This window comes from Cydia pomonella, chromosome 15, assembly GCF_033807575.1.
Source record: "Cydia pomonella isolate Wapato2018A chromosome 15, ilCydPomo1, whole genome shotgun sequence".
Classification (NCBI taxonomy): Eukaryota; Metazoa; Arthropoda; class Insecta; order Lepidoptera; family Tortricidae; genus Cydia; species Cydia pomonella.
In genome coordinates this window covers 9,254,643-9,326,731 of record NC_084717.1, presented here as the reverse complement: position 1 = coordinate 9,326,731, position 72,089 = coordinate 9,254,643, and the positions used below count along the sequence as shown (strand labels likewise).

Sequence of the window (72,089 nt, the reverse complement as noted above, 5' to 3'; positions counted from 1 at the left end):
ACTCCTAAACGTTAAAGGCGTTAAGCCCCTGGGCCGAAAGACCTGATACAAAGTACGGTTAATCAAGCTACACTAATTGCCGCAGCGAACGTGTTAAGAAATTTACAAATAATAAAGAAAAACAAAAAGGTGTGCAAAGATTGAAGTAGCATAAAATAGTTGAGTATATAGGAAGTAAAAGTCACATGTTACTCATAATAGGTACGGGAAATGTTAATTAAATAAAACCGGACAAGTGTGAGTGAGACTCGCACATGAAGGGTTCAGTATCATTATCTATAAAAACGGCAAAAAAAATCATGTCTGTTATACAACAGAGAGCCCCCTTAAATATTTATATTATTCTGTTTTTAGATCAATACATCATGTGAAAATTTCAACCTTCTATCACGGTCCATGAGATAGACATTTCCGGTGAAAGGCGGATGGACGGACAGTGGAGTCTTAGTAATAGGGTCCCGTTTACCCTTTGGGTACGGAACACTAAAACCACACGTTGGGTTGGGGACATATGGTTAAAATGAATGTTTCCTTGTCTGAGGATCATTGCCGAGAGCCAGAATATCCCGGCGGCACATCACTAGTGGCGGCTCTACACAGAGGAAGCAAAAACAGATTTGTTGGAATTGTACAACAAAAATTCCAACAAATACAATGTCTTTATAGTGCAATTTATACTTCTGTGAATTGGGTTACGATTGTTTACATAGGGAGCTCATAATCATAAAATTATTTTAGTGAACCCAAAACGCAGGTAAAAGTACCCGGATTACGTCATCACGTTACTTACTTTTTCTTCACTGCTCTATTAACTTGTAATAAAATGGAGGCATGAAAAGCCCTTCGGCCGCGTACGCAACCAGAGCTTCGTAACCAGATGCGATCGAAAACTATTTCTGCCTTGTACGAAACCGGTTGCGATCAAAAACTAATTTCGTCTTACCCGTAACCAGTTACGATCGAACACTTCTCGTTCTTATACGAAACCAATGTCTGGGCCATCTAGCTATAGGTTTTTTTCAAATATTTTGTCATGATACTCATGATAATTTCTTATCCTGAATGTCAGTGCTCCATGTCTCTTAAGCCAGTGTCTTTTAAGGAACGAGGTTACATTGTATTTGCCAACAAAATATTTGAATATTATCAACTGGTACAATTTTTGTGTTCTGATTTTTGACTAGATATATAACGTGTACAGTACTTATACTGAATAACAAGGTGTATAAATATAATCTTAGCTGACTTTATCAACGGTCGAAAGGTTTCGTACAACAAAGAAAAGTGTTCGATCGTAACTGATAACTAGTAAGACGGAATTAGTTTTTGATCGCAACCGGTTTCGTACAAGGCAGAAATAGTTTTCGATCGCATCTGGTTACGAAGCTCTGGTTGCGTACGCGGCCGAAGGGATGAAAAGATATTCTTGCGCAAAAACGTGTATGTATGCTGTTAAATCTTGATAATAATATTATTATTACGAGGAAATGCCGCCAGCATCCTTGGTACAATGCCTCAAGGGCCTATTTTCGATATAAGCTAGTTATAGTAATCATCTGTATATATCCATTATGTATATTGTTATTGTAAATAAATCTGAACAACATTCTAAATAAAATATTTTTTTTATTAAAACGACATTTTAGTACATAGGTAATATTGATATTTAAGTGACCATACTGGTTTCTACTTAAAAACTTTAATTGGTACTTCAAAGTTTGCTCGTTCTCAAACTTTACTGATAACTAAACCTAACCGATAAAAAATGAACATTTACAATAAAAAAAAAAAAAAAACAAAAAGATTTAGCAGAGCGTGGTTTCGATCCACGGACCTCTGGGTTATGGGCCCAGCACGCTTCCACTGCGCCACTCTGCTCATATCAAACGGGGCGAAAATACCTGTTGGTTTAAGTGCATCCTATTTTCAGTTAATAAAAAAGACTCATCATTCGTTATCCATATCGGCATGCATAGGCATGTGCACGACTGTCACGCAACCTAGCGTCCGCAAGTCTAGGGGAAAACGTCAATGCACTACTGCATCTCATAAAACTACTCCAAAACTAAAAACTACTAAACAGATTTTCATACGACTTTCATCTTTCAATAGAGTGTTTCTTGAGGAAGGTTTAGGTATATAACTTGTTAAGGTTTTGTGTAAATTGGTTTAAATATAACGATGTTGTCGGAAAAAATCACGCTGGCTAGGAGCTTTAATCGAAAACACTGCCTAATCCGTTTGAGCTATATCAACACAATGTACGGTGGGGTTGTCTTTCTTTCATGGGTCTACAAAAAAGTCCGCGATGTTGAATGTCTATCTTTTAAGGATAACTTACTATACCCATTTTTAACTTCTAGAAAAAATCACATGGTATGTGGCATTTGCAAAACTATTTACACGGATACAGTATTAATAATTATCAAATTAAATACGTTAATAATATTAAGAATTTCATACAGATTAAAGTGGGCCCTTACACCATAGAATTTAAATGAATATTTCAGGAGTAATTGTAAAAGTTAAAGTTTCATTTCGATCCATATAACTTGTATGAAATGTTAAAGACGCTCTCCGCAGTTAGTTCTAATTTTTACCACCTTATGCGCTGGGATCGCTTTACTTACCCCCACCATGCACTTCGCACGGTCCCAATATTTACATTTTAAGTTATATTTATGTATATGTATTGGTATTTATATAGCAATATGTCTACATATATGTAGTAAGATTGTAAATAATGTTGTCAATATCCAAAATTGCTTACAGTTGTTTGTAAGCATGTGAATTATTGTTTGTTTGTTTTCTGAATTATTTTTCTCACTGCACCCACATTCGAGAATTTCTGTTTTGCCCTATGGTTGACTGGTAGAGAATGCCTTAAAGGTATTATTATTGTGCAATAAAGTTTAAATAAATAAATATAGTTTTTAGGGTTCCGTAAGTCCACAAGGAATACTTATAATTTCGCCATGTCCGTCCGTCTGTTTGTCCGCGGCTGTGCTCTACATTAGACGAGCAAGCTCAGATGCTTGCTCGTGTAATGTAATAAATAACATACGTATATATTAAGCGTAATTTGTAGGTAGGTAGGTATAATATTTGAATAAAAGTATTGCCGAACCCGAAACACAAGAAGAAATATCGGCTACTGAATTTTACTCCGTAGATTATTTTTTTCACGTTTATAAAAATTAAATATAAGCAACTCAATAAGGTAAATTATTTGTTTCTCAAAAGAAGTTGGTAAGCCTCAAAGTAAAACAGGAAAATCAGCGAATTTCAGAAAGGGGAAATAATTAAGAGTCTTCAATCTCTTCACGGGTTTACGTAAATAATATTATGCGGACTACATTCAGCTTCGTTTTGATTGAATTTTAATTCGTTAGGAAATTGATTTAACGCCAGGTTAGTACTACCAAACTCAATTACTTACTTTTATATTTATATAAGGGCATACTGGTGTAATGGAGACTGTTTGTTTAAACACAAAAAAACCAGTAAAATGCTTCAAATTGTTTTTCAATGTCAGCTTCTGCTCTCACAATATAACTCGGGCAAGTTTTTAACCTATGTATGTGTTTTAATGTTATACATTCTTCATTTATATTATTGTATATTTTTATAAGCTTATTTTATTTAGGGTCAGGGCGAGAACAGTGGCTCAGTCGCCCAAATTGCTCTATAATCTAGCACCCTCGCGTTTTTGGATAAACCATTGCTTGTCCATTTTAATTTGTTTGATTACTGAAGGTTTCTGCTATATTAGCAGAGAAGCAAATAGCCTTTCTCGAGTTGAAATTAGGTTGAGTGAGCCACTGTTCAGGTATTCTCAGTGCGTAATTTTATTGATACTTTGCCCTGTTAAAAATGTCTATAAAATTTTTCATTAAAATACCCAATGTTCAAATTTATAAGTACTCTTTCCATGAACTATGTTTATATTCATTACCCAACTAAAATAAACTTTATTCATATTTTAATTATAAATACTTAACATTACTTAAATAATATAAATTCAAAGCACTCGTACAAAATTTTCAACAACTACAGATTAAAAGAGGGACCTGTAAATCCACAAATTGATTAAAATAAAACATTACGGTTTAACATTTTTTATCTTGCTTTAAATATCAAAAGTTGATCTCCATTTTACGACGTATGTTTCGTCGGTATCAATTTTATGGGTTGATTAGTGCAAGACAAGCGTTTTCGTGTGAACAGACCTTTCTGTAAGTATTGCAACTCTGTGTAATCACTTAGTAACTTTCTGTTATTATTTTACATCTGTCGATTTCACGGCACAACGCTTCAGGTCAAAGGAAAGACAGACCTTTTATTCTTAAAGCTTTTTTACGACACTTCAGACAAAACCAGTATATATCTGATCTGTCATCAAGCGCAACTGTTAAGAATCTTGAGTTCGAGTTATATAAGTAACAGCTCACAACCGAAAAATTTTTCGTGAATGATTCTGTCTTTGTTTAACGCTAGTTGAGCGTAAGAAAATAATTATACGGACAAATTGTCGATGGAAACAATTGCGATGAAGTATAAAATAATTATCGAAGTAACGATTGCGTTGTCTCTCGACTGTGACTTCGGAGGAGATACGCTTTGATTAGTTTAATTAATTTCGGGTCGTTGTGTTAAAAAAAATTGTCGTTAAGAAGGCAAAAAAAAAACATTTTTGGAACAAGCTTTTATCGCTGACTGTACTTTTCTTTCTACAGAAAGTATCTATCTCATACTTATCGAGACGATTCTAGAAAATCCAAATACAATTAGTTTGTGTTGTTTTATCTCCACAAATCGGAAATCGGGTTAAATTTATTTTCCAAGATTTGACTCACACTACCTAACAGGGCAAGATAAATAAATGTTTGTAATTAAGAAAAATATTTGCTTCTTAGATACGGTTTCTATACAGGATTGTAGTTAATGTCTTAATTCGTCCAATTAATTGATTATATTGTGATGTGAGTCAAATAACCGTCTTCATATTTTTATACCAAAAAGATAGTCATACGATGGATTTGGCAAATAAACTATCAACCTGCTAAAAGTTTGATAATTGCCATATACATACATTATTATATAGTACTTGTCTTGTCTTGTCTTGTCTTGTATACATACATTATTATATAGTACCAAGATTTTAACTCAGACTAGTATTCAGCTAGAAAGTTAAAATACTTAGCTTTCATCTACCAGGACAGGTATATTTCTTTATCCTTTAAAATTATAGAAAACGTTAATAAATCGACAAAAATAAAGTTAAAGTACGGTACTCATTCAATGGAAATTTCACATTTAAAGTTACGATTAAATATGTACTTATTGGATGCCTAAGGATAAATAAAAAGTTTGAATATCTTTAAACTAGAATCTTAAATAGTTAAAATATATTTATCACAAAATTATTTAAAAAGTTATTTGCAGGTCGACCCGTGGGCCTATACTAATATAGAGGTAACTTATTATCAGTAGATGTAACATTGCATAACATATTTTTTAGGGTTCCGTAGCCAAATGGTAAAAAACGGAACCCTTAAGATTCGTCATGTCCGTCTGTCTGTCCGATTATGTCACAGCCACTTTTTTCTTTGACTTAGTACTAAAGTACAGTCAGCGTCAAATACTTTGTAGCAACCAAAGTAGCCAAATAGTTCGGTACACCATATATTTAGTATGGTGTACCGAACTATTTGGCCACTTTGACTGCTACAAAGTATTTGACGCTGACTGTACATACATGATTCTTCTACTGTTTTCTTTAGTTTATTTTTGCGCGCACAGCGTGTATTTTTGATATGACCGCATAACCAAGGGTTTAGTTTAGGCTTTAAGAGCAAATCCTAGCTGAGCAACTTTTCAAATCTCGAATTATTGAAGCTATGTTTCTGTCGCACAGTCGCGCTGCGGTGGGCAGTAGTGCCTGCGTGCGATAAGGACAAGTGCAGCTCAACGAAAATTCCCAGACAAAAAACTCAAACATCGAGGTTTCGCTCTCGACTGTTTCCTCCTCTAAAACGCAACCAATCATTATGAAATTTTGGAAATTGCAAGAGGACAAAATAATCTATGCCGTTATGCGTTGGTTTTTTGGATATTAGTTGTCATATTTCTATAGTCGGTTTTTTTTTCCAGCCAATTCAATTGAGCCGTTTTTGCGATTTGTGAGGCGCTGTAAGTTTCTTCAAAATAAAATAATCCAATAAAGCAAAACATCCCAGCACAGATATTGATGATATTGATCTTATTTGAAAAATCATTGCTCTAGGTTAAAAATCCAGGGAGGAAACAGTCGAGAGCGTTTGTATTGAAAAATCGCAACTAGGAATTCCTCTTAATTAACATACTTTCATAGGTTTAAAAAAAACAATCTTTATTTTTCCATATAATACCTATAATTCAGCAAACAATGTATTGCATTTAATGACGCGACGTCACAACTGTCACAAGTGACTATGTTGTACAAAATACATATATACATTGCCGCTCGAAAAAAAAAATCCTCTGGTAGTTAAGACTAAATAAAACTTTTTTCGAATCGTTTCATATCACTAAAACCTACGTCTAGTTTAGGTTTGCGGTTATATAAAAAATCGGCCGGCAACACGCATGTAACACCTCTGGAGTTGCAGGCGTCCATAAGCTACGGTGACTGCTTACCATCAGGCGGGCCGTATGCTTGTTTGCCACCGATGTGGTGTAAAAAAAACACACTGTATATTTTTAATCACTATTGGATTGGATATTCTCTAGGTTATAACAACTTTAAAAATACCCATTAAATTAATCCATCAAATCCTGAATAAAAAAGTAATAAACCCAGAATCACTTAGCTTTTAATCATCCAATCCGCTACTCCAAATTTTGCAGAACATCTTAACTTTACGTCCATAAATTTTAAATCTCAGTTATTCTGCCGGCGCGTAAACCAAAATTGCGTTAAATAAAAAATGCAATTTTTTGTTTGTTTAGTACCGTGTGTTATAAACTGACTGGCTGTTGTCGTAAACTCGTATCTCATGTTCGCGTCATCTTAGTAGTCTATCTTACGTTGTCTGTACAAGATTTATTTTACAATAACTCTTTTGTGGAAGATTGGACAGTGCTAAAGTAGAAGGCTGTAAATGTTTTACAGGTGTAATTTACTCGTTTCGTCCGACATGACCTCTTATTAAGATATCAAAGCTCTCCGGTCGCTGGAAGATGTATGTGTACAAGTAGGTCTGAGATATATTGGTTAAAACTTGTTGTTAAAAATAATCATCGGTATAATCTATTTGATAAAAATATTCAAATTAAATATGGTGGGGACCATATTCGATAAATAGCTTTTTCGTATTGTAATAAAATTTAAATGAGAGTGGATGGGAAAAATTTGCTTTGAAGAGTTTGAAGTAAGTGACTGCTGAAGAAGTGTACTTTCCAGTTCCAGAAGATTGTTTTTGTCATTTTCTTGTCGGCAGCTATGCAAAAGGCATAGTGTCTGCATAGTGTCAGGAGCAGTAATGTAACACTCTTTTTTTGACATGGCAAAATAAATAATTACATCTCAAAATTTTCGTCACAACACTTCAACCAGCATTTAGGTAATATAGTATGTATAAGGTTATACAATTTGCCAGAGTTGCCACGAAAAGCTTTGTTCAGAAAATAGGTATTGAAGTTAATTTTTAACGTTTTCGACGCAAAATCCTCATGTTTTTTGATAATATTTTTTCTACATTTTCATCATCATTAAATCCATAATTCAGACACATTATTCAACTTATCAAAAGCCCTTCCACACTTTTCCATTGTGCAGAAAATAATAACGCAAACAGAACAAGTTGGCTACTCAAATGAAAACCGCCATTCCCGCTTCAGTACAATATTACCCCTTTTCTACATAACTTACGTATGAATATAAAGGACGCTTCATACTGTGGCGACATTTTTATGATACTTGTTCTGTGAAAATCCCTCAATCTGTACGCTATTCACTTTATGTTTCATACATTTCTGTGCCGCAGAGTAATGCATGTATTTTAGCTCTTTTACCCTCAAACGAGTAAAATTAGGTTTCCTGTGTAAAATTTTAATAACCTTGGCGTGTATGAAAACATAATATGCATTATGTAGGTACTAAGAAAGATTTTTTAAACATTATTTTTACTGTTGCGAGATATCTATATCTACATACATAACAAATACTGGTAGGTACTACAACAGTAAAGTGTTTTTTCCTGCTGACTATAATACTTACTAGTTAGTACGACAGTCTACAGATAAGTTAGAATTAGAAATAACAAAAACAGGGAAGAACTAATGTTTACAAAAATATTATGCAAATTAACTCTTTTTGTACATACCAAAAGTTTTTTTACAGACCAATCAGCGTTGGATATCAGGAAAGCCATATAAAAATCCAATATGTGCATTTAAATAAATATTTGATATTTGTATGCCATTTCAATCAGTAATACTGAAACTGTTTGGAAAAATACAAGAGCAAACATAATGAGGGAATTCAAACTTATAAACTTTTTTTCATACATTCATTCCTTAACGTTATCATCACTGATTTCTTAATTTCCTTCAAGGCAAAAACACATTCAACAATATATTTGAATGTGTTTTTTGCATGAGCGTATCGTATGCTCATAATTACTATGGGCCTATGTATAGGATGTTTTAATAACAAGAACAAGCCTGCAGCTAAAGTTAATCCCACCGGATGAGCGCAATACTTGCTAATCATAATAACTATCGAGCATACCGTTTCCTTATGTTTGCGATAAAGTTAATCATTGTGAGAAAATTGAGAAAACTGTTTCTTGGTTACAGTTAGTATTCTGAGCAGTGATCATTTTAGAAGTAAAATTAACTGCAATCGTTTTATTGTTTCCAATTACAGTTGCTATTTACATTTAGGTATGCCCCAGTTGATTACCATTTCTTTTTCCGGTAACACTGATAAATGCTGCAACATCTACCGCTAATGAGGCAAAAGGTTTTAAATTATTATTTTAACATTTGGATCTTGTCAATTTAAATTAAACAAGTGTCACTTCTATTTTATTCTATTTTGTAACAAGAGAGTAGATACCTACGGGGATTTATTTTTCGTAAGGTACAATTCTAATGTTCACGAAGTCTATAAAGTGACCGATTTCCGAACGCAAAAAATGCATGTGTCAAAACAAATTTGGCGTTGAAACTCTAGGTACATGAGGTCCCAGCGCGCACAAGTTCTTTGGAGAAATCGCGAAATGTCTGATTGAAGTAACTGGTGACCGAAGAGCTGGCTGCTTCCTCGCACAACGTATCAGTATTGCCATACAACGAGAAAATGCCGCCAGCATCTTTGATACAATGCCTCAAGGGCCTATTTTAGATTTAAGCTAGTTATAGTAATCCTCTGTATATATCCTTTGAGATTAGTTGTCAAATTCAATTTGATAGAGAATGGTCGATTTGTGGTCTTCTTTCGCATAAATTGCTGTTAAAGTAGCTAGTATGTCACAATTTATCACAGTTATTAAATTCTTATGGCATTTTGCTCTAAAATTTGTGTATCGTATAATATGCTTTCTGCCTGTTTGGGATCAAGAAAAGTAATCTGTATGTGGCCACTGATCTACAGGGTATTAACATGATATTTAAGAGTTAGGCTATTAATATGAATAAACCAGTTTTTCATAGGGAAAACTGATAAGATTAACTATTATTTTCGGACATAATTTCACTGGTTTTTACTATAACAACGAATAAATGGCTTTATTTTGTAACTTTTACTGTGGTTTTATTATGTCAAGGACTACGGGTATTATTTATTACATGTATTGTACATTAATATGTAGTAAGTATCTTATTCACTCTTGAAACTTCTATGTATAGCTAGCAGGGTAGTGGCCACATATGTAACGGGCAGTGGGCATATATCGACCACATGTTTTTTAGGGTTCCGTACCAAAACGGGACCCTGTTACTAAGACTCCGCTGTCCGTCCATCCGTCTGTCACCAGGCTGTATCTCATGAACCGTGATACAGAACCGTGAGACAGTTGACATTTTCACAGATGATGTATTTCTGTTGCCACTATAACAACAAATACTAAAAAGTACGGAACCCTCGGTGTGCGAGTCCGATTCGCACTTGTCCGGTTTTTTTAAACAAATATGTATTAATAACATAAACCAAACAAGTAATTTGTTTTATATTAACGCTGTTATCTACCGTGATCAATATTCAATAGTAAAAAAAAGTGTCAGACCTGTTTAAGGGTTAAAAACACTTGTACAGTTTTAAATACAAGCGTGTGGACTTGTTACTTGTAAATTTCGAGAAATAGGGCTAAGCACATCGTTAGTTCTGAAGTATATGACATTTCATTAGTGAACCATAGACTTATAAAAATAAATGCATACCTATTAAAAAAAAAACTAAAACATGTTAAGGTAAACTTTTTGTCTTGTATTTACATAGACAATAATGAATACTTCTTGGGTGGCAATCGGAATATGTATTATTCAATATTGTGGTTATCACACTTGTACAAATATCCAATAAACGTTGTTTGCTTAAGTCACTTTGCTTTAAAGATTTCGAGCAAAAGGCGCAACTTCGTTCGATACATTTATACGACCTACCTGCACCGGGACCTTTGGACTAAAGGGCCTTACCTGATGTGCCATATTGGCTGGTAAATACTTTTTTTTTAATAAATGCACTATACGTAGTTACGGGTTTTGGTCCGTATTGGTAAAATGCCAATATTTTTATTGCATGTAATAAAATTCTTTAAAAAGGAACTTTGCAACTGTAACCCATTCTTCTTTGAAATTGGCAATTTGTATTGTTTAGAAAGTATTTGCACATTTTGCACATTTTTTCTATTTGTGCAATTTGTCGATTTCTATACCCCAGCGATTTACAGTTACTGGTAATCGTTTTATTACTTGTAAAATTGGCAAACAAGGCCGCTTGAATAATAAACTTAACCGTGCAAATTCAATAGCCACTGCAAACTTTTGTACTTTTTTGTCCACATAATACATTTCCAGAAACACATTTAGTTTAATACGGTTATCTGAAACAATAATACATTTTAAGCAAAGTTAACTAGAAAATCTAGTACACCAACAGAAAGTATAAAAATTGTGGCTTGTTTACACCCCTAAATTTACCTAACGGAATATTTCCCAAGTTGGCAAGGCGAACACGTTGGTTTTTCTCAGCGAGCGGATTAAAGCGTGGTAGCTGAGGCCATAAATCTATGGATTAAACTAACCTATCGGGAGATTGCAATCTTGCCGTCCGCGAGTGCTTCTATCGATAATTGTACCGATATCGATACCTACAAAAAGGGGGAGCGCTAAAAAGTTGAAGCCTTTTTGCGATTAAAGTTTACTTGGAATGATTTAATGGTAGTTTATAAACAGAAGACGTATCGTCGATGTGGGATGTAAAAACTTGCTGGTTGTTTGAGAAGAACTCGAGTGCATTATTTAGTGTGTGATGTATGGAATAGCTAGTAAAAGAACTTTTATGTTCAATAAAGAGTAAAATCATTGTGTTTACCGGACCGGACCGGTTATTAAATGCGAATAGTAAAAAAATCCAGCATACATTCCAACAAAATATCGAATATAATCATAAAATCTGTTAATTTAAAATACGTACTGAAGCGTATTCTATGATGAATGCCTAACTATCTTTTGTTTTATATTCATTATAAACGTCACATATAAAAAATATTTTATTAAGCATCGAAGTTCTTTTTAAGCAAGTCAGATGCAGGTTGTAAATTATATCCAGCTATAAACATATTTCAATTCCTGAATGGGTTAGCAATAGCATTTCGAAGATCACAAAATCACGATGTGAGCTCAGTTCTTATTCGATTGCCATATTGAAATAACTTTGTGTAATCTTATACCCAAACAGCCAGAAAACAACTGAATGAGCAATATCAGGTTACTCAGTGAAATAATGGACTCTGTCTTGGTTCTTTTTTGTATGAACTTTGTCATACGATTTACGGACGACGGATGTTATAAGGAATGCTTGGGCATTGTATTTATTTGAAAATTATTGGAGAAATAAAGGCCAGCGCCCACCGTTAGAAAATATATTTTGAAGAGAATTATATGAAAACCTACGTAGAATTATTTTAAGTGAAATGATAGCAAGCCAAAAAAAACTTTTATGTGTAAGTGCCTAAAGGAGTAAAACCATGGTTTTTTTTGCATATAGACTTATGTTCGGCATGTATTCGTATTTATACCGAACATATACGAATGTGGCTGCTATTAGAAGCAGTATTAAAACGTTACAAAAGAAACTTAACAGACTCCAAAACTAAGTAAAATTATGTAATTTGCATCTTCATCCTGCAATATTATTTAAAAAAAGCACTTTTCACACACACTGCAGTTAAATATAAGATCAAAAACTACGAAACAATTACAATATTTTTGTGTAAAAGGCCATAAGAAGATTCCATTAGTCTCACTAATCAAGATATTTTACAACCATAGTGTAGTTTTATGACTATTAGGAGGCCTTGTATTAGGACTGAACCCAGCATCAGAGCGCAATAAAACTGTTACGATAAATCACAAATTTAGTAATAACCTAATCGCTACTTTCCAATGCAATCAATCTGTACTTACTTTTTGCTTTAGACTTTAATAAAAATGGAATAAACAATTTTACATATTTATGGCATTAAGTAATCTTACATATTATTTATGTTCAAAATTGCAGATGCAATGTTTGCCGCTCAAAGCAAATATAAACTGTAGGACGTAGGTTCTTTTTCTGGTTAATTGGGAAAAGGATTCGATTCACAAAAATTTGACATTATTAAAATGAAAAAATGTAGAAGATGGATCCTTTTCGCTAAAATAAATGTTCAATTATAGAATGGCAAGAGTATGTGTCAAGCAATAAACTATCCATACTAACCTTAATGCTAGCGACATACTCGTACCGTGGGCATGGGTGTACCGTATAACCACCAAGCGGGATGTCGATTTGACAATCATTGTCCCGATAGTCGTTTCAGCGAACGGTCTCATAGCGAAGAGTCTGGACCAACATCTTGAGAGGCTCTCGTTAGGTGGTTGGATCAAGGTCCAGATGCCGAAGGCGCTGATCATGGACACAGCGTGGTTAGTCCGGCGGTTCCTCTCTCTGCAGACCTGACCACCAGACCAAGTAAGTAGTCAAGATGACATTTTCAATTGACAAATACCAATCGGATAGTTAAAATATACGGGGATGTCGATGCCAAAATGCAAACGAAAATTCTTGTGATTATTTCCCTACATTTCTTAAAATTGGATTTTGTTTCTATAGTACCTACGGAGTAGTATGAAAATGAATGATAAAATAAATTTAAGGAATAAGTTACATCGCAAGTCTCTGAAGTTTACAGTATCTACCTATAAACATGAAAATTAATTATATTTGTTTGACTAAACTAAACATAACAAACACTATAAACCCCAGTAGTTTATATTCGTATTTATAGAAAAATACGGGCAAACTTTGAATAAACCGTAGGCGTCCCACAATGAGCACGTCACAAGCCAGCCTTTGAGCTGTCAGGCTCTTGAAGGAACCGGGGCAATTACATTGAAAACCTCCGCTGGTATCTTTAAGAATAAAGTCTGTTAAGTACATCTTGGATATTAAATTCTGGTTCCGCTTTTTAAATGCATATTTATTTATACTGGGATGCGATACACGGAAACAGTGGACATAGAACATTTTAGAGAAATAGGATCAAAGAGGTTTTTGAGTAACAGGCATAGCCCCCGATATTACTCTATTTATCGAAGTCCTTGGGCCGTAACTACGGAAACTAACGTTTATCGGCATTCGACAAAGATGCGATAGACGTAAACAGTGGACATAGAACAATTAAGACAAAAGCGGAAAACCCGCGCGAAATCAGTTTTCATACAAACGTATTTAGTCCATCCTCTCTGGATATTAACGTTATTGAAAATATTTTGACACAATTTGTTGTATATCAATCACAGTTATGTAAAACGTAGGGGACGTTTGATTTTTTCGATTTTATAATTATTATAGGAGTTAGAAACGCTCTACACCATGGGGTTATGCATAGTGCTTGGGGTATGGGGGTATGAGTATGGACTCATTTTGACGTCTCCCTGTTATATATACGCGAAAAGCAATTTTTTTTATAGAAACTATATAAGAAAACGAAAGATCTTTTCGATGAACTTAAACGGTATCCTAAATATCGTTACTATGTTAGTTTTGAATACTTAGCCTGACATAACCAGCTTATTAGCACGCATCTGGCGTCCTGCACTTGTTTTAATAGGTGCCCTACATAAGTATACTGTTTATCTTAACAATATTCGTTACTAATAAGTATGTACGATTATTGATTTTTTAAAGTATTTTCGTTCTAATATATGTTTAAAAGAAATAAGTACATGACAGTTTATGTACAATAACAATATACATAATGGATATATACAGAGGATTACTATAACTAGCTTTAATCTAAAATAGGCCCTTGAGGCATTGTACCAAGGTTGCTGTTTTGAATTAAATTTCTAATGTATAAAATATTGCTTTATCTATAATTATGAGGTACATCCTTTATATTATACATACGTACATCATGCATAAAGACGAAAGTAATTAAACTTAAACCCCCTCTACTGTCTTTCTGTCTGCAACTTTTTCGCAGGGTAAACTATAAAACCAATTTTGATATAATTTGGCACGTACTAAAGCCATTAAGGCCGGGAGCAGACAAACGCTACTTTCGTTTCAAAAATCTTCTACGAGCAGGAAAGTGAACGGAGATGACAGACCAACAATCCCTCTAGGGCCTAATCGCGGGCACAGCTAGTATTGGCATTTGTATTGGAGTGTCTAAGGCCTGGAACTTATTAAAATGTTATAATTTACTTAACCAGTCTAACCATTTTTCCCATCATGCCGTATAAAATTAATAACGCGTTTCAGAATTTGTTTGGCTGAAGGTTGCCAAAACAATGAAGCGTGGAGTGTGAAACATGTCTTGTAATGCTTGAAAATTAAACCTATTTACATGTACTCGTAGTATGTAATCAAGGATAATAATGACTCTGTAGTTATGATTAGCATGTAGGATTGTAAATTAGATGATATTTACTGTAAATTGGGGTGGCTTATTTTAAGACATTTTTTTTTTTGAAATTTCATGATTTTATTCATTCAAAATACCAGACAATTTAATATCTGATATTTTTTTATTAAAAGAAAAATTGAGAAATTAGCTTTCGGCAAGAATAGAAGTTAGACCGAGAGAAGACCTTTTTATAAAAGCCGGTGCGATCGCTAGCCGCGGCAAACTCCAGATGTTTATTATAGGTAATAACGCAGAAAAGATGATGAAGCTAATTCCACATCAAGTTTTATTACTATGGATGCGTTAATAGACACATCATTGGATTTATTAGAGAAACTCATCAAGTGTTGTGATAAATCAGAGAAGCCTTCGAAGTCCGAAAACTGGTCGCGCCTGATTGGTCAGTTTGGAGTAGGTGGTAAACCCAAAGCCGGCGTAAACCCATCAAGCTCTCAAATTACCCAATACGCCCAAACTATGGATCGTGTGACTAATTGGTATTAAAGGTGCTGTTATGTCTTAATTAAATTATACTCGTAATTCCGTGGTAATTTTGTTGCGGTCGAAGAATTTTACTACGTTACAAATTTTGTACAATGGAGCAATTTCTGAGCCGAATGAGAGAACGACTGTGTTAATTAAGGGAGTTAGTTACACGTGGAATCGCGTTTCGTGCGAGTATATTTATATTATATAACAGTTGAGGAATTTTGATACATAAATTAGGTACAAAAAGTGATTGATGGTAACATCGCGTAATTATTACGTCGGTTTCCTCTTATCCTTTTAGGTAAGCTTATAGGCCATACGGCGGTGAAATGTTCGTTTTTAAAGGTAAAAGAAGCCGACCAAAAATTATATCTAAATTACTTACACAGACACCTACATTACTTGTTACAGTTAGGAGGAATCAAAGTGGCACTTTTCTTCCGTATTAAAGGGGATCAAAATAAGAATTTTGGGTCCTCAGAAGTTTTTTATAAAATTTACTAGGTACCTTACGGGATTTAAGTTTTTTTATTCATAAATATTTATGCAATATATTAGTACTCTGAATGAATTTCACAATCATTTTGTCGGTCTTTTTTATATCGTTCGTACAAACTGCGATGTAAACTTTTGACGACTTTTTAATTTAACGCTGAACGACAATACATGCTTCCTTATCATCAAGTTATTTTGAAATTAAATGTGTAAACAGTCGTGCGTGAACTACGCTTTAATATAAAAATACATAATTGAAGCCTATTTATATTTAACCATGTAACCATACTGTTGGTTGAGCCCACAATGAAAATCGTTTACAATTATGACATGTAAAAAATTTCGGTTCAAAATTAGAACAACGCTCGACATTATACAACTTTCAAATTGCCAGCAATCCTGAAATGTAAATTAATCGTATGACATAAATACGTACCTCAAAAAAAATATTTTTAAAATTATATGCTACTTTTTGTTATATCTTATACCTTTAAACGAGCAAGTCTTGTATATATATATATCTCTGTGATCTCGGAAACGGCTCTAACGATTTCGCTGAAAATTGGTATATGGGGGTTTTTGGGGGTATACAATCTATCTAGATTATTCTTATGTTTGGGAAAACGCGTGTTTTCGAGTTTTCATGCGTTTTTCTTTCGACGCAGAATATGGTCGCTAATTTCGTATTGCCGGCCACTGTCCGTCTGGTCTAACGGGTGAAGACGCAGACTGCTAAACGAGTGTTACGGGTTCGAATCTCGCCAGGTGACTAACTTTTGTTTTTTTTTTATATGTTCAAGTTTATATATTTTTTTTAAATTTTTATTGTTTTAGACAAGTTTAATTTAGTAAAAAAATGACCTATGTAATAAGAGAAATTGACAATAGATGGCGTTACTCTGTGACAAGTGCTGTAAGGTTAACATCGATTGTAGGAGTTAGCAAAACGCCTTATAGAGGCTTCGGGTGATCAGAGGGCTGGCCTGTACTTCGCCCAGCGGATAAGCATCGCTATCCAGAGGGCAATGCAGCCAGCCTTCTGGGCACCCTGCCAAGCGGTCTCGATCTGGGACAAATTTTTTATTTATAAGTTTTTAATTTAAGTTTTTAATTGTTTTTCCACCTATTTGTGTTTATTTTTAATATAATAAATTTGTGTAATAAATGAAAATATTTGTAAATAATAATAATTGTCAGTTCACATTTTACTTTTTAAGTTTATGTAGATTATCTCCTATACACCATCATATTACAATAAATAGTTATAACCGAGCAAAGCTCGGTCGCCCAGGTACTATGATCTCTAAGTGGCTTTATCTAAGAACTTTCAGTGTTACCTATGTATTCGTTACTTTTCCTAAATCCAAAAGTATTTTTTGCGCTTTTAGCAGAAAAGTAAAAAAGATATCCAATTATTTCAAACCTCATAGTTATATGATATGAATATATTAATTTCAATCAATATTCAAGGTGATCGTCGATGAAACAGAATAAAATTGGGATGCTCCATTAAAACGAGAAATTTTAATCTACTTAGGTATTCTCACTGAAAATAGTTTCACTAAGTTAACCGCGAAAATAGGCTTGGAAAATAGGAATTTCTCCGTCCATTAAATTTACGACTTGTCTCAGAAAAGCCGTGTCTTGCCTCCCGGATCTCTTTTTATAATTTATTTGCTTTGTTACAACCGCACGTTTCTTGTAGCTAACAAGAAAACGTACATACTCTTTTGAGACATAAACCTGTAAAACATATAGCGCATGACGTGTTATATTGTTTGTAGTGAATTTTAATTGGATTTAATTTCATAAGGATTAAAAAAATAATTATTTTTAACACAAATTTTAAGTTAAAGTTACTCCTATGCCCATCTTATTCCTAGTTAAGTCTATAAATTTAAAAATTAAGCTCGTATAGAGACAATAATTTATTTTCTCTGAACCGGAAAGCGAAATGTATAAAAATTAAGGATGGGTTATTGTGGCCGATATACCTTCGTTATTAATTGTTCCTTTTCCAACAACGGTAACGAAAACTATAACCAATTTGTATAATTCCGTGCAAACAATATTAGCTCTCGTTATCAAACCCCTATCAAGTGGACAACGGGTTAATACGATGTGGTCACGTCCAATCTTTTCGGCTCGGCTCTGCCCACGGTGTGTAAAATTTATGGAAATTGCATTTCCGCATTATGTCTGATATGAGGGTGAAATGTAAGTCGGGAAAGTTTCTTTAAAGCAAACGCTGAAGTTGCAATCCTTCGCTTTGTCGTCTGACGCGAGGGAGTGCTATTTCAATAGTCGTAATTTAGATAGAAACTAGCAGTGTTGTGTGCATAGATTTAGTGTCTAATACAACAGAGTTTTGAATTCATCTGCAGAAGCAATATCTCAAAATATTTAAAGGCAAGAGTAGGTATTAGGCTTGTCTACTCTTCATGAAAATACAATTATCATCAATTGAATCTAATATTAGGGAGCAAAAGGGTTTTACAGATTTTTATGAACAAATCGCTACTAAACCTCTGTAAATATTGTAAAATAATAAAGGGTCTCCTTTAAATAAACCTCTGCTGAACCATGTAAAGTATGTCTGAAAAGAAAATTTAATCTTGTAACATTAATTATTTTAACAAATATAGATGGAGTTAAAAAAATGTTATTACATACTTTTATTGCAAATACAATTTGTTAACATTGAACATAGTTAATTTAAATAACACAAAAAAAAAATTAAAAAAATTGACACAAGAAATGCGATATAAGCTCCTAGTAGCTTCTCACGACCTTCACAAGAACGTTGGTTCACCTTGCAGGGGTCAAACCATATACTTTCTTTACGATTAACAGATGTGCAAGATGGCATATAAAACAAAATATGTATCCTACAGTTTATAACTCCTGATTCCTTCTTGCAAGTTTTTTACTTTTCATAGAATTAGATAATATCAATATTTTAACAAAACTTAAAATAAAAGCTAAGTTCAAAGTTCATCTAGGGCAGAATACACAAAGTAATTATCTCTATGTAAATTAAAGGTACCCGCATCTATCCGGTCAAACTTTAACACAATAAGCAGAAGTTCTAATCAAAGTAACGACGTGAGCTCATCGCCTCCTTTGAGACCAGAAACTCTTTTATATCTTCAAAGGAGTAACTTGCGAACTTTTGAAATACGAGTTTTTCTAGAGTTCGTTTCCAGCAGGTATTTGACCGGTGAATATAATGTAACGAAGGTTAGACGTGACTGTGTAGACGTGAAATAGGTTTTATTTGAGTGATTCGAAGTTTCTTTCTACGAATTTCATAGAGTCACTTAGAGTGAAATGTAAGATTTTAATGAATAAATATAAGATAATGGTTAAGAAAGAATGGCGACGGATTGTGAAGTTTAGCACGTGCCCTGATATGACAACCACGACCACTCTGACAGACAGAGTGTGACGACAAAGAAGAAAGATCTTTGGTCGGTATCTAATTCGTAATGTAAAATCTGTGACGTAATTAAAAACAACAACACAATTGCGCTTACTTGCTGGTTTCTAGGCCTCGTCATCCTTGTTCGTTTGTTTACTAATAACTCATGTTTTTTTTAAACAACTGCATCATAACTACCTGCTTATTCAAATAGAAATGACATAATCAATAGATACATACGTATTTAACTTGAAATTCAATATAATCAAATAAATAATAAATCGTCACGGAACACATGTAGATGACATTAAAAAATACAGTTCATTTTTGTTAATAGCCAATTCATTAACACGTGCCTATTCAATACTGGCTCCAGCAGGATTTTATTTCAATTAGTATATTATTTTTTATTAACGTGTACTTATAGTATTTCTCATCACTGTATTTCATTAAACTTCTAAACAATCTTTTAAGTACGGTTTAGTTGCCACACAAATTCGAAATGATACCCATGCAAAATTTATTAGAGATGTGCCGACTAGTCGCCGACTAGTCGGGAAAGCCGACTATCCGGCCACATTTATAGTCGGCGACTAGTCGGCGACTAGTCGGCAAAATGAGCCGAATAGTCGGCTGCCTAGATCTTCCAAAAAAATAAGGAAATAAAATAAAAAACCACCATACTCGAAGTGTTTGCCGATTTACCCAGTCCACCTCGCGAAATAAGTAGGCATTGATTACACTTCACTTTACTTGAATCATCTTCAACATCGTCAAAAAATGTCCACACGCGTGATTTTCTTTTAGTCATAATGTTTATAAAGATCACTACTTGTTTATTTAAACTTTTAAACAACAATTACGATTCGTTATGTATGTTTTTCTAATAATAACACACCGGAGCAACAAGTGAATCGGAAAGGTAAACAAAACTAGTCAAAACATGAAAACGCAACCTCGTGCGGCAGCGAATCAGGCGACCCGAACGTTCCCGATTACGCCCGAACTTAGGCGAAGACCATAGTCGGCTACGCCGACTAGTCGGCCGACTAGTCGGCCACCTGACTGCCGACTAGTCGGCTAGTCGGCTAGTCGGCCAAAACCGTAGTCGGCACATCTCTAAAATTTATTTTTAAGTATTTAATGTAAAATTTTAACTCAAATGATACAATAGTATTGTAGCATTCTTTAAGAGAACTAAGTAACATTATTACGAAGGAAACATGCCGCAAGCCAACGAGAGTCCTTGCAATCACAAAAAATCTGCAAAACTCATTTCGTTGTAAAAATAATGCCATAAAAATTGTTAAATAAGGAAAGATGGCTCTATTCTTGCTTTGGTGTAACAGTTCCATCTTTCCAACTGTACATTTCTCGTTGCAGAGTAATGAAAGTACGCAGTCATTGCCAATTTGTTATTTACAATATTAAAGAACGTGAAGAATGTTCTGTCTGTGCAAGTTTTATTGTTCTAGTCGTTTAGAAATTACTTTCGTTTCATTTAAATTCTTGTACAGAAAAATTATGATAGTTTTTGTGATAAGTTTAAATTGACTTCCAAGAAAACCTTACCGTTAACTTTGACTTATGTATTGCTATAGTTGAGAACCATTGATATTATATAACTATAGATATTATTTATTTCATTCTTCCATATTTATTTCATTACCTATGATGAAATTTGTTATTTTTGATTAATTTTATTCATTCATCTTTTTTCATACTCATAGTTAAACATAAGCTTGTCTATTTCTCTTTCAGTGTGCACCAGCTCGTTAGCACGTGCACATTTCTCGCTTGCCTAGGCGCGACTAAAGGTAACTTATACAATTTGCACTAGGTAAGCACTTCAATTTTGGAATGCCTATAACCTATATTAAATTATAACATCATTATTTGAGACAAAGATACTGACGTCTCAAGTAAAAGACATGAAAGAATTCGTTTGGTAGAAGCATTTTTTTTAAATAAAATCTTGTTATCTAAATTACCTAAAATACATAAAATGGTATTCAAAGACTAAAATACACAAAACTGAATATGTATGCTGCGGCCTCTGCTAAGCCACAAGTCTGTAGTGCATAGCGAGCCGAATGAGTGAAATAAAAAAAAACGGAGACTAGGAAAATAAACGAAAGTATGCATTATTATGATGACGACTCTGAACTGGAATCCATGGAGATTTCAATTATGTGATACAAATTTAATCTGATAAACGGGTTATCAATTTTTAAAACATCAAGCATATTTTGAACTTTTAAAATAATCGAGGAGAACTACCTACTCAAATAATTGTAACAATTACCTATAGGTACCTATTTAATATTTTGGAATAACTTCAGTAATTTTGACAGAGGTGACTGTATTTTTCCTAAGTCTCCCGTAAATTTATTATACGCGATAATTATTACATACAGTTAAATAGTTTTATTTCATAAGTACTTATTGCTGTGATCGAAGACAATAAAATAGTGTTTTCACATCACCTATTCGGAAAATGGCTATTTCTTCCCTGCTAGTGGCACTTTTCTGGTCGAGAACATTTTATTGCCAGTATAAAATATTAACACATTGTAATATGAAAATAGTATGCACAGTATAATCAATCAATTACAATATCTTTATACGTGCATACTATTTTTTAGCTTATACATATAATATTTTGAAACATTATAATTTCCACATAGGTTATGGGAAAAGCAGTATGTATAGAAAAGCAGCAAAGCAGCAACAAAATTATTTTCACCTTGAGCGAGCGTCAACACTTGAATCCCTCACTACGCTCAATACACCCACACCGTAAATAAGTAATTTTGCTCACGTGTAACACAATATACTATTACTCATTTAATCACGGTTGCTGTCTTTGCGAATTTCTTGTGGATATACATTGTCATTGGATTAAGAAGATAGTGGACCATTTCTACATACAAACGTAGTCCCCATTTTCATCTCTGGATATTGGCATTTACTTACTTACAGCAACCCAAAATGAGTATTTGCCTCCGACACGAGTGCACACCAGTCGTCTCGATCCTGGGCAATGTCCGCCATCGCCTGCAGTTGTTGGCCTGGAGATTGCGATGCTGATGGTCCCGGGTTCAAATCTTGCTAAGGGCATTTATTCGTGTGATGACCATATTTGTTCCTGAGTCATGGGTGTTTTCTATGTATTTAAGTATTTATAAATATTTATATATCGTTGTCTAAGTTCCCTCAACACAAGCCTTATTGAGCTTACTGTGGGACTTAGTCAATTCGCGTAATAATGTCCTATAATATTTATTTACATATTTATATGACTTTTCTTTTGCCTTTTTTTTATTATAAAAGGTAGGAGCGAAAACCAAATTCGTCCGTATTCAGATCATATTCAAAATTTATGATATCAATAATACAATTTAATTTACCTTCATGTCCTTCATTATAGTACTATGAATTTATTTGCCGTTAAAAATAGGTTTACAGTACATATGGGGCTACTTTATAGCACTAGTGCGAGAAGTAGCATATTATGTTACTGTGTCGAACATTTAAAGGGCCATATGTACTGTAAAACGTTGTACGATACATGTGCGAATAGGTAATTCGCAACTCGTGTCGATTTAAAACACTCCCTTCGGTCGTGTTTTAATTTATCGCCACTCGTTTCGAATTTCCTATTTTTCGCACTTGTATCGAAATGTACTAATGTATTTCGCGCAGTACCCAAAACATCAATGTGCGCATGTCCAAAAAAACCTCCCTCGGCGCGGCGGTTTTATGCACACCAGATGATTCTGCAAAACACATGTTTTTTACTTATTTCGGTTACGGTGAAAATTTTCCGCCAAATTTCTGAAAGTCGGATTGCTTTCTGCTCCAGAGATTAACGTAGGTCGTAATGGAATTTTAAACGGGAATGTTCTCAAATTTAAAATCTGTTGTTTTGCGCAGATCTACCTGTGGTAACATTTCAATGTACCTATCTCGAAACTGGTTTTCTTAGGTTATTCGTTTTAAGCATTAAACTTTTGTAATCAAGTAAACAATTGAAAGAAAAAGTAGTTAATGTAACTAATGGAAGTTATGCACTATATGTTTTTGCATAGGTATACTTATGTATCTGCATTTTGGGCATATTTATTGAGTAGGTACTAAGTTAATTTTGGTGTACAAATAATAGATTAACAAAATGGGACATCATATAGCTATATGTATGTTTTTCAGCAATAAAATCCAAAAAAAGTTATGATTAACTTAGGTAGTAAGTAAGTAAGTAAGTAAATATTCTTTATTGCACCAACAATTATACATTTTACATACATGTAAAACTACAAATGAATTTTAAAGGAAAATAGAACCAGGTAACAACAGGCGGTCTTATCGCAGGTAGGTGTGATAAACTCAACTTTGTAACTAATATTATAGGTGCTATGTTGAAAAATTTACAGCATTAAACTAAAAAGTATTACTTGGGTACTAAGCAAGGGTAAAGGATATACGAAGAAAAAGTATATAATCCCTGGCATAAAAAGTAAACTTTCGTAACGACCTTCCACATAAGAAATAAGGCAGTAAAAGAACACTAGAGCGCGGCGCGTCGTAATTCTGTTTCCAGACAAGAGCGCTAATTACAAACAGCGGGGCTACTAGATACAGGCTTAGGTGATAAGTGCTGAGAGTTATAAGGGATGCCGTGGGCTTGATGGGAAATCGAATACTTGTTAGTTACATACCTATAGTTTGCGCCTTCTGTTTTCAGCATATTGGTTAGATTTATTATTATTCATTGATTAGGTAATTTCTAATATGAATATAAAAACACTTACAAAACAATACAACAAATATATAAACACATTATAAAAAACCTAACCTAGTGTGCCGCTAGCAGCTGGGTAAGGTCCAATCTGCCGGTGGTCAGGGCTACAGAGAGGGGAACCGTGGGACTATCCGCGCCGTGTCCAAAGCTACCGCCTTCTGCTTCTGATCCTTGATCCAACCACCTAGCGAAAGTCTCTTATGGTATTTCGTTTTTTTTAAGGAAATTAAAACACAAATTGACTAACTCCCACAGTAAGCTCAATAAGGCTTGTGTTGTAAACTCCATGTTAACGTCACTCGATATAACGTCTATATATGTTGGCTATCGTTGCTTTACTTACATATTAATTTATCTCTATATAACGAAAACTCTTTATAGCGTCAAAAAACGTCTGGTTCCTTGAGTGTCGCTAATATTGACTAACTGCGATCCCGAGTAGATTTCCTTCTCAGGAATGTTGTAATATGGTACATATATTTGACTAGATAAACATGAAAAAAAAAATTAAAAGATTAATTAATTCAAATTATTCATCAATAAATAGGAGCATACTGTATTAGTCGTTCACAATGACGATAATACTAAAGTGACACTAGTGACATGGCATACTCTTTAATTACCGTGTATCTACATACAGGCTGTTGCGAAGTATTAAATCGTAAATCATTAATTTAATTTCTCCGTGAATACTATGGCGTTTGGAAGAGAGACCATTGTAAAGATCAATTTTTCAAAATAATATGACGCTCATGATGACTATTCCATACTCTGTCACTGCAGAGTTAGCTTGATTTGACTATACTCATTATAAGCTTTTATTTTCCTTGCCATGTTGTTGCAAATCTTGAAAGTTATTTCACCCACTTCACGATTTCCGATTGAACTGAAATTTTGCATACCTACATATGTAAATCGGATGACTATGCCATATTATGATGACATGGAGCATTTGGATACTCGTATAATTGTAATCAACTTCACAGGTAAGTTCGTTTGATTATTAATTATGATGACATGGAGCTGATCTGATAATGGAGACAGGAGGCCAATGGAACTCAGTGATAATATACCGCAAAGTAATTGTGTTTGGGTTTGTTAGAATTTAATCGATGAGTATTAGCGGCCTAGTGGAAAGAAGAGTACAGTCAGTGATAAAAGCGTGTATCAAAAATGACATTTTTGCCAAAAACTTATATTGGTATTTTTTAGAAAATAACCATAATAATCAAAGGAAACAATTTAAATGATAGGTTCTGTCATAGCGACCGTTTTTGTTACGTTTGGGAATTGCGACGATATCGTTGGGTAAACGTTAAGTTTTGATATTTGACAATTGACATACAAAAGCAAAATGTAACATAAGTAGTGTCATGAGTGACTAAATAAGGTGGGTTTGCGTGCATCTGCTTCTCGTTTTACCAATCTTTCTTACTTTTACAACGAAATAATCCGTTTCACTCTAGCTTTAATACTTACACCAAGATACTAAACTTCGAAGAGCATTGCCGACAATGCTCGCCTGTCACTGACCGTAAACTGCCGACGGTGGATCGCGTCCTGTCAACAATATAAACTCCAGATTGTAGCTGCGGGACCAAGGTCGTTGTTGGCTTTAGTATTTTATGGATCTGCCAGCTCTTTTACGTGAGATTAAATGGTTGCACGTTTTTCGATATTTACTTGAAGTGAGTATAGGGACTGCGTCTTGTTTGCATTTGCAATCGATTACATTTTGCGATCGGACGTAATACTTGAGTTACCTGCCTACTACACAATGTCATTGCATTCATCAGTAAATTTATTACATTTATAAGTAATGAAATTAAATTATATTTATATGGATATTTGTAGGTTACCGTTTATTTACATATTACTTCAATGTTACTTTATTGAATGCAAACGCCTTGTTTTATTACAAGTACCTAGTCTGTTTTTTTAACTATGAACAGGTACTACTCATTGGATATAGTATGGAACGCTCATTTATTTCTTGCATAGTAAAAAGCATAATAGTAGCTTTATAGTAAAAAAAAATGGACTACAATTTAATCTAAAACCCACAATAGGTAAAATAAATCAATAACAATTACCATGGATACTGAAATATACTTAATGGTGCCATTGTATGCCCAACAAAATAAACTACTTAGCTAATTAGGAAAGCAAATACTATTCACGGTAAAAAAATTATGTCATCTAAGTTTTTCAATACGTGCTTGAAATGACAAGGTTCTACGGAAAGCATGAGTAAAAACCACATTTCCTTATTCCAAGTTTAGTAATGTAATTTTCATGAAAGCTGCAATAGTATATTCGAAGGGTATCGTAATTGTGCTTTCCGTAGACCAGGTTTCGTCTCGACAAAGTCTAGGAAGACTGGAAGATTAAAGACAGCGGCATGAATAGGACCAGCCTAAAGAAAGAAAACGAAAAATGCCTTTACGTTGGAAGGCTTGTGCGCTGTCACGTACACTGTGTTCTTATTTAATCTTTTTGCAAAGGTTTTGTCAACGTCCATTTGCCTTTTTCAGAATAGCTGAATATTGCTCTGGAGGTTTGTTTTGCAGGATTTATACAGTCTGTTAAGGATAGACATCAGATATACGCTTTACACCTTTAATTATTTTACTATATTGCGAAAAGATGTTCCTGTGAATCAAATAAAAAACTACAGAAAAGTACAGTAGCGGCAAACGTATTGAACAGACTTTCGTAATTCTTGGACAATCGTTTCATTTACCTCAGATTTTCTCCGCGGTCAGACAAAAAGGCCATACATAGACCATATATAGACCATATGGTAGACTTGTTATTAAATATTATTTCAGAAATAATTAATAACAGCTCTACCAATCCGAAGCCCATGACAATATATATTATGACATGTACTCGTAATTGTGGGATGTAAAAATGTGAACTATTTACACTTTTACTCATTTCATTTTTTTATAGATAATCTAAAACGCGTCACCCTGAATAAAATAATTTTTGTTTTGTTTTCTCACCGTTTGTTATCGCGGCATAAATTAATTCGTCATTAGAGCCAGACCAACATAAGCGCAATTACCTGCCGTCATTACTGGAAAATAATGACGCCTATTCCTTACTGAATTCTATGACGACGAATCAGAAATGACGTCCAATTAAGTAGTTTGTAAATGTGGCACGGTGACCCTTAATGAGGATATAATTATGGTAAAGAAACGTTGCACCCTAAATCAAATCTTGAGATAAAAAATATAAATTAGGAATAAAGCGCTGTTTAATAACATATTCATAAAACCATATGAAAATAGTGTGGATGATGCGGCAGCCATTAATATTATTAATATGGCTTCATGACGCGAGAACCATAAAGTTGAACAAACGAGAGAGGCGGGATATTTTTTACCGCCTGAGCTCCCATAAAAACGCAGGCCCTGAATTAGCTCGACTCTTTGTCACCCCTTTTTAACAACCCTTAAATTTCTACGACCTACCACTGTCTTTGTCTAACAATAACCACTACATTCCCATCCGTTAAACTGCATCAACGAAAAACAACGTAAAACCGCCCGAGATGAAACGAGATAGAATAAAATATATGCACTAGTAGAGACGACAGAGAGAGCGCCATACGTAGTAGTAGCCACGGACGTATACTTTGTCCTCAGCGGGAGAGAGACGGCCGAGAACCCTCATGAGCGACCGAGAGAGAAACAGAAATTAACCAACAGAGGGGAGAGGAACCGAGCTTCTTCAGGCGGGGTGGTTAGTCCGCATTCGACCGCGCGCGCGGTAGCGTTGGCTCATGGAAACTGCTCTTCGGAGGACGATTCGAGTTGTGAAAACATTTTTCTTGTGCGCTTTTACGTTTAATACCGTGATTTATCAAGAATTGATATGGAACTACGTGATTTAAACTTGGACCGTGAATTGTGACGACATTGGAAATTTGTTTACCGAAAAGTTAAAAGGAACATGTTTTTGTGTCAAGAAAAACTGTTGAAATTTTTTGCAGTTGGCAACTGAAGAATTTTGTTAGACTGTATTATTATGACCAGCAATTTTTCACTTGGATTTATGTGCGCGTTATGATAAGGAAGAAGCTTTGACCATAACTCTTATTGTGAGTCAAGGATACCAAAGATAATGAGTGCCAAAATGTTTTTGTATAGTTTTACTTTGTTTTCGGCCATATGGATTGGAGTGTTAGCTGAAGAGGAGGTGTCCTCGCCGTTGCGGGTAGCGCAGTGCAGAGCGACATGCTTGCAGAAGGTAAGACATAAAATTTCTCACTTTTCCTACACCTAAATCCTGAAGCAAATTGAATTTTATGAATCAGAAGAATCCGCAGCCGCAGAAGGAGCCGCAGAGGACCTTATTAGAAGGCGGATGGTTTATGTAAAAGAACCCACATGGCCCAATTAGAATAGTCCCGGATCCCTGCTTTGTCCATTTGTCCCTCAATCAATCGCAGTGAAGGCCATCCGTTATCCGTTAGACCCACGATAATCCGGTGTTCAAGCTGATTAGCCACTTGCCTACTAGGATCGTTACAGATCATAGATCAAAGAACAACCGATCCGGTTAAATGAGGCGTCGGAAACCGTCAAAAGGTTTTTCTCTTCTACGTAGTACCTTAATTTAGGTTGTTTTTGGTACCCTTTTTTGTATTAAACTTTAAAGATTATAATTTGGTTGAATACATTCTGATTTCCGATGTAAAAAAAAATCGTTTTTATAATGATTGTAGCTTAATATAAGAACTTAAAATAGAGCTTATTTTTATCGCTTTGAAGTTAGTAGGTAAATTTAAGTCATTTCAAATCCTAGCCACTTTACCTCTGATTAATCACTTTCCGACATCTTAATTAATTACTTATCGTAATACTTACCTACTTATTTAGACAATGAAGTGTGGGTACGCACTTCTTTAAGAAAGTCAAAATAAACCCAAATTGTCATCAGGCAAAACTACATATGTAAGTAAGTAGCAGTATATCCCCATCCAAAAAAAAAAATATATATATATTAGGTACCTGTATTAAAAGTAAGTAAGAGCATGGTAGTGTGTAGGTAATTAATTAAGAAGATATCGTAATTGGATTCGTCAACGGAAAGCTTTTACATTAACGTAAAAAATCTAGCTACCTACCTACTTAAAAATATTATTTAGATACAAAAAAAGAAGTTGTTTGTAAACCGCGAACCGAAAAAACCGAAGCGCTTCCAGTTTTGAAATAAATATATTGATTAATATAATATCATATTAATCAATATATTAAGCATTATTTATCAATAGATTTAACTTACACGGGAGACTGGCAGTGCATCTAGCTGGCATTTATATACCTATGATGTAAGAGCTCTGGGACCAACACAAAATCTTTTGTATCTGCAAAAAAATATTGAAAATCAGGTTTTTAACATTTTAATATGCCTCATTTTATACTCAACAATTGAAACAATGTTGAAATAGAAACTAAAGCATAATCAAATACTAACCTAGTCATAAATCACGGCAGAGTTATTATAATTTATCTCACCTTTCGTACCAAAATATTGAAACTGTCGGTGTAGGGGAACCTAATTTATTATGCTGTTGAAAAGTCGACGGCAGTTTGTAGAAAAATTGTTGTTTTGAATATTTTTACTCATGGCATCATTTACCACGTGACAAAAATCGATCAAAAACATCACAACAGGTATTTGTCTGACTAGTCAAATGAGTTTATATTTCGAACTGTCATAACGATTAGCCACTATGGAATATGGAGGGTATGGAGGGTAGAGGTAAGGAGAACAATCTATGTGTATGAAAAGTGTCCATCAAAGAACCTTAAATAGGTGGCGCCACAATACATCGCGAACAAATTTTAGACTTTGATCAAAAAAAAATCACAGACAGCGCACAACACTGTCAATAACGTCTAAGTTCATGACATGTCTTCGTGCTACCATAGCGCCATCGCCATCGAAGAGATTTCGAACTATTTTTTACAGTTGCCAGCTTGATACTTTTGCAACAGTTCTCCCATAAGAGTTTGTTCTCTTTACGTACTATGGAACTTATATGAAATGATGTCACGGTCAAGTCTTTACACATAGTTCTACCCGATTTATTAAACAGAAATTGTTTTAAAAAATAACTGCTGGCTACGTTTTTCGAATAATTTTCTGGTGCTTTAGTTCGTGCATGGTATGAGATTATTTTAAATACAGTCAATATCCCTATTACATTAGCTTGAATGTTTATCTTCTCTCTAAAACGATAAGTACGATTTATATCGACCAATATTTACTGATACAATTTATCTAAACTGGTTGCGTTATTTATTTGAAGCATTCCGAACAGGTTGCTTGGTTATCGGTATTGGGTCCGGGCCACAATAAATGTACTTTGTATCTATCTTTCGAATTGTAATAAACTTATTTGTTTCAGCCTTAGCTCCGAGATTGCTCAATAAATTATGCTTCGAATTATTAAGTTCCGTTTTTAATTTTTAATTAATATTTGGATTGAGCTGATATAGCTTCTCTGTTTTATACAATAATTAAAGTAACTTGTATTAATTTTGAATTTGATGTTATAATTTTAATGAATCAATATATGGGCTTCGATGGCGATATTGATTTATATGTGTTTATAATTCTTGTATATCTAAATATATCCAGCATCAAATAAAAAAAGCCCAAATTCAATTGCAAATGCCAGGTAGGTAGATGATAAAAAAAATAACATGATATGGGTCCTGCCAATCTCATGTGGATCAAAATCGACATATGTTGATAAATCCGAGCATTTGAGCATGATCACGCTTCGTCCAAATTTTTTGCCTTCCTTCTTTTTTGTTATTATTCTACCTGCAAAGGACTAAGGTTGTGCACAAAGAGCAGCCATTTTAACTTTTTTTCCATTTTGTTTGCAAAGGGATGTGCGTGACGTTTCCAAGGGCGGAAGGATAGGCAAAGGATTTTATTGTTCACAAAATTAGAGTAGCCGTATAATCAGGAAGTGGGTTAGTCTTAAAAAATATAATTGCCCCTAATGGCGCAAACTTTATACCTGATAGAACCTTTTGTAGGTTAAATAGTGCCTTTATAGGTGGAAAATGTTGCAAATGTTATGGGAGGATTGTATATCTAATAAACTGATATCAAAAATTAACGGCTTTACATGAATAAAGAGCTGGCATTAATACAAATATTTATAATTTCAATTTCAATTTCAATTTCAATTATTTATTTAATTCGAATCCACAATAGATCCATAATTGTTAGTATTTACAACAAATCTTAAAATTAATTAAGGTTAGTGATATACAAAATAATAATAATAAATTTAATAATATATCTACACGTACAAAAAAATAAATATAACTAGGCAATCTAGATGCACCACTTCTCAGCATCTGTGGCTGCCACATGCAGTCCATTCCAGTGCATGAGCAGTGGTGGTCTCACCGAGTACCTGTCACAAATATCCAGCAACTCTTGGAGTGCACTCATGGATGGGCTCAACAACACCATATCATCAGCATAACTGATGTTATTTATGGATTTGCCATCCACGGAGCATCCGACATAGGCATTGTTGAGCTCATCCATAAGCTGGTTCACATATAGGTTAAACAACCTAGGAGAGGACAGACCGCCCTGCCTTACTCCACATTCCAGACGGTATTCATCCGAGTGAACGCCCGCCCACCTGACCGAGTTAATCTGGTTCCCGTACCAAAACTTCAGGATCTCAATCAAGTCCTCGGGGACACTGGTCTCATTGGTCAGCTTTTGCCAAAGTATATCATACGAAACCAGATCGAAGGCTTTCGATAAGTCCAAGAAGCAGGCGCTCACTGGTGTATCCCTACTAGTATAGTACTGGACAGTGCTTTTCAGACACATAATAGCCGACTCTGTGGAAAGTCCGGGCCTAACCCCAAACTGTGCGTCATTCAGTTTAATATGTTTAGCTAAGTGTCTGTCAAACAATCTGTCCAGCACTTTTGCCACAACGGTTGCCAATGATATTGGTCTATAATTTTTCACATCCGACACATCAACTTAAAAGTCTATTTTTAAATTAAATACCTGATAAATCTCTTAGAAACTTACTACTTATGTGTATTCGAATGAGGTGTCGGAACTATTGTATGTTTTGAGACTTATTGAAACTACGGAGTCTTTGTATATATTTGTCTATGAGTTTTCTATGCTCTTCACATTTTTTTGGGTTAGTAACTTTTTTCTAGAAAGCTTGCTCCTAGCTGCCAACGCGGGCTTTAGAAACACGATATGAATTTTAAAGAGCATGTATTAAACGTTTGTGTCCATGTCTAGAAGGTTTTGTTATGAACATACATGACTTGTATAAAATATTTAAACACCATTCAAAAACATGTCAACACATTCTTGCTTGTCCCTTTCACCTGCTTCTTTCGGAATACATAATTGTTTTATTTACATACATTAGTAATTTCGGTTGTTGAACTGAAAGTAATAGCATTTTTAAACCTTGCCCCAATAGCAGTACCTACTTACGTCAACAGAATAATAAAAAAAAACTACAAAATACCCGTTTCACCTTGAGACCCTTAATAATGCAAAAAAGAAACCATAAAGAACCAGCCGGGCGATTGCGAAATAAAATCTCGATTAGAAATTTAGGAACCCTCAGACCTTCCCTTATGGTCCCTTTTGAAGTGGCCACTCCCGGAGTGAGCATTATTATTTTATCGGTGTTCAGCCATGCACAAGAGGTAGAATAAAAATGTTGTTCGACGGAAAATCGAAAAAAAGTGAAGGTTTCGGATGCACGTCCTCGGGCCACGCTGCGGTTAGAAAAAATAAACGAGAAAGTCAACGCCGAAATGACCTGCGTTTTTGTTGAAGATTTGTTTTTGTTACGTTTGAGTTCATTTGGAAGTAGCTATGTCTGTTGCTTACTGAATTAACTTAAATTGCCTTCGCTTTTTGTATTTAAAAGCATTGGTTTATTTCTTTCGAAGCCATAATTTTTATGCTTAAGTATTTGAAAGTGCTGGAGTCAAAATCTCATTATGATTCGAATATTGGTTTAAAAATGATGTTGTGTTATTATTCCGCATTGGAGCATTCCGTGAAATTGTCCACCATTGTCCCGTCCAAACGCGAATTTTCTGAAGATTTGCAGGTACAAGAGTTTCCTTTTCTTTGACTAATGGTCAAAATTATTCATAGAAAAAGAATCGTCTGCTTTAAACGCCGAAAAAATGTCGCAACACAGGAAATAAAATGCGTCCGTACGGGACAGCCTGAGGAATGCTCGATTAAGCTGTTCTTGGCTTTGCAGTTGGTTGAAGTCGACTCGCGGATTCCCTGAAGGCGATAATTTATGAAAAAGGTCAGGCGAATCGGACTAAGTGTCGCGAGGTGGCATTACATCTACAAAACTCACGAGAAGGGTGTCTTGCCTTATCCGGCAAGGCAGTCGTAATAGAGCCGTAGACGAGAGCAGACGATTAATGATTCATGACCCCTCGTAGCGCAGTGTCATCAATATTATTCTGTTTGTATCCCGCACGTTTGGCCCACCCTCGCCCGCGCCCTGTTCATACATAAATAAGCACGACACGTCGTCTTCTCTGATTACATCGCACCGATGTAGTGAGAAATAGTGTAGTCAGATGCTGAGCCCGTCTTTTGTTCAATATATTCCCTAGACGCTGAATGAATAGTTAACACTGTATGCTCAACGTGCAAGTTTACGGTTTCGGGTTTCACTTAAAAGATTGGAGATAAGTCGATGAATTTATTTGTTTGGTGTCAATAAGCTGATGTTACAATCTTTGTTGGTGTTGGGAATTTATTTGTTAACGCCGATATGTATCGGAATTTCTGTGAAGAAATATGTACATCGGATTATAAATGTGCCAAGAAAAGTGGTTAAAGTCACTCATAAGAAACACTTGCAATATTTAATACCAAATGGTTAATAACTTTTAGAACGATTGAAAGCTAATTATATGACCAAATATAACTTGGACAATAGTGCGTAGATAAAGTGACAACTCATTTTATATAAGTATGTTAATGAACATATATTTTTATTAGTTGCTGCTGAGACATCGTATATTTAGTACAGTGTCAAATGACAGTAAAAGAAACACATCATTACTGGAAATTACATGAAGTTCCGTTACTCCCAAAAATGACGTAGAGCTCCTTGTCACGCAATACGGCGATAAAGCCGGTTTCCAAGGTAAATTAAGTAGAAAGCAGAATGGATCATTGTCAAATACAGTAAGTATAGGTTTCGTACGACTACTGAGAAAATGAATATGAGATAAAAATGTAAAATTAATATAAATACCTAATTAAGGCAAATAAAATTATATTTGTAACAATTTCATTCTTTATTAGTGGTAACTTTAATTCCGAAATCGAACAGAGAAAAAAATTATAAAGCACGCAAAGTTTTCTGAATGAAACAGATAAAATATTAATGACATGCTTTAAAATATATTTAAAATGCACAAAACAACACGCTTTTACAATCCCGCCTTATTAATGCGAGTCGTTCCGAGTGTGTGTTTTTCCTCACAGATCCCATCTAGCGACATTAAAGCTCGCGGAAGACTTGTTCTACTGATAAATGATGTGCCCGCTACTACACCGCTTCGCTTTTAATCCTCCACCACCATTGTGTCGACGTCCAATTTTTGACATCAACGGTTTCCTACCACCGCCCACACGGTTTAGTAAATAAGAAATTAATGGCCTATCTGTATCTCGGTTTGAAATCAATTGCTTACCTACCTATTTAATGATTTGTCGTGTCGATATCTTTGTTAGTAGTATCTACATATTGAGCACAATTTACTTTACAATCACCAGTCGAGAACTTGAATAAAAAGGAGCGAGATTAACTGCCATAATTGCAATCAAGATGAGAAGGTTTCCACTCGTAAACAAGTAATGTCATAAACAAGTATCAGTTAGATAAACACGATCAAGCCGGTTATACTGAACATTAAAAATTATGAAACAGTTTATCAGTTTTAATAGATTTGTGAGCGCGAGCGGCCGTTTTGATTACATATTTAATGTTTCAGTAAACTATTTAACATCGTTCCAAAGTTGATTGGGATTCGATTAAAAGCAGCTGCTCTCTGAAGGCATACACTAAGCCCTGCAGCCACCGATGAAATGGAGATAGTTTTAATGCTCGTAAATTTCGTTTAGAGACTCCGCCGTCCGATCGACTAATCGCTTTCGTCGGGATATTTGCCTAAGTTTGAAACTAAATTTTGTGCTCGATTTGGTAATATCGCAATTCATACGTACATTAATGGTGTTATAACATTGAGGGTGTCGTTATTACAAGGGGCCAAGAAGATCCTTTACTGACATGTAGTATACCCTCCTACCAAAGTTAAGGACGGATAAACGGCGATATGGGTGACTCCTTATGTGACCCATAGAGCATTCAATGGAGAGCCGTATAACTTCAAGATAAGTGTAGAGGTATCAGTTTATAATACTTTAGTAGCCATACCATAGTTGACACTTGACGTTTACGTTAGCGAGTACGTAAATTCGATCGCAGTCCATCTCGCTCGCACTGATAGATTGGTACAATATCGCCGTCACTAGTCGCCGACGTAAATGTCATATGCTAACTTGTGGTAGCCATGTAGTTTTACAGTTTTAACTGAACCTATATTACAATTCATGAGCTGCTATTAGGTGGTCAAACGTACATGTAGCATACAGTAAGTATTTGAAGGAATGGGTGATCAATAAAACAATGTATAACTGTTTATAGATTGTTTTATCGATCACCCATTCCTATATTCCGTAATAACTGGACGATATTATATTCAAATCAAGATCAAATTGTTGTTCTAAGCTCAGGCCTATGATTACTTCATGCCTCAGTGAATTTGTTATTTTAAACAAAGCATAGTAGGATGTCCACGATGGGTGGAGCCTAGTCTTAGCTATGCGTACACGCAATCCAAAGCTACACCAAAGGGGGAGTGGTGTGACAAAAAGAGGGGGGCCCACTCTAAAACTAATTAAAATGTTACTAGAATGAGCGTCTATATAGAACGCCGTAAAATTGCTCACAAATCTTAACTATCCAGGAATTCTTTTTATAGGAATAGGTGTCAAAATTTATTGTCTCCAAATTCGTTCCGTCTGCAGCCCCAAATCTCTTTATCTGCGCATTAATCTTTTAAACCATAAAAACGAATCTTTGAATCTTAACAAATATTTTGTACGAAATTGATGGAGGAACCGTCCCTTATCTAAGGCTTGAATCTAAGACGATCAAAATTCCTAGAGGTGTCGATACAACGTATGAGTATGCCATCGTTGTTAAAGCGTTATTTATAATTTGTTTTTATACGACTTATGATTTTACGGTAACGTCATTTGATCACTTGTTTATCATTTAAGTAGGTAAATATCCAAATATGCATGTAAATGTTGAGTTATTATATTATATTTTAACTTAAAAAGGCTCGGGTTTACCTACAATAGTATTCTGTTCTGTTGTTCTGAATCTTATTTACCATTTGTTCGTTGCTAAGGGGGTATAAGTGCATGTTCCTGAAAAAAAAATTAGTTTCAAAATAGCTGGACCACTTTTAAATCACTACTGTACTGCCACTTAAAGTGTGAAGCGATCATGGGACTCGCGTGGGCCGTGACACAGTTGGCATTCTTTTAACAAAAAAACAACTGGCACCCCGTTGTTTAAGAGGAAAAAAATAATGAAATATGTTTCTTAACCTTTTTTTCGACATACGAGAAAAACGTTGAGAATTTTAAAGTGTCGTATTTAAATGAACAACCCACAGCGAAGTCACATTAAGATTCGATTGTGGCCCTTTCTAACAGTTTGATAGGTGAGTTAGTCGCATTTATAATGCATATGTTTTATTACATCAGCTTATTCATCGACGATGAAACAATCTTGTTTTTTATGGTCCCCTATTGTTTAATTACTGCTAGTATAGGCACCTCAGGATCCAAACAAGCTTCTCCGTAATATCAAGTATCAAGTTTCAAATTGGTTCCTTAAAATCGTAGGGCACCAATTTTAGAAGCCAATTCATCTGAATAAACACGAACGTGTACACTGCTTGGACGAAAAATGCATTAACTACATAGATAACTGAACAACACTTACGGCGTTACTTCAGAAGATAGAAAGCAGACAAAAATACCGATTGGGGTAGATTTGTCTCGCGGAGTCGCCTGTCATGGCCAATAACACAGATCAATGTTGCGTGCAGTTGGCTACGCCACTCGAAACACACTTATTTTGGAATCTAGCAACACAGTCCTATAAATAAGTTGAGAATTGGATTGTTTAAAGTAAGATTAATTGATTATATTATACGGGCTCTTGCTTGGTTTACGCTTAAGATGCAGTAGGTTCAGAGAACGGAGGGTTTAAAAAGTCGTAGCGCTTATTTGGATCACTGCTGCCATAAATTCAACTAGCAATCTTGAGGCCTTTCTCGTGGGATTGTATCGATTCGGATTCAAAGTTTTTGACTTTCGCTCGATAGAAAAAAATCACGAACATGAGGGAACGTATCGATTAATTTTTATTTTATTTAAACGTACAAAATTTTAAATTAAAAAACATGATATCCTCGCTCCCGGGAACGCATTTTCATCTCGCTCACGCTTACACTCAGTGAGAGTAAGAGAAGAACACAAACTTATTGTGCCTTAAGGTTTTTGTTGTAGTTCTGACATTTTGTTTTAAATGTATGGGTAATGCGAATCATGCGACGATCAACAAAAATATTACCTCATTGACTTTCATTGCATAAATTGGATATTTCAACTTATTCGTAAAAAACTTATTTGTAAAATACCAGTCGTTGGTAAAAATTAAACATCATAAAATTAACTGATTATAACTAGATAGAACTAGATAACTCTATCTCAGGGTACCTATTTAATATGGGAGCTGTGTTTTTTTACACATTGTAAACCATTCATTTCATAGACATAATACACACAAACACGCAGGCAGTTTTAATATAACAAAATATTTTAACGATCTGTGCCTATGTGTAAACTCTAAAATAAAAGAGAAATATATTTTTGTGTCTTGGACACGCCATTTAAGTCACAATCGTAAATTTTATTGAAATGTCCCAGCAACGATCGCCGCACGAGATGCCTTGTCTTCGGGACGAATTTATGCGTAATTCGTAAACAAATTGACGTCTTTGAGATTTTCTTTGAACGGGACGCCGACTTGATAATTTGACATGTCTCTTGATACTTTTAAAAACCTAAAGTCCATTAACTATTACTTTACACGATTCAATAAATGGACTTTCATGCGCTGTGGAAAATTTTAGCGAATATTACTTGCACTTTTAAAAACGGCAATGCATCGTCGGCGCGCGGACGTATGGCTTCGTAAGTCGTAAAATCATATCACGTTACACAATAGCTACTATTGTCTTTTTATTTCATTTCATTGTTTCTTATGCTTCATTTCTTTGCATTACCACTTCGATGTCTGCTTTCAATTCCCGGGTTTAGAAAACCACAATAACGCATTCGCACCTATTCGTAAATGGTTTTGTTCGACAACATTTTAATTAAGCTTGACTAACCACGAACTCAAACAAAAGGTTCGAAACAATCTCAGAAATTGTAAGTGTATCGGTCTGAGCGGAAAGCGTTTCAAAGCCATCGAAATTGTAAATTTTATCAAGAGAGCGCCAAGAAATCTCAAGTCGAGTTTACGGAATGGAGCAATAAACTTTTTAATTTGTGGCTAAGTCAATCAATAAGAACAGGAGGAGTGTCGTAAACATGGCCGAAGCTCGCGGCGCCCGCGGCGCTCGCCATCCACGCGGTCTCTGACAAGGCTTCCTGCTGTTCAGACTTGCCATATCTAAACTGCAGCCTATATTAGTACTTTTACGTGACGCTCGCCAAGCGTTTATTTATTCCCAATCAACTCCTAAACATCCTCCTTTTTACTCGTGAATCGTGTTAATCCGACATATTTATTTGACGACATGAAAGCGCACTTAAATTAGGCGCCGAACCCGGTTTGCTAGCATACCTGCCGATACAGATACGTTTCTGCTGCGTGTTAATTAAAGGGCCGTGATCAAACTTTATGGTAGGTAGCAGTCACAACAATACTACGTATGAGTGTTTAACAGTCGCGTTTCCTAAGTTGCTCGAGAGCGCTTAAGGTTTATCTGATGTCGTGAGTATCGCGAGGCTATCGGGTCGCGTCAGACATCCGTTGTCCCGTTGCTACTTATCTGCTCACTAAATAAAAAGCTTCCAACGATCGTTGCGGCCTTTGCCTCGTCCCTGCTCATTCTTCCTCTGACCGAAAACTCGTTTATCGCACGTGACGTGACAATTCTTTTATTCCTGACACTTTGTTTCCACATAAATTACTTCGCTCTTCGGCTACCGAGGATCGCTTCGGCCGGCGTCACCGTACTTGTGAGGTTCCCTTTATTCAGCTTCGTTTTGCATTCCGCCAGCTGTGTTTGCTCATTGTCTCTCAGCTTAAATTAAAAAAGGATTTTATTTTTATTTGCGAATCCTCTTCACCCACGACTTATGTGACGTTAAGTTTGGAATGAAGTATTCTTATTGTTACCCCATGCGGTCTTTACGCAACGTTGCATAAATTATTTAAAAGCTTTTTTTTAATTAAAAGGATGGGTCTTTTTGCGTAGGCGGTCGGTTGGTGTTTCATTGTATGTTTATCGCACGATTTATTAAATAATTGCCAGCTTCGATTAAAAGATTGGTAGCGCCATTACATTGTTACCAAGTTAAGAATCTTTATACCTAGTCAGTCCCGCCAGTGAGTATAAAATTCCACGTATCACGATCACGCAGCAGTGAAGTACCTCACGATTTATGAACCTACTTGGACTACTAATGAGCAATACAATCGTAGTTATTAAAAATCAATAACCATGTTTATTGAAAAATAACGGTTATTACATAGTTAGGCACATACCGATTAATATATGAATAAATCGGTTTGAACGAAAGTTTCGGAGATTAGAGTTTGGAATTCATTTGAGATAAAAAGCCCGTTAACACACATAACGAGGGAACCGTCGCTAAAGTAGCAAGTAACAAGTGCCTAATCTCTGGCGGTCACATCATTGTGTGATGTCGCATGAAAATTAGGTCCTTTAGTGGCGCCTTCGTAATAAAGCCAGTGGAGGCTCTATAGCATCCCGTAATAATAAGTGAAACGGCGATAACATTGAAATAATGCTCTGTTGTTTAGCAGTACGTAGTACTGTTGTCTTCAATTGTTTTACTCAATTGCTTGGGGTATGTAAATAAAGCAATTTTGTTGAACAATTAAAACAAAAGATCTTGATTTACGAATCGTACAAATTTAATAAATATTATCGATATAAAGAGTTACATATATATTGTTAGATAAAGACATTATTTTACTTAAAAAACCCCTAGGTTAGTTGGATTACTTAAAACGTCAATCAGTACTAACACACTCAACAGAAAGAAAGCTTCTACATAAAAAAAAATACGCTTAAGTTCTGAATCTTACATCAAATGCGTGTATTGAAATTATCAACATTCGATTTGTAAACTTAATCATTTGACGCCTAACTTAGCTGTACGTGTTGTGAATAGCTCTGAATGTCTCCCGCCCTGAGATAACGGTAACTGGTGCATTGACCCTCCATCATCGCTATAAATGAACAGTAATAGCTATTTAACATGTATAATAATTATAATAAGGAATGTTTTCGTACCCAAAGCATGTCCGCATCGACTTCCTAAGTAGCAAACGTTGCAAACATAGGTGCTTATTATGCACGCATGTGAAGATTATACTTAATAGTAATAAGCTAATATATAGAATGATACCTGATAATTTATGAGATGCTACATTCTGTAAGTGGATTATTGCGGCGAATGAATAGAATCAAACCAGTTCCCAACAAGTCATTACTTTACCAGGTGTGAGTTTCTAAAGAATTCGAAGCTGAACTTATTACTGTTTAGTAGCAAAGCATCTGCAGATCTCATTATTCCGACAAAAAGTACCACATCCGCAATTTGGAGATGTAACCGGAAAATTATTACCATCACTACAAAATTCTCCTACAGAAGGAAGGAAGACTTCTATGATAATCGTACTTTATTGCGACCGCACGCTACGAATGAATGGCTGTCAATTCTTTTATACGTAACTGACATAAATTTGTCGTGAATAACCATCTTTATAATGGACCGTCTTTGTAGTTCCGTCTAGAGAAGCATTTCGCAAACATTCCGTGAACGTTCGAGGCATTCTTTTTATACCGAACGGAAATCGCCGAAATTGAAATTGGCCGAGCTCATAACAATGTCGCCCGAACCCACAAATAAAATCTACCGCCTTCCTATTCAGCGCTCGCGTTCTAGGATCATTTCAATAAAAGTTATTGTATTGAAAACTGACAATGGGCGCAGGAAGTGATGTGAGTCCGTGTATTGAAGCAAGTGGACTGTTTATAATTTGTGCATTGTTGGTGCGGGTGGCGCGCTCGGCAGCCATTGTCAGGCGCGCGCCCGATATCCTTCTAATTGGCTTTTTACACGACGAACAAAATTGAAACGCGGCTAAACGATTATGGTGACGGCTGAAATGTTTGCTCGCAGTTTATAACTAGTGACACTGATACCCCGGATTAATTAAACGTGTTCCACGGCTTTTTACTATTTGGATCGTGTCGCCAGCTTGCTTTTATGTACGTTACATCGTGTATACAATTTGTATTACTTACGTTGTTTATGTGGAAAGTTTGCGCGTATCTTATGTGCTTTTTCATTAAACCTAATGAGTTTGCTAGAGAACTGATCAGATGATTTCAAATATTACTTGTGTTTCCTTTAGTCGAAAAGAGACTTCAGATCATTTGATTGGATATAGGTATGTAGTTACAATAAGTATTGTAATTCTTTTTGATGCTGAATAAAAAGATACTTCAGTTCACATAGGTAATATTTTCAAAGAGGTCGGAGTGACCATCATATTTGTTTCTGTTACTAATTGTATTACTTATTATGTTCCTACTTTCACATTTCATTATGGCCCTTTAAGAGTCCAATTTTCCTTCCACTGCAAAGTAGCTGAACATTCCAGAGAGTTCTCGCAATAAATGTTGAATATTTTTTGTATATGTAAAGTAAAGTAAGTTTTATAGTACGTAAACACCTATCTGTATAAGCGCTCAGATATTACATTACCGTACTTGCTCACAAAACAATCTTCCAAGCCAAAGTTACTCGTATTTATTATGTAAATAAAAATAAAATTCATTTATTGCAGATCAATGATCCATAGGATGTTAGTAACAATTTAGACTTAATAACCAAGCTAGCAGGAGTAAAAAATATTCAAAAATATATACAAGAAGTCTCAACCTATTTGGCCTTTCCAATGGCCACTTCGACCCAATATTTAGTCACAGGGCAATCAAGACTCTCTGACAATACTCTGAGGAGGCCGTTGCTGCTGCCACGCACTCGCCTGAATAGTGATCCCACACGCTTGCGTCCGATTGCGAAAAAGTCTTCCGTTCACACTTCTGCAAACATGCTGTGTAATCTCTGCAAATTGTCTTAGATTATATGTGAAACAGATGGTTACAGATGGAACCTGATATAATTGTCTATTTGAGTCAACTCGATCCATAAAATGTAAAATATAGCAATAACCTTTAGCTTCAAAGTAGGTTAACAATAACTCATTACCGCTACTTAACTCAAAGCTTTCACCTCAATTTATCTTAAGCTTACTCCCTCAAAATACCTCACTAATCTTAAGTGCTAAGTCAAAACATCCTCCTGCTACTTAAAGCGCTTCTTTCATCTCCGTCTTCGGATTACAATGGATACCGCAAGAATGCGTGATAAGTAATCGTATTATGTCTGTTAGTAATTAATTCTCGGAAATATACTAACCGTGATAGACGTTATCTTTAAACCAATCTGTATCAGATAACGAAATCGATACGACACAGCGTATGTTGCTCAGAGGGATCACTCGTTGTAAGTAGCGATTAGCTGGATCTTGAGTCACGACTTTCTTGATAAGAGAATAATGTCAGTGCGCTGGTTCCGGTGATGCTATTTTCCGTTTATTTGTGACCGCGGCCGGTAAAACCGCCCACTTTTTCGCTTGCCATAAGGACGAGATTTGCTTGTATCTTTATACGAATAACCTGACAAGCCATCCTTATGGCAAGTAACAAAGTGGGACGAACTGCCAGCCGCGATCACATTAAAATTTAGTGTACACCTATCGTCTACTAAAGATCTTTAGATTTACTTCATAAAATACCTATACTTTATGATCTTAGTACATACTATCGTTTATTTGTTACTTAGTATTGGCACATTTGTATTTGGCTGTCTGTTAATTTTTATTTTTGGTTCCTTGTTTTTTAACCGTGGTAATAGTACGGGGGGGGGGGGGGGGGAACATTTTACCACTTTGAAAGTGTCTCTCGCGCAAAGTTTAGAAAAAAATGATATTAGAATAGGGATTGCAAACCGGATTGGTTTTCAATCCGGCCGGATTTTGGCCGTAGTCCGGCCGGATCCGGCCGGACCGGATCCGGTTTGGTATAGGGATATAAAAGTTAATTAAATGACATATTTTTCTAGTTTTTTGCGTAATACGTATTCCTAAATCTATAATTTGAAGTTAATAAATAACTTCTTAACAATAAAATAGAACTTGGTAGTAAAAAGTGTCACAATGTCAATATCACTTTAGAAACAAAAAAAATTAATCGGTAATTTATTATATTTAACCATTCAAAAGTGCTCAAATTTTCGTTTACAATTATAAATTTGCTTAGTTTCCAAAGCCTGATGATGGGATGTGGGGTGGGAATTGGAGCTCCTTAAAAGGACAAGTTTTCGTAACTGTTCTTTGATTTAATTCTTTGTTCGGAAAGAGAAGAGTCGTGGAATGTATTGGGCCCCATACATTCCACGACTCTTCTCTTTCCTCACAAACTCTAACGTTGACATCCATTCTAGCATAGAGAAATAAGAAGTACATAGATTGCTCACTTCATACATCAGTTTTGGTACCAAAACGCTTATTATTTTCGTAGTCGACATCTAGCATCGAGTAGCGGAACTCTCAGTACTGCTACTCGACAATAGATATCGTGGCAAACAAAAAGTCTAATGCTCAACGATTTTCCGCTAATATTATAACCAGAGTAACCAGAACTTTTTTTTCAACTCCTACGCTTACTATTATTTATTACTTTTAACGGAGATATTTTACTTTTAACCAATTATGATATTAAACGCGCTCTAGTATTATCTTGCTCTAATTTATTTGTCCGAAAAAGTAGTAGACTGTATGACTTAAAAAAAATTGTACTTATTTTAATATATGAAAAAGTATATTGGTCAAATTATAAGGAACAACACACGACACGACGATCTCATGCGAAAAATAATAGAATGTAGGATTGAAAATCATCGCGGAAAGGGAAAGTTACATAGATCAAATAAAGAATTGGCTAGACGTAGAGTAGCATGTACCAGGAGATGAAGGAAATTGCATAAGATTGGATGAAATTGTAAAGACAAAAGATTCTCTCTTAAATTTGAATAGAAAAGAATCTATATTTTATCATATATATACATATATCGGAGAAAACTAAAGATTATCAATATTATCATATATTCTTCATTCACACATATTGATGAGCCCAACTGTAGTCGGTTAATCTCCTATCACAACATTATGACACGACATGAACCTTCTCTTTAGCATAAATTACAAATGCCTTCCATGGCTTCTCCATCCTTTCATTTTTCCTTCTATTACAGTATTTATGTAATCGTCATATCGTGCCACCAACATGCAAGAAGAAGAAATCCTCTTCTGTTCCCAGTCATCGTCATAATAAATATATTTTTATCTTACTAAATTTAAACTTTTTCATTCGTTTTTTTGTTCTATTCAACTTCATACCTCGTATCCGTTGCCTTTTCCTCGTCTGAAACGCACAGCGCGTGCTGTATTTAGGCGTTTTTTTAATATACCGGATCCGGTCCGGATCCGGTGATTTTTACCGGATCCGGTAGTGCCTGAAAAGTGCCGGATCCGGCCGGATTACCGGATCCGCCGAACCGGATTGCAATCCCTATATTAGAAACATCTATATCATTTTTAAAGACCTATCCATAAATACCCCACACGTATGAGTTTGATTAAAAACGTTTTTTTGAGTTTCAGTTCTAAGTATGGGGAACCCCCAAAATTTAATGTTTTTTTTTTGTGTAAAAATCTTAATGCGGTTCATAGAACACATCTAGTTACCAAGTTTGAACAGTATAGCTCTTATAGTTTCAAAAAAAAGTGGCTGTGACATAATCGGACAGACAGACGGACATGACGAATCTATAAGGGTTCCGTTTTTTGCAATTTGGTTACGGAATCCTAAAAAATATGTAAAAAGATGCTTTTAGATTTTTTTTTATTTCACGTCTAGAAAACTACTTACAAAATAGGTTTGCCAGAAACAATATTTTTATTTAAACTTTATTACACGACATAAAGTTGTTTAAATAGCAGACTTAATGATTTAAGGCATTCTCTACCAGTAAATCATTGGGTCAAACATAAACGTGTAGTAGTTAGTGCAGGATTGTAGACATCGAGATAAAGTATGGAACACAAATCAAATTATTGTAAACAATAACTTATATTTGTAGACTTACACATATAAAAATAATAACTTAATAACAATATAACCTACATACAATCTATAAAAATATATTATATGTGCCATTTTCAACCAAAAGGGTATTATTGCCTATTGTCAATAAGGCGCTATTTACACAGGTATAGATTCAATTTGAAATCAACCTATAGGCAGGCATCCATACGCTACGGTCAGGCGGGCCGTATGCTTGTTTGTCACCGACGTGGTATAAAAAAACCGAGTGTTGCCTTTTGATTGAAAGCGTCACAAATATGTATATAGTTAATGTACCCAAGTGTAAATTAATATGCAGATCGTTATTCCTTAAGCGCGTTGAAGAGGTGCTTACGTAACTCGCTTATTTATACCACATCAAATATAATATTAATTCTGAAGCCGAATTAAGCACAGCACGGTTATATTTATTATTTTTGCTCACTAATTTAATGTTGTAATTGATTGTTGTGCTTTATCTCATGTAAGTAAATAATTGTTATTCTTTTGAGAAATAAAAATCTTTAAACGGAATCCCCTGTCGCACTCAAATTCTCATCTGACTTGATTTTTAATAGATTAATAAATATATAATTACCCTCCTTTTCATCGCGTTGTTGAGTAACTAAAAGTAACGCCTTTTATACTCGTAACGAAATATTCTAAACATTTAGTCACGTTCAAGATCCAATTTTTAAAACTCGCATAGGAAAGTAAATAGCTTAAATAACTTCTATCATAAACTACCAAGTAATGACGTCATACTGACTCGTCCATTTGTCAAGCTGGGCTGCCTTATCTATAAGAAAGCTGGCTTAGACCCCGTATCGCGTCTCACAATAACTTGCTCGATACGGCTGCCGGGGCTACAGAAGCGCTGTACGGATTTATTCGGAGTATCGGGTATTTAGGTAGGTGATGTAATATGGAGGTTGGATTTACGGTGTTATTAATTCGGAAATTAAGGGTTTGTAACTATGTATGTTAATACATTGATAACAAGTTTGCTCAGGCGAATCTATCCTAAATAAAGTTGCAAAAAGATACCTTATACTAACACCAAGCTCGTAAATTGGCTGCTAACCGACAGTAAAAAGCGGCCAAGTGCGAGTCGGACTCGCGCATGAAGGGTTCCGTACCATTTATGACGTATTAAAAAAATCTACTTACTAGATCTTGTTCAACATTTTACCACTTAGGACACACATTTTACCACTTTGGAAGTGTCTCTCGCGCAAACTATTCAGTTTAGAAAAAAATGATATTAGAAACCTCAATATAATTTTTTAAGACCTATCCATAGATACCCCCCCACTTTTTGATGTTTGATGAAACAAGATTTTTTGAGTTTCAGTTCTAAGTATGGGGAACCCCCAAAATTTATTGTTTTTTTTTCTATTTTCGTGTGAACATCTTAATGCGGTTCATAGAATGCATCCACTTACTAAGTTTGAACAGTATAGCTCTTATAGTTTCGGAAAAAAGTGGCTGTGACATAATCGGACAGACAGACGGACATGACGAATCTATAAGGGTTCCGTTTTTTGCCATTTGGCTACGGAACCCTAAAAAACCCCATCCACATTGTTTTATAAAGTTTATCCTTTGTGTTTCCTAAAATAACTACAACCTCCATTGTTTATTTTATCGTCTAACAATAACAACTGTCAAAATATGCAAAAGTATGTAATGAAGCTTTATCTAAATAAGTACAACACAAAGTACTGTATAAATCCGTTCTAAGTCGATTCTTATTAACGACAACCGTATAAGATATTTAGCGCTTGTATTTAGTAACTGTTAGCGCCAAACTTAACACTTCACGTTCACACATTTTCGACCCACTTTCCAACTGTTTCGGAAGCCACAGCGCGGATTAGAACAAGTACTTAGCGGGAGTGCTATCTTGCCTCGGTTTTGTTTTGGCCGAAATAAACTTGCCTAAAAGACGGACGAGGTTTCTCAGTTACTTTTTAGTCGCAATATTTTATAGTTTTTATCTTTTTGCATAAGATACAGTACACACACATGAGTATAATTTGTGTATGTGGATTTTAGATCTTACCAGGGGCCGAATTTCTTGTGGCATTTTTGAATTGTCCTCTTCTTCTTTGTCGTTGTACTCTTTGCAGAGCGTCGTGGTCAACTGCTGAAATCAGGCGCAGATATTGCTTGCCGTACGATTTGCCTTCTCATTTATCGACTACCGATATTGTACATATATCGATACAAAGTAGAACACAGCATATTAAAGAAGATTCAAATTAGAGGTAAACAACAGGCGGTCTTATCGCTAAAGAGCGATTTCTTCCAGAAAAAAGTTGTGTAGTTGAAAATGTGATAGGTATAGAGGTATATGTAATAAAAAAATGAAAACTGTATAATGTGTAAACTGTGTAATAGTTAATAATTTCACATTTAATTCAGTTTAGTGTTTTTTTTCAATTGCATGTTCAAAGTTTGTTTTCTTGCTAACAAGTATTAGATTAGTTTCTTTAAAAAAACAGATACCTATATATCTCGTACGAATTCCATATTATCTTATTAAATTGTGTTCTTAAATTGTATCGATATATGTATAAGTCGATAAATGAGAAGTCCCTATGACAATTTCAAAAATGCCACGAGAATCCCGGCCTCTGATTTTTCCATTTAGTACAATGTAGAACTTATTCGTGCTTATCGATTATATAATTACTTGTCTGTCACGAAATTAAATTTTACATAAAATAAAAGTTCGTATTTCTTTAAAGCTTTCAATTGACTATCAACTATGTATATGTAGTTCATAAATTAACGCGCTTTGTAAGCAAGACCGTTCATTAAATGTAATGTACCGCAGGACATAGTTTACTAGATACTTAGCTAACTAGGGTCGTACGATCTTCACTTGATCCTTACGACGTCATTATAATCCGTTCGCCATTCTTTGCAGATTTTATTATTCTTTGCCTTTTAGAAACACACAACACACAACCCTATCAAACCATGGATGGAGGCTAGACATATGCATATCCTAATCTTGTCTTTTGTTATATTTATCTGTAATAGTATTTTGTCTGATCAGAAAAATAAATTTATGTCTGAAACTCTAAAAGAACTTAATTTCCGTTGTTCCTTTAAACCGGCACCACAAAAATTCGTTTATACCTATATTCATTACTCAAGCAATTTATTTGAAAAATGCCCTCTATAACCTTTTTGTGGTACTGTATCGTTCGGATCTTTTAATTAGAAAGCATACAAATAAGAGGCTATTTCGTTTACAAACGGGCGGGCACGTTAGCGACAAAGCGTCAGGTAGCGGCATCCGTCGGCCTCCGCCAAGTAAATTGGATATCAATCCGAGCGTGACGATTTTATCTCACAAAAAATACGTAACCCTTTCTCTGATCGCTTTACGTAACTAATTCTGGGCACACAATAAACCCGACTTTTTGCCTCTGAGATATTTTTATGTAACAGATTTTGTTGATTTATTATGCATCAAGTTAATCTGCGTGCTTTAATTTTAGCCGGGTTCTTTAAATGAAAGCATTGTTTTAGAGACATTGTGAATACATGTAAAATATTACTTTATTATTCATCAATTTTTTCTTTAGAATTATTTATACAAAGCTATTCTATTCTGTCCCAATGTTTAGCGCAAGTATTAATAACAAATGTTTATACATGACAGCCAGTGAATGACTTCAAAATTTCGCCGAATAGTTTCTGCGCTCCATCGCTACACTCGCAATTGCAGTAGACTGCGGCACGTTTGGTTTATCAGTTAGCCGGTGGGTTACCTTTCCTAGTGATTAGCACCTCCATAAAGACAGCTACAAAGCGAGGTGGACCGGAGATTTATCGCGACACGGGCAACGCCGGGTGAACCATCACCGTAAATATCCGCCTTACGCTTCCACTTCCTCTGAACTTCGCTCTATTGATTTATAGCTCTGGGTTTTAAAAGCTAACTTTTTATAAGGCAACTCGGCCCAGTTGTTTCCAACTGTCTGCAGCATCTGGCTCCTTTAGCAGTTTTTAGTTGCTGTTTCGGGAACTTTGCCGTTTTAAACTTCGCCTCTGAAATGAGTTCAAGTGACACTCGCAAATGTCCATAACTTGGATTGACAATAGCATTATATCTTACTTTGCTTTTGCCTCGGAGATCGGCGTAATAAATTTCATTTAAATAGATTGAAGAACAAACACTGCGACAGGAGACAGATGAATGGTAGGATAATGCGCGGTATTATAGTTAAGCGTAGCCAGTGCTATTGATATAGTAGAAAGTCGCTATTCTGTTTGAGCACCCATAAATCCTTATTAATCCTCATTTGGAAGTCGATTCAATGAGCAATATTAAAAGACAAGACTACCCGGAGCTATAATTCTTCAGGGCACTTTCCAGCTTGCTAGTTAATAGTATAAATCAAATACTCTTGTACTTGTCATCGGTGCCGCAATAATCAAAGCTGGTTGCTAGATAAACCGGGTTATTTGAACGGTGCGATCGTCGGGAGGGTTTCGCGTTATGTACGCTCCTACTCGAACCTGCCGTTTGTGCGGTTGGCTGAAGGCAGGCAGTTGCATTACGGTTACTTGTGCTATCTTCAACGTCAGTTTATTTAGCTTAACACTAACTTAATTGGCTATAAATTAGACGCATGCAAGTTAGCTAGTTACTGGTTTGCGATATCCAATTGCGCTTTCTCGTCTTGTTAGATCTAGTTATCGTGCTTGGCGTGAATTTTGCACTCAGTATTTCTTGTATGAATACATTGTGATACGCATTTATCATATTATCAATAGGGCATAAGGTCAATACGGGTAAGTGTAGCTGCGGTATAAATGTGGTAGGCCTTCCCATTTGGGCTGTTTATACATTGATTAGTGTTTAGTGCGAGTTCAGACATTTGCCACGAAACGCAAGTACCAAGTAGGCATCGGTGTGAAGGTCAGGGTGCGTATACAATTTGCCAATCGTTAACGCTCCGTAGCGAACGAAACGCAACTGTCACGATCGCACTAATATGGAAGAGTGATAGAAAGAGATGACTATTACGCTATACTACGGAGCGTTAACAATTGGCATGTTGGCTAAGCACCCAGTTACACTTGTTGCGCAGCTACACTTACACGTATTGATCTTACCTATTTCAAAGTTTGTAGTAGGTAAGCTGTTAAAATATTACCTAATGTGTCACAGCTCTATTAAAGTTTTTTTAAGCTGCCCGTTTTCTGCATCTGCAACTGTAATAATCACTCCCACATCATAGGTATTGTAGGGGAAGACAAGTGATTGCACAGATATGTCTCCCCTCCGGTCCCGCGGAGCACCAAAGCAGGTGGAGTCACAATTAGCGGCAAGCTTAAAGTACGCACTATGTACGCCCACTTTTACAACGATGGGGCTGCTAGTTTGTTAAGGCGAGGCTACTACTTTTTTTTCTGTGTCAGACTGAACGTGTAGTGTAGTTACAAGGTAAAAGTAACATTTTAACCATAAAACGTTTCAACAACAGCGACATAACATATATTTATGTGCGGTAACATAATTAATATTCATTATCGTGACATGTTAATTTGACCATATACATTTCTCTATCATACATGATAATAATATTTATTGAACTCTCTATGTCTTTTCCTGCAGAAATTTAGAAAACATATAAGATTTAAAGCGAATCCATTTTACAATGGTATTTTAATTTTTCTATTTAAATCAACTTTCAAAATGAGCATAAGCCATTTATTTATAAAAACAATCAATTTAACACTAGCGTCCAAGTCGTTAATCTTAAGTAATTCCATCCATTACAAACCTCATTCGAAAAAACTAAAAAAAGTTTATTGACACAGTTTAATATTTGTTATCGTCGTTAAACCCTTTTTTATTTCCAATTTTATTGCGATCTCTCAAACTAAAAGTAATTTATGCCAACAACTGTTATCCCAGATGCTTTTACATTGCTACAAATCTATTAACAGAATTTGGAAATCCCTTGACGTGTTATCTTTGCGTTAACCCTTCAACAACCTTGATAAAAAAAAAAACACTTAACGCGTGTGTAGCATGCAGATTGCATCTTAATCCACTAGGGAATTTCTAAGTGAGGCATTTACATTTTGTATCAACCCGCCTTAACGGGCATAGTGCGACTACACGCTAGGAGGGATTACCTCACTTTATGCTGCGTTGCTCTCCTGTTTACCCTCGGGGCAGGAGAGTCCTTTATGGTATTTGTGTCCCGCTCGTGTAATTCTTTCAGCCTGTTTGTCTTGGATTAAACGCATGTCTTTGCTTTTAACGCTACTGTTTGCCCGCCCGCCTATATAAATATTCTTAAGAGAATGAGGCTATTTACTTTCACGGTTATGAACCCTTTAATTGCTCTTCTTATTTTATACTTTTTGAAATACGACTTTGATAAATTCCTTTAGCCGAGCCGCGGTCGTAAAGTAAATCGTAAAAAATCCAGCTTTGGATTACTTTTACAAAAATAAAACTGCGGGTTCTTGTTTCATAAAGTTACTATACGCACGCGTAGTTTAATGAAGAGATTGTATAACTGACAACTTGAGTAGTGTTTTTAACTGAGTTATTTAGCTCGGGAGATCAACCTTTAACAGCCTTGTTAATAATATGACAACCACTCACTTACAAGTAGGGACATTTATATGTCTCTTAATTTGCTGTTAAACATGTATCTTTATAAAATGTACTTTCTGTAATCAGTTCTCTTTTAGACCAAATATAAAAACCTGCTTTATGTTCGCTACCTAATTGAAACATAATTCGTTAATGGAAAATTGAACTTAATTACGTTTTGTAGTTTAATTTAAGATGACCAAATCCGAGTAGAAATAAGTGTCCTGTTCCCAGTTTCTCCAAATGCTAGTATCTCTATAGGTAAGCGTTTTATAGCTAATAGGTATTTCTATAGGTATGTGTACGCATTGGCATTAACAGTAAGACTCCCGTTGATCGGATGACCCTTGATATCTGGTTGCGTACCGTTTCTCATTATCGGTATGGATCGTGGTCGCGCGCTGCTGAACCATTCACGTTTCAGATCGATTGGTAATATCGAATGCTAAATAACTTTAGGGATGCCTGTTTTACAAATCCTTAAGGTTTGCAGAGTGGGTCCAAGCAATAGGGTCTGTGTAATAACCAGCCCATCGTTATTGAGATAAGTCATAAAAAGATAATAATTATTTTATTGTCGAAATGGAGTTTAGGCTCCCCGTGTTTAATCATTATAATAGTATTGGCTGACCGAAAAATACTACAGTCAGAAAATAAGACTTGAAATGGGAGTACTAGAGTAGCTGGTTGTGGGTAGCTTGGTAACCTACGCACATACATATGTAATTACTTAACAGTACCTATTAAAGAAACAACAATTGTTGGTTGATTCTTATCTATACTATAATTAACTAACATAAATTATTAATTATACTTAAATTAAATGATAATAGAAAAATCAGAAAAGGATTCCGTAAGGTAAACTTTAATTTCACAATCTAATAAAACCCACACTAAGCAGCTAATAAAGGAAATTACGTGTATGCAAAAAGTTGATCTACCTAGACTTGTATATCAAATGATTCCATTGTCCGATTCCGAGAAGTGACACCCGACCACCCTGCTCCGGCGCTGAACGCCGTGTTTGCGACTAGGATCTCGTTACCGGAGCTTCTTGTGTGGCACTACTCCTACGACTCTCCAAACTGAGAGAAGCACGAGAACATGTTGCGATACGGCGCCAGTGATCATTTGACACTGTTTGCAAAAATACATGAGTTGTCATGTCGGGCTGATCTAACTTAAACTTTGTCCCGACGGAGGCGACGACGTCTTCATCTCCAATTCCAAATACATCAATGCGAATATCTCAGCTAAGCGACAGTCTAGACTGTAGATTTTTTTACCAAAATTTGTAGGTCCAGACGCGCTACCGCATCACTTTTCGTGCCACTACGGCTATACCCTTACCATGTCCTTAAGGGTAACATTGGAGGATCCCAGTCATCAAATACATACTGGTCAAGGCGAGAGTTCCACCACTTTAATCATTATAAAATGGTTCTTAACTTATGATCAGTGACAACTAGTGGCAATAAAGAAATCTTGCTATTCCCGCCTACTTTTGTGATATTTAAGGGAGAAGGTCCATTGATATTCAATGCAGTAAGCATAACATCAATATTTCTAGACGGTTGCAAGCATAAATTCGTAAACCCGGTCACACATGTTGCACATTCCCCTACGCTCTATCCAACAATTTCCAAAGGGCCTACCGCGAACCATGTTCGACGTGTTGCCTCCCTTACGTACCAATTTACAAGTGCGACAGAGAGGCAAAACGTCGAACGTGGTTCGCGGTAGGCCTTCTGAACCCAACATAGTCACAGCCATAAATCGCGCAATCATTTTCATAATGCTACCGGCAGCCATACAAACGACAAAGTCAACTTAAATCAGATACATAGCAACATAACCACCAAACACTTTACGCCCTCACTATACTTGCATACAATAGTTGAGGATAATTTTCGCATTTCAACTATCGGATTCAACCGATATTGTTGTAACGGTCCTCGGAACTGCATTCTCCGCCGTTGGTATTGGATCGCGATGTCGAATGTATCTGAATAGCGTACGCGGTAATCTACTGCGTCAATTAAGGAGTTAATTAACTGTCAGTTGCAACCTATTATTGATATATTGACCTAGATTTAATATATCGATATTAATTACGAGGTATTGTGTGTTCGTATTTAGAAACATGCAAATTATGCAAGATTATGAGAATATCAAGATATTTTGTGATAGTGCGTAGATATACTTAATACAGTGTTACATACTCGTGCAGGATCGCGCATTTTAAAATTTAATTTTAGATGTACGCGATTTAGTGTATACTCATTGGGAGGTAGTATTTTATCTTGTCGACGAAGACTAACCTTTTAAATGTAAATACCATTCAAAGTCCTAAATAAATACAGTTTTCAAATTAATGTTAAGTCATTCATGGGCATACAATCAAATTGATTGATTATCTCAATTTGATACATGCGTCGTTAGCAACCGCATCCATGCGCGCATCTGTCGCATGCTCGAAAGAACCCGTGATCCTCACAAAAACTGACGGGGCCTTACCAAAAGGAGACAACATTATATCAAACTACTACGCAACTGAACGAGACAACAATAATAAACCCTCCAATAAAAGTTGGAAGGATTTTGTACGCGTCGAAAGAAAAACTGATATAAGGAATTTAAAAGCTAGCTGTCAGTGATGATATCGCTAATACTCGATTTGACAACGTCTTATTCCCTTTTGATAGCTGAAAAACTACTGGAACTTTTGCTCCGTTTCCTTACATGCCAGATTTGTTTTTATGTTTCTCCAAAAATATACAAAGGTGTGTTGAATAGGGGTTCTCCGTAAGGAATAGTGTTATTGGGCTTCTTGTAATCCTTTACGTCTGTCGTAAATCGGACTTTGCGTGTGGTGCCCTTTCAGGAAATAACAAAGTTTGGGATAGATTTGGACTGATATAACGAAGCCACCTATAGATATATGATTAGTGATATTACCGATATAAAAAGGAAGTTTTTTTAATTGCAGTTGTTGACTTTGTTTTCAGTGATCAAGACACTTAAAAATTTCCTCGATAGGTATAAGGAAGGCTTTTAATATAAATAAAACCCCGGTACAGTGACAAACAAATAAATTGAACACTTTATGGCCGATACAAAATATTGTTTTTGTACGTTACACATTCTAAAAGGTTTTACTATACCATAAAAGTGACCGTTTTATTTTACATAAAGTATTTAAATTTATAGCCGTTGTTTCATCTGTGACAGTGCATATAAAAATCAGTTTCCAAATCATTCGGATCCCAGACAAAGTATTTGGTAGTGTCATTAATATTCATTTTATTAAAAATGCTGTTTAATACGGCTACATAAATTTAGTCGTTAAATTTTAATGTTGTCTGTTAGAAAATCTATTGCTTGTTGAATAACATAATCGGTGCGATAGCAATATCATCGAGGCGAATATTGTAATGCTGCACATAACTACTTAACATACAGAGCCAGTTTTCTTGTTGGAAACGTATGCTATTGTCTCCGGTTAGATATAAAATACCGATATGACCCTACGTCTTCGTTGCAAGAAATATTCAAGGGATACAACCCACACTTTTAATAGCGGTTACATCATTTCCACACAATGAGAGCGCCGTCCACACCCATTCTCTGTCCGTATGATTTGAAATTATAGCACCGTTTTATTTGCTCTCAGAACATTTATATGCGGTCGCCGAGCGGCACAATGTGCCACAATATTATGTGTTAAGGCTCGGCTGTGCGTCCCAAAATTAGGTCCATGGCACCGTACCATCTATATGGCATTTACGAGTCACGTTATGTCTGAAATACAGGCGTTAATTTTTCTTACAGCATTATCTAAATATATAAAACGGATGGTTATCTTTATCTAGAGTGCGATTCGAACTTTATAATCGCTTTATAATAAAAAGTGGTTATGGATTCATTTCCAAGCATACTATAGTCCGTTTTTGTGCATTAGAACGAAGGTAAGCGATTTTTAGGGGTATTTTTTTATTAAAAAACACTATTGAAAAATAAGTCACGGCAAATATCTAACAATTATAAATTATGATCTTTTACATTCTTTTGCTTTTCATTTTTAACCCGTTAAAAAAAACCGTTTTTCAATAAAATGACATGTCAATATTGTTTACCTAACTTAATAATTAAACAACCTAATTATAAGACATTTCTGGTTGATGTTTTAGTAGGTAATAAAACTTCCACTCGCCATATTTCAGCACCCCTAGTGTAAATATTTTCGACAGCGAAACGTGACGAACGCGTTTGCGTTAAGTGTCATTTTGTATAGGATTTTGAGTTTCCAAAACGTCCCGCTTGGCGCGCTCTTTCTAAATCCAATACAAAATGAGACTAAACGCAAACGCGTACGTCACGTTTCAAAATCGAATTTATTTACACTAGGGGTACAGAACGTCAAACATGTTAAAAACAACATTAAGTGATTAAGTGATAAATATACTCAAGTAAATAGATATTTAAAGAGTGCATCCAACGCTGGGTTATTTATAGATCGCGTGGTAAATAGCCTTAAGGCTACATACATAACGCTTGCGAAGTGCCCCGCACGTGTCGCCTGCAACACCGTGCGTGGGAGGCATAATGAACCGGTAATTTAATCCCTGATTGTGTTACTATTAAATTTATTCGCGCCATGATCAAATTTGGTACGTGTTTGTACCATTTACATCATTGTTGGTAAGTGGCAGCATGATTTACTTCGCCTTTACATGGCATTCGTTCGGGAGTGGGTGAAGTTGGGGGATTTATGATTGTTGCTTTTTAGGATCTAATTTCAAAACTACTGCTTTTTAGCCGCATTCCTGGTATCTTTAATTGATCGGAGGATGCAAAGCTAAGTACATGATTTTAATCTTATTAATCGCCTTACATTTTAGTCTCACATAATTGATGGTTATATAAATTATTTGAGGGATCCATAGTATGAGATCATCTTTTGACTAATTAATAAAATACTAGTAGCATGATTGATGAATGAATATTTCTGTTTTTTTTTTTTAATTTTAATGATTACTTAAGGTTGAGAGTTGGTTAATTAGCATTCGGTTAAATTTAATTCTAAACTAGTTTTAAGAGTCATTTTTTACTACAGCATATGATTTTAGCTGTTACTAAAGATAATATATATTCAAGTATTTAAACTCTGCATATTTATAAAAGCGCAGGTACCAATTAAGCAATTTCGCTGGTAATACTTATCCTTATTGGACCAGATTTAAGGCCTTTGTGGCATAATTTAAAAATAGTTTAAGGCCTATAGACTCGATCGTCATTATAATTATAGGCGGTCCGTCAGAAAGGCAATGGGTATAAAAACTTAATGGTCCTATAATATAACATCAATAAAGTAAATTGGCAGGATATGCTCATAATAAGTAAACGGATCGACACGTTGCTTCGTTGTATTTTAAAAAGGCATTGTTATTCTCTCTAATATATGTCATTCAATAAATATTAGTTTATTTGTAACTAAGCGAACGTTTATATCTACAAAGCATTGGAATTCAAAAGGTTTATGTAATAACGTTGCGCAGCTAACTTTAAAAGCACGATAAAACCATTCGCATCTGTCAAGCGTCCGCAAAAACTCTTTCAAAGTAAACAATCGATGAAAATAATAATACAGATGCCTCGAACGTTCTACTCGTACTTGTCGCAATAAACGCGCGCTATACGAGTCCATATTTCATGAAAAATTCATATCATGGCGGCCACCTAATGATGTCGATGCCATCTTTTATCGCCAACGGGATTGTATTTTTCATTAATCGGTGTGCCAGTTGACACGCTCATTATAAGACATTCAGTAAAACTTAAAGTTATAAATAACAGTTTATAACCCATCGTTTAAAATAATATGACACTTGATCGTGAGCTTAAAAAGTCTCATAACATCGCTTTACTCGGTCAGTTCATTTACTTCGTTCCGTCTACTATTGGATAACATTTTTCACTAAGAAAAGGGGACTGAAATTGAATTTCTACTTGTAAAAACGGATCGGTAATAGAGTTTACCTAGTGCAGATCAAATAAAATAACAGCTGACGTAGGAGCTTGGTGAAACACATTTCCCGCGCACCGTCCCACTATGGGCTCTCAGGTATTTATATTGTCGGGACAACTGGTCGGATCGAGGGATTAAGTACTGGAGTTTTATTGTTGTTTTATCAACGCTACTATTTTTTAAAAGAAAGTTTAAACTAGTAATTTTAATTAGTATGTCGTTGAAGTGGGTACCATTAGGTGGTAATTTTCTCAGCAACACTTTACATCAGATTTATCTCTAACAATATTTAGTTCATTACCCGCATCATCTACCCCTATTCATTGTCTCGCTCCTGAAACCGCGGTCTGTCTTCCAAGAAATTTCGTTTTTTCTCTACCATTTGGCGCTTGCTTAGATTGTATTTTATCTTTATGCGAAATCATAATTCATGCTGTTTTTGTTCTTTTTTCTCATGGAAGTTGTTAGGTGTTTAATGTTTTTCGTTTTCTATCTATGCTGCTGGCATGTAAATGTCGCTCTTACAATTGTTTATTGCGAATGATAACTGCGAAAAATGATAATAGCGAAATTCCGGAGTTATCAAGAGCTGGTTATTCCTGTTAGAGGTTTTCGTTCCTGATTATTTTGTCTAAATTAGTAATGCTCAAATCATAAACACAAGAAGGAATAATTGGAAATAAAAACTTGTTTACATATCGAACCGTGACGTTCGACCGTTTATTTTGTATGAATATTTTGTGACCCCCAAGTGTGTCCGGTCACTACCCACAAAACAAAATGATAAATGAAGATCATCTGTAGTTACGCGTTACATAAACGCTGATGGATTGATTGTAAACGACCGTGTGTGCGCATCGATCGATTAGTTCCTGCCCGGGCGCAGCCGCAGGCCCGACTTATGGACGATTATCTTTAATGGATTTCGTAAACTTTTAAGTGTCGGGATCCTGGGTTGTTTTGAAAAAATTTAATTCATCTTGAACCCTAATTTTCGATTCGGGCTATTAACGGATGACTTAGAATAATAACATCAAGGCTCGTGAGGGTAATATTTAACAGCTAGTTGGGTCAGATGACTGGTGCGTTCTATATAAATATGTGTGTGTATCTTATTAATATGCCTTTGATTGCCTTCAGGGATCCGCTTTACTAAATATTCGAGTTCTTAATAAGTATTGCAACATGTTAATTAGTTAACTTATACGAATAAGACCTTAAAACTCCTCTAGTTACACACTTACCTACTTAACAATCGTAATATTAATTATGAACTCGAATCTATAAATCAATACTCGTTTCTAACAAAAAACTACCTTTCGATCTCGCTTCGAAATCATTTTTCATTCTTACTTTCTATTCAACTCGAAGTCAAACACGAAAGATTAATTAAATAATATTCAATAAACGTTGTTTGATTAAGAAAAGGGTAATCTGCGGCGGCATCTAACACAAATACGAGGGCTCTCGGCCGTTTTCAATCGTCATTCATTATTCACTCACTTCCCTTTGCAGTTGCCGAAGTATATTTCGTTTTGTTTTGTTTAACTTTCATATTTGGACTCTAGAAGGCCTTGCACAATACTGGCAATAATTGAATTGGTTGAAATTTTAGGCGGTATATAACCTGGAAGGTGAAAGTTGAGGTAGGCTTTCGAATTGTTAGAATTTTATAACGTTTTTTCGATACCATAAACAAAAGCTGTCAACGTCAATCATAACTTCAAAAGTAGAAAACCGTTATCGTTATAAGTTGGTTCTGTGTGCAATACTTCACTTAATTTTTTGTTGTCATTAGTAGACGTGAGATAGTACAGTGGTCAAAAAAAGAAATTGTGTGAAAAATTACGATGATTACTCTAATAACTCCGTCCGACGAAGTCGCTTCATGGCCTCTGTCCGAGATTGGCATCATTAGCCACAATGATAGTGGCCTAAATATATGAACTATTTGTTTTCTTTGCTACTGACTCTTCGTGTTTCAAAGCTGTCTTTTATTTTTTTTAATGCTACTGTGTGTATCTTAAAGTTTTGTATTTCATTTTGATGTTATTCACACGTGCTGCCTAAGATTTTGTAAGACTTACAGCCATTTGCGTCTTCAGAAATGCATGTTTTGTTTACTGTGCCTTTAGAATATTTCTCCTTTCGGATACAATGCCAAAACGATGTTGTATCGATTGCTCCATACGATGAATTTGAAAGTCCAGTGAGAAAATAACAGTGGGACAATAAATCGTCTCGTCAATTGAACTGCTGATCAGCGGTAGCAGATTTATACTGACGAGTTCAAATGTTAGAGGCACAGAACGTGAGTGAACGGAGCGACTTTCCCGCTACCACTTTTTCACTGGCTGAGAAAGCTAACTTGATCATATACATTTACACATGGTTTATAAAGGTTGGTTTAGACATGGTTTATAAAGTTAACCTCAACGTCAATTAGGGCAATTATTAAGGTTTTGCCTTTTTTCTACAAAATAAAACAATATTAGGTGTGCTTTGCTGATAAAGTATTTTGCCCTTCTCTACATATTTACGAGGTTTATATGATTACCTAAAATGATTTCGAATGTTTCTCGCATATGAAATCTCGAAAGTTTATGAGCTAGATTAATGTTTATTTATTTTATGTAAATGCCTATATTAGAACAATAAAAATAATTTATATTAAGTATGAAGCTTTAACGAGATCTTTTCTCTAGTAACAAATTGAAAGGACATAAAAACCATTTATAATTGTCAATTAGAAATTTATCAACAACAGATTGCCAAGCATGTGCCCCGAGGCTAAAAAGAAGAGGCAAGTTCGTGAGATTATTATCAATGATGGATCACATTATTTTAATTGATATCAAGTAGCATTTTACAGATGAATAAATACTGAATAATGATGCATTACCCATGCAATTACAACTCTGATAGGCATTCGCAGTAGGTATCTGATATTTTTGTACGGGTGAACGTGTTCATAAAATATGACAGTTTTTATTAAATGTCACTTCAATACTGATGTATTTGAAAGGCCAATCATTATTATAGAGTACTGTATAATTTACTGTCATGAGAGCTCAAGCCTAGCAATTATTTATAATTAAAGCAATTTACTTGTACCGTGTGACGTCTTGCTTTATATCAAGTTTACAGCATTAGCCTTCAAAGTTGCCTCTGTAACTTTTTTGAATTACATTGTAAGTAAAGTTTTGGTATTATGCCAAAGTGTCAGAACCCGCATTTCCGTCGGTATCAGGCAATTAAAAAGACCGACCGACGGTAAGCAGATGCCTGTCACTTTTATCAAATACATTAAACTTGGTGCTCGAATCGAACATTTTATTTTTTTGCTCGCTTTTTTACTGGGGTATTAAACTCTGCCTTCGATAAAGAGCGATGTATTGGTTCTCCAGCAAATAATTAAACGTCCCCTTTTATATTAACGTGCGATTCGACGAATGGTTTAACTTTGTGCCTGACAGGAGCTAGGTTACTTTAACCGCTCTTTATTGCTTTTTTATGACATTGTGTGTGTCACATACTGACGTTTTATGTTTCTTAGGCACTGTACTATTAAGGCAATTGAGTCGCATCTGCCAATTCTAATTAAACATATCTCAACGTGATTTTGTGTTCGCTATACATGTACTTTAACGAACATAACGTTTGCTTGTTCACAGTTCGCGATGCCACGTCCCAGTGGGGAGTCATCGTGTTTACAAGGCCCAGATTGCTTTATGGTGAGTACTAACTTCCTTTATATTACCAATATGATACTATATATATATTATAATGTGTTATCTAGCGTATTTTTGCATGTTACTCTTCATTTTACTTACATGCATTAACGAATTACGAAATAGGTATATGAATAGGTATATTATTATTCTGAGGAAGCTTGATTTTCGTTTTGATATCAACCGCTTCATATTCGGATATAATCACAAGTACAATGTATTGTACTTGTGATTATATCCGAACTAGTACTACCTGTAGGTAGTACTAGTACGTACAGATAGATACTGTAGTTTTGGATGTTTTGATCATATATAATATGAAACATTTATAATAAAAGTATTGAAGTCTGCATGTTAACTATTACACGTAAATCCAAGTAAATCCAAAATTTTTGCTAATGCAAATTGTTTCCTGCGGAATTCAAACTATAAACATAAGTGATTACTAAAACAGCGGCAAAGTAGGCCCACCATAAATTATTAAACTTTATCCTTTTCATTCACCAAGTTCTAACCAAACGACTGAGCATTTATTAGACACAATAATGAAGCACAATCGTAAACATGGATTCCTATGACCTGTTCTGTTGGTCATCAAATCTCGAAAACAGCAGAATACTTGAACGTTTTACAACATAATAATTTTAATTTGGCTTTTGACGGTCCTAAATTACCAACGCATGTAATTAAATTATGTATACCGATGCAATATACTAGGAAAATGAGTTTTCAACTATAACTCATAAACAAAGATATCTATTCAACAACGGAGTTTATTGATAGTGGCCTTTACTAAACCCATGGTTAGTTTGTTTTACGATGCTCGTCAGTCGTAGTTAGTTGGCAATGTGCTAAGTACTAATTCAAATAAGCAAGTCCCTCGGCTTTGCAATTTGTACTTTGTCCTGTTAAAAAGCTTTATTGTGACGAAAGTAACTTAGCAATTTATTTTGTCAACCAGTAATTAAAATACGAAATACGAAAATTCAAGCATTTAATTTCATCCTCGAAATCGGAGCGACAGAGCGTTTTGTCAATACCAGCAATTAATATCAGCGGCTGGTTCTTATAATTATTAAAGCTTACCGAGGCGAAAGCTGGCGTCAAGTTAACGTCAACTCCAACTAATGAGTGTTGCCAATGACAAATGCTGCATTCGGTTCGGCCACCGTTGTGAAATTTGGCTAGATACGGGCGTCAATTACGCCGCTCCTTAATTGGAGTGCTGTACGTTTTGTTTTAATTCCACAGGGAATGTACAAGTTCTGTTTCTGCTCTAGTTATTCTAACGTTCTCAGTTAATATGGGATATAAAGTTACATGTTATAGCAATTGGTTTCAATTGACCTGATTGACAAATAAGGTCAAAGATCAGTCAGGAAAGAAATCAGCAAAACTATTAACTAAGCAGCTCTGCGTACACGTTTAATTACCTATGTATGAATTAGAACCGTATCGAAATATGTAATCTGTTTAGTTGTTTCCGGTTAAATCCCGGTCTTTTGATAGGCTTGTGTGGGGATATAAATAATAATATCCAACACGTAGAGGCCCCTTCGAGAGCTTTAATATCAATTGTATTATTATTATTGTAGATTGGCTTGCAATATGTAAATGATTCCTGTTAATCAATATTTTGAACAGAACATATAGTTCAGTAGATACAACTAGATTATTAATGTTAATGACCTGACATAAAAATATGAATTTGCCCGTACTCCTTCTGATGATTAATTTAAATACGCAATAACCTAACGCCTACCTTTTCGAACTAACAAATGGCTGCAGGTACACGCGAAACAACTGATAACAATATCGTGGAATAATTAAATGAAACGGTTTCCGTAATTTACTGAAATAACAGGGATTATTAATGAAAAAAAGCTTGTTACTCCGGAATAGTCGGTACCTGAGACTCTAAAGTGCCAATTAAAAAACTTAATAATAGTGAACGTTTTTTTGTTGCAGTGCTGGGAGAATTGCGAGCTTCTTCAGTCTAACTACCAAATATGGGGAGCTGTCTGTGAAGAAAAGGACATCTGCGTAAGTAAACCGATTAATTATTATTAAATATCAACTATACCTTTATTATTTGTAATGTACTACGCTGTTCCAAAGACGTCCTTAATAATAATGACAAAGCACACGCGACGCAAGAATGCAGTTGTGACAAATACAAATTGCAAGAAACCTTTGATCTACATTCCAACTCAATAGTGGCTTTAACAAGTTCCTTGTTATAACGAGCATTAAGAGACCACTTGTAGTTGCATATTATTCATGTTTTATTTTGTTTACAGTTCCCTGGATGCAAAGTAGCCTGTGAGTTCCACGCTGAAGCAGCGAGGGCATCGCAGACACAGCCTGTGATTCACACGAAAGGCGAGGGCGTCATGCGTGTTAGCGGAGCGCTAGCACGCTGGCCGCCCCCCGCACCCCGCGCCACATCTCGGCCTACTCCCCTCGTCTATGTCGTCATGCGACGAGCTGCCGACGGTCCGTGGAGACAAATCATTCAAACCCAATCGCTCGCCACCAGGGTACCTTCCAACAACGAAGGAGCTCTCCTTCGCGTCCTAGTCGTAGACCCACTCGGTCTTGTCACAATCTACAGCCCAGACGAAACCTGGGTCGCTCACGACTCAAACTCATCAAATCACGATCAACACAAATGGACTTTAAAAGAAATATCCTTGATTCACCAGAAAGTACTCGTAATTGGCGAAATTGCTTGGGAACCAAGAATAGCTCGCGGTGTTTACCTTGTTACCTGGGAAGTTGATGGTGGTGGACTAAAAGGCAATCTGTTCACAGACTCAACCCGAGTAACGCTTTCTCTATGGCCTGATACTATCTACCATATCCAAGTAGAACTAGTTTCTAGAACGCCGGGCGTTGACAATGAAAGATCAGAAACGATGACCATCGATACGAGTCGAGCTCAACGTGTTTCAACTGAAAGCGTGCAAGACGTGCAAGTCAGCGAAGGTGACCGACTTATGTCCGTCCTTGTTAGTTCAATGAGAGGAGAGCGCGTGCCCGAGCGAGCACCTGACTCTGAATTAGTATTAGGTTGCTTATCAGCCATGATTGCCTTTGGTCTGGCTGTGCTTGCCGCTGTATTGTGGAGGCGGAGACGACGAGGTACATTCCCAGGGACCAACGTTTATGTCGGATCTTCCTCTGTGCTCAAGCGAAAACTAGTTGAAGACTTCGTGCCCGCAGCTCACTGTTTCCAACCTGTGATAGCTCCGGACGCACCCAACAATGAGGCTGCTTCTAGGGATGTCGTTGTGTGACGTCACAGCTTCGACATGCTGTCTGTAGAAGACCGTTCTTACAGTTCCTAAACTAGTGAACGAATTTTCGTGGACACTGACAAATTATAAAATAGGAACCAGTGGAGTGGAGTTTCGTATGTGATATATAAAAAAGGTATTTCGACAAGTGAAAATAGTGACGCTGGTTTGAAAAACGATGACGTGTTTTGTGATTTACGTTTAAACTTTTCGTTGTGAACTTTTTGTAAGTCACCTGTTGTAAATGCTATGTAATAAATTATCTTCTTATGTGAAAATTCTTTTATGTAGATTTAGGCGATTGTAAATTAAAAAATATACCTATAAATGTATTTATGAATCACAGTAAGGTTAACACCAGAAAAATTAGAATTGTAAATATGTTAAGAACAAAATAGTAAATCAAATTAGTAATTTTCTAAATATTCGATTTGTTTGTACTGCTTGTACATAAAGTGACTACTATACTTAGATACATGTAACGCAGAATAAATAAATGTTGAACGTCTATTTGTTTGGTATCGTTTTCAATTTCGATATGAACGCATGTTTTATAGTATTATCAGTAAATTTAGAACTATTTCTACAACTAGTCCTTATTATTGTTTAGTTAAATATAGAATTAGATATATTTTACTAAAATACTTTTGATGGGGATGATCTGACTCATTCTAGTGAACTTACGATGTCTTCTTCAGCAATAAATAGATACATGTTTAATGTATATAAAAAGCATGATAATTATTGTAAAAACACGGCAAAGAGGTTATATTTTTGTTCTCCGTCGACAGAAATAAGCTAAGCATTATGTATGTAAATAAAGGAAGCAAACATTTATATAGGTATATTCTCTTATATTTCTTTGCAAAACGGTATTACATTTCCTACAGACAGATCCAAACTATGACAATTAGCTATGACTTTCTAAAGCAGATTTCTACATACATATTAACGTGTAAATTTACGCTAATACTCATCAAATCTCATGTTGTAGTCTATTTGTTTAAAGTTGATGTTAGCTTTAAACGTGTACTTAATAACTTAAGTTCGTCATGTAGTGCGAAACCGAGAATATAAAATACCTACCCAAATTTGTCTCTTGCCAATAGAACAAATTTGGGTTCAAGCAACCAAAATCTGAATAGTTTATGCTAAGCGCTTAATTAAAGTTATTTATTTGTGATTAATTTTGTACCTTTATTCGATCTGTAAATAAATATTACGTGCTATTTGATGAAGCTGAACTTTGACGAGTATAAATAAATATGTCTGCCAAATTACAGTTTAGTTTTCATTTCAATTACAGGTACACATTCCATTCATCTTTAGGTACCGCAAGCCAAACTACGAATATAAAAAAATGAAATGTGTTGCCAATTTAGATAACTTACAACTATTTTTGATAAAAAGCCCTCTAACGAACGCTCACACCTTGAGAGAGAATATTTGGTTTTTTGACACTTTTCAAATGTTTCGTAGCGGCCCTTATAAACGCATATCCAGACGATTCTCGTTTTTATTGGATAATTCTTAAACGTGAATCGGTGTTTATTTTTTCTTTTTTCCTAGAATACTGGATTAAATATTAAAAGTTTATTTGTTCCCATACAAAACAATTTAAAAACTCGTTTTGTAAAGTACTTGCTTGGCTAAACTTTCATCGATTTGACGCCTGAATGGGATCTCACTAACAGAATCCTTTAAATAAATATTAACTTGCGGATTTAGCATTGTTTAAAAAGGATACCGTTGGTTGGACCGTCATTTGGTTCTCTGATGGAACACTGCCATTGTCTGAGGATTAACGTCAACGAATTTGTTGTCAACAAACGCCTGATCAAACAAAAAGATTTGTGCGTCAGAGAACCCCAAGGAACCCTTCATTTCAATTATTGTTGTTAGCTTGAGCGTGCGGGCTTAAGTACTTAACTGGAATATATTTAAAATAACGGTCCACGACAATACATTCTCTGATTAAGGTAGATCGGAAAAAAATCTGAGCGGTCAAAGAAAAGACGGTAACAAAAATTAAAAGTTACCAATCGTAAATTTGGTCCTATCTTTTTAAAAGCCAATTACCAAAGTTTGGAGTTCATTAAATTGAGAAATCCATTAGGCTAATCGCTAAGTTGGAAGCCACCAACGTGACGATTATGAAAAGGTTATTCTGACATGCAAATTAGAAAGCATCTTAATGTAAATTACGTGTAAATGGAAGATAGAACTAACATTTTGAAGTTCCAGCTACTTATATACGTAGACAACAGGTTGGACGTTGTCGTATAAATCACCCGTAAGATAAGATAAGTAAAATGCTTTTTGTTTGTATGGTTAATATCGTATTAACAAAATGGCGGTTCAACCTGCGTTAGATGTTTGTCTTAAAAGCAACCGCCAATGCTGCTCTGTTATCAAATTTATTACTATTTTATTAAAATTCCTATAAGTATTTATCTTTTAGAATAAAAAGTAGCATATTTTAATTAAAACTAGTAACTTAATCAAACGTCAGTGTTGCTTAGAAACTACGATCGATTTGATAATTTTGCTGTCATTGTAAGATAGTTCCATATATTTTAGTTACCCATTTTATTCTTGGCTCGCGGTTCTAGCATAAAGCATAGGCCCATAAATAACAGGGAAAATAGAAGGTGAACGCTTCCACGAGTATCCTTTTGGGAGCGGCCAAAGCATTCTTTTAAGATTTATTACAGAACTTGAGCACATTACTTATTCCTTATGTGCCTTCGAATCAGGATAGTCCCTTAAATGTAGACATTTTTTCGGTTGCTTTTCGTTTGGTTTAATTCCGATTACTAATGGCTTCAAATTTATAACCGTAACTTTTCAAGAATTCAAGAAAGTGCCGCTAAAATTGGCTTGGTTCGATTGATTGACATGTTTATTTTTAAACTGGCGGTATATCTGTGCACAAACATTTTATTTACAACAACAATATACATAATGGATATATGCAGAGGTATTATTATGGCTAGCTTAAATCTAAAATAGGCCTTTGAGGCATTGCAATAAGGGTACTAGCGGCATTTCCTCGTAGTTAGTATCGCAATGCTGATACGTTGTGCGAGGTAGCCGCCAGCTCTTCGGTCACCAGTAACGTAAACCAGACGTATAATTACGTACCTACATAAATTTTCATTAGGGATGATCCTGATTTTAAATCCGTTATCAAAGATAAACATTTAGATGCTACCATCGTTCTCTAAGTATTTTATCCTGTTCTGCGGTTTATACACTCGCACCTCTCATTAATCCTTGTACCGTTTTTTCCAAAAAAAACTCATTGAAATTATAACATACGTTTTTTCAAGCTTACCCTAATCTGAATGCCTGTATACTTAATGCAATGTTATTGTAGACTTCAAAAATGAACATATATTATGCTCTGACGTTCTATAAATAATATTGCCTGATATTCACTGTACTCATCAACTATAGGAAAAGTTACGGAGCAAAACTGATATTTTTATAGTACTACATATTATGGGTTCATAAGTTAGAATAGATGAATCGTAATACGACTGCTATTTCTCTATAAGTACACGCATATGTTTATCGCTTTTGGTTGGTATTACAGGCCGCTATCACAAAATACAGATAGTGGCAGTATGTTAATTCGAAAAGTATACGGGCCCAGCGTTCAGCGTTTCTGCGATATTGCTAATGTGCTTGCCGTAATAGGCCTAACGTTGTTGTAGGCGTGTATGGGAACGAAACAACTGTGATAATCTGTGAACTGCTCTCTTATTCCGCTACAAGGAATAAGGTTGCGATATCGGGCTGAGATATTTTAAGTTGATTATGTATAAACTGCCGATTCCGGGCCAACATGTGGAACCATTCTTAATGTCCTTAAGATTACGCTGTATAGTGTATATGTTATCCGATCTTTATTTGTTTATTTGGTTTTAAGTTTACGGTATGTTTGTTGGATTTGGGAAGGATAAAATGGGCGCAGGTAATTGTTTTTGTATCTTTTTCGTTTCTTTTATTTTTATTGCATCCGTGTAATTTTTTACTATAAATTATGGTTACATATATATTTTTTTATACTACGTCAGTGGCAAACAAGCATACGGTCCGCCTGATGGTAAGCAGTCTCCGTAGCCTCTGTACGCCTGCAACTCCAGTGGAGTCACATGCGCGTTGCCAACCTGGTACAATAGTTAATAGTTGGTATAATAGTTTGTATACCAAGATATAACTATTACTAATTATCTGAACGATTGATGTCTTAAGTTTAACAGCTGTTCTATTTATACTGTTAGGCGGACATCTGCAAAACATTTAACATAACAAAGCGTGAGATAACACAGTGACTTTACAAAGTGGTATTTAAGTCACGTTTTAGGCTATTGTGAGTATTGCTATGTTAGAAGAGTTGCTCAGTAATAAAATAACTATTTTAATGCATAACAGATCCGGACAGGCAAGAGGCGTGAGAAAGAATAGGCGGATATCTAACCGTGGGCGGCTGTGGGCTAAAATAGCTGTGATTGATGTGATTGTGAAGTTGGTACGCCTTATTGGTTTAAATAACATGCAAGAGATATCTAAGCAACTGCTTAATCGAATCAATTAGGTATTATGTATGCAAAGCGTAAAATACTGTATAGTACACTGACGCTTTGCAAATTCTCACCAAACAACCACGGTTTCGCAGTGTGTCAGCGATGTTTGTTGAAGCCAGGGTACCTACCTGACTGACTTCTTTGCCATTATTAGAAACCATATGGCGACGTTCTGGAACCGGCTACGCATTTCTAATAATAGGCTAATTATTATTAATCGTATAGCATGCATAAAGAAGCCAATCAGAGTATAGCTTTGAGGTCACTAAGCCAGGTAACCAACTCAGGCTAATTATTTTATTTATTAAGGTTTGCCAACAGGTGTAATACAAATACAATTGGACTTAAATAATAACCACAAAAATCATACCGGAGTATTCACCCAATTATAGGCAAATACAACTTGCTAATACTACGCGCTTACATTTTGTACTTATGTTAAAATTCTTAACCTTAGCCAAAACAAAAAAAAATATGACTGTTAATGAGAACATTTACCAAAATGTGTTTTTCCTGCATTTGTTGTCCGCGCATCAGTAACCGCTGGAAGTAGTTTTAAGTGGTTATGTATTTTATTTTTACAATATTTTTATTTTTACTGTATTTCTTTTTTATCTTTTAAATTTATTGTATTGAATTTTTAATATTATGTAATGGGACTATTACCTGAATAAGGGAAGATTCATTATTAAATAAACCTGAAATTTGTTAGATTATGCTCATCAAAGGGCATCAAGGGGCTATTACGAGATTTAAAAACTGCCAGTGTTATTTGGTCACACGATGAAAAACACTATCCCTATACAAACATACACGGGAAAATACTAGTGAAATAAGATTTTCAAGCATGCCGTAGGTCAGACACGTGGGCTCAATTGCAGATTGTACTAATAACTCTGCACGCGTATTTAGAGAAATAAATTATCCATCTGGTATTACAAGGTACCTACTTAAGCAATAATATTTCACTGAACTTCCTACTAGCATACCGTGCCCCAGGGAGCATGAGCGGTAATAGCGGCTGTCAGCGTGGGCACAGCTAAAGATCACCTGCAACTTGGTAAATATTTGTCTTCAGTGGTAATTACGGTAATTGTACAGCGTGTACGCAACGGTGTATTATCAAATGGGGTATAATTAAAATCAATGTTGTTGTCAAGTTCAGCGAAACGTTTTCGAGGGGCTGTTGGATAACTTGATTTGCAAGTTACTTTGTTTTTTCGTATTTTTATGTGAAATGTAGAAAAATACTCAGCCTTCGAAATGCTAAGTAAATAAGACAAATGGCTGAACTAACAATATTTAGTAAGTTTAAAATACCTGCTTGAATTTTATTCGGCAGTCATAGATACCTACTACAGGTCAGGGCGTTAGTCGCGTACGTTGGTGACCCCGGTTCGATTCCGGCCTCAGCCACTGGAGGGCTTGATACCTTTAGGGCTTGGCTTAAGGGCGTTGGCTGCGTAAGTTGAAGAGACCGGGTCGATTCCAGCTTAGGCTACTGGAGGGCGCGCCAAATTGATTTGATGAAATATGTCCTTTGTCGTCTACATATATTGATATATAATTATGTACCGTCATAATTTACATTATTATATTCAAACAGAAATCAGTCTAAGATAATGGTTTACGTTCTTCAGTCACTTAGCTGGCAACTTATCATACATTTAAAGCCTGTCCGTTGTAGAA

The 72,089-nt window shown here is 35.4% G+C and overlaps 1 protein-coding gene and 1 non-coding gene across 2 annotated transcripts; one reads left to right on the top strand and one right to left on the bottom strand.

Annotated features, from left to right (window-relative positions):
- Positions 1-1,806: 1,806 nt before the first annotated feature.
- Trnam-cau (transfer RNA methionine (anticodon CAU)) lies at positions 1,807-1,878 on the bottom strand. Its single transcript has one exon. It is a non-coding gene; the product is annotated as a tRNA-Met (tRNA).
- Positions 1,879-28,073: 26,195 nt separating this feature from the next.
- Positions 28,074-67,088, top strand: LOC133525735 (uncharacterized). Its single transcript, XM_061862097.1, has 4 exons — positions 28,074-28,627; positions 62,453-62,512; positions 64,478-64,552; positions 64,810-67,088. Exons 1-4 carry the CDS (start codon positions 28,502-28,504, stop codon positions 65,806-65,808), a joined length of 1,260 nt encoding a protein of 419 aa, XP_061718081.1. The 5' UTR covers positions 28,074-28,501; the 3' UTR covers positions 65,809-67,088.
- The last annotated feature ends 5,001 nt before the right edge of the window (positions 67,089-72,089 follow it).

Bases quoted from the DNA above. Each gene is read 5' to 3' on its own strand.
- LOC133525735 (XM_061862097.1), top strand. From the start codon at position 28,502: ATGAGTGCCAAAATGTTTTTGTATAGTTTTACTTTGTTTTCGGCCATA. The intron at 62,513-64,477 runs GTGAGTACTAAC...TTTTTGTTGCAG, and splicing joins AAGGCCCAGATTGCTTTATG to TGCTGGGAGAATTGCGAGCT. The intron at 64,553-64,809 runs GTAAGTAAACCG...TTTTGTTTACAG, and splicing joins GTGAAGAAAAGGACATCTGC to TTCCCTGGATGCAAAGTAGC.